The sequence below is a fragment of the Scyliorhinus torazame genome, chromosome 4 (genome assembly GCF_047496885.1).
Source record: "Scyliorhinus torazame isolate Kashiwa2021f chromosome 4, sScyTor2.1, whole genome shotgun sequence".
Lineage (NCBI taxonomy): Eukaryota > Metazoa > Chordata > Chondrichthyes > Carcharhiniformes > Scyliorhinidae > Scyliorhinus > Scyliorhinus torazame.
Window position 1 is genome coordinate 160489945 of NC_092710.1, and position 72089 is coordinate 160562033.

Sequence of the window (72089 nt, forward strand, 5' to 3'; positions counted from 1 at the left end):
CTTCAATTTGACTTTGTCAAAGGCCTTTTCTGCATCCAGGGAGATGATAACCTCTGGTGTTCTCTCCCCGGATGGGGTTAGTATCACATTCAGCAGCCGACTGAAGTTCACAGTTAGCTGTCTACCCTTGCCAAAGCCCGTTTGGTCCTCTGCGATCACATCTGATACACAGCCTTGCAATCTCTTGGCCAGGACTTTCGCGAGTATTTTCGCTAAGCAGCAAAATGAGACGCCGAGGTCCCAGGTTTGACCCCGGCTCTGGGTCACTGTCCGTGTGGAGTTTGCACATTCTCCCCGTGTTTGAGTGGGTTTCACCCCGACAACCCAAAGATGTGCAGGGTAGGTGAAATGGCCACGCTAAATTGCCCCGTAATTGGAAAAAATTAATTGGATACTCTAAATCTTAATTCTAAAAAAGCAGCAAAATGGGTCAATATGCATTCCATCGGGTCTTTGTCTTTCTTTGGTATCAGAGAAATGGTGGCCTGTGTTAGAATAGGAGGCTGGCATCTCCCGTAGGTCCCGTGCCTTCCCCGCCTGCATGGAGCTAATAATCTCCATGACCTCTCCCAGTGACATTGGTGCTTTCAGCTCCCCCCGTCTATCTTCCCCCATGACTGGCATGTCCAGTCCACCCAGGGATCGTTTCATCCCCTCCCCTGCCAGGACTGCTATTGCCCCTTTCCCATGCCAGCTAAATATCCGTTCCCTCTGTCTCTGCCTCACTCTGTCCTGTGATCCGCTGCCCTCGCCCGTCCCTGTGGTCTGATCTTTCTGATCAAAGTGAAGCAGTACAATCCTGCACAGACATAGTGGGTGTCCACCATAGTTCTTTTTTCTCCTCTCTTTCCTCCTCTACTTCGTCCTCACCATTGCCTAACCTGCCCTTTGTCCAGGCCTTTCGTCTGAACAAACTTGTTCACCTCTGCCAGGGTGTTGAAATAATGTTACTTATTTTGGAGCCTGGCTGGGAACAGCATTCCAAACTTCCCGCCACTCCTGTACAGGGACGATTTTGCCTGGTTGAATTTGGCCCCGCGCTTTGCCAAGTCTGCCACAATGTCCTGGTAGACCCGGATTCTGTGTCCTTCCCAGCTGTTCACCTTCGTCTGCCTTACCTATTTCAGGATCCTCTCATGATCCTGATAACGATGCAGTTTTGCGATTATCACCCTTGCTTGTTTCCCCCAATTTGGGCTTTGGTCGGAACGGTAAGTGTGCCCTGCGATCTCCAGCGGATTGGGGAAGCTGTCCCTTTCAACGAGGTTGCCCAGCATTTGGGCCATGTCGAGGCCACATAGCTTGTCGGATCCTTGCCCTCAATCCCCTTTGGCAGGCCCACAATCCGGATGTTCTGGCATCGGGTCCTGTTCTCCTGGTCCTCGACCTTCCCCTTCAAACTCCCCTGGGTCACCACCAACCTTGTGATCTCGGCCACCAGAGCGGTCAGACACTGGTATTATCTCGGTAAAGACAGAGGGTTGAGACTCCACTATTTGGACTATCTCTGTATCTGATGTGTCAGCATCAGTGGTAGCTCTGGATAATGTATCCGCCATGACTAGGTCTTTCCCTGGTGAGTAGACCAAATCATAGCATTTTCGCTTCATCATCATCCGCTGTAAACGCGGAGACATCTCATCAATATCTTTTTTGATGGTATTTACGAATGGTCTGTGATCCGTTTCGACACATAGTTGTGAAATTTTGTGATGCCTATGATGAGGCCAAGGCACTTTTTTTCAATTTGCGCGTATCTTTGCTCCATGGGAGTTATTGATCTGCAATGGATTGCCACATCTCGCGGTCATCCTTCTGTAGGAGGACTGCGTCAATGCCCTGTTTGCTGGAGATCTTCATCTCTCTCATGGAGCAGTGGTCAGGACTGCCTTCATGTCCTGTCACTCTGCAGCATGCTCCGGCGTCCATTGAAAATCAACATTATTTTTTATTAGGTTCCTTAGAGCTGGTGTGCGATTGATAAGTTGCGAATGAACATTCCCATGAAGTTGACCACACTGAGCATTCGCATAATCGCCTTCTTGTCCGTTGGAACTGGCATAACCCCAATAGCCTTGATCTTGTCTGGATCCGGTCGAATTCCTTCTTGCGATATTATGTCGCCTAAGAATTTTAACTTGTGGATTCCAAACTTACACTTGTCACGATTCAATTTGAGACCATAGTTCTGAACTCTGTCAAACACTCTCTTTTCATGTGATGTTCTGGGGTGTTGCACCAGATGATGATGTCATCCACATATACTCGTACCCCTGGAATCCCCTCGATAACATGGCTCTATGAAATATCTCAGATGCCGATATTATACCAAACAGTAGGCGATTAAAGCACTACCTTCCGAAAGGCGTATTAAATGTGCATAGCTTACGGCTTGGAGCATCCAATTTGAGCTGCCAAAAGGCGTCCAACTTGGCGAATCGCTTGGCATGAACCATTTCGGAAATTATTTCTTCCCTCTTGGGTATTTGGTAGTATTTCCTCATAATGTTGGTGTTCAGGGGCGGGATTCTCCCCTCCCCGGCGGGGCGGGGGGTCCCGGCGGGTTGGAGTGGCGGATACCACTCCGGCGTCGGGCCACCCCAAAGGTGTGGATTTCTCCGCACCTTTAGGGTCCTTGAGGGGCTAGGCCTGCGCCAGAGTGGTATCCGCTCCCCCGGCTGGCGTGGAAGGCCTTTGGGGCCACGCCAACCGGGACCGAAAGGACTCTGCCGGCCGGCGCGAGTCCACACATGCGCGGGAGCGTCAGCGGCTGCTGACGTCATCCCCGCGCATGCGCAGGGGGGTTGTCTCGTCCGCGTCGGCCATGGTAAATGCTGTGGCCGAGGCGGAGGGAAAAGAGTGCCCCCACGGCACAGGCCCGCCCGCCGATCGGTGGGCCCCGATCGCGGGCCAGGCCATCGTGGGGGCACCCCCCGGGGCCAGATCGTCCCGCGCCCCTCCCCCCAGGACCCCGGAGCCTGCCCACGCCGCCAGGTCCCGCCAGTAAGAGAAGTGGTTTGATCCTCGTCGGTGGGACAGGCATTCCAGCAGCGGGACTTTGGCCCATCACAGGCCGGGGGGGGGTGGTCGGAGAATCCCGCCCCAGATCTTTTGGATCGATGCAGATCCTTAAGTCTCCGTTCGGCTTCCGGACACAAACAATTGAACTGACCCAGTCCGCCGGTTGCGTAACCTTGGAGATGATATCCTGTTGTTGCATGCGATCAAGCTCGGTCTTGAGCCACGCTCGTCTTGGCGCATGTATCACCAGTTTGGCATCCTTTTTTAACTTAATTGAATAGGTAACGGGTAAGGTGCCTATTCCAGAGAAGACATGAGCATACTTGTCCAAAAGTTGCCCAATTTCAGCCTGTAGCATGTCCTTCACTCTATTGGGTATACACACTTTAAGGTTCAATTTTTCACAAGCATCCACCCCAATTAGCGATGACTTATCACCTTCCACTGTCTCGAAGTCGATGGACATCTCCATGTCCCCATTTTTGACAATGAGATGTCAGGAACCTCTTGTGACTATAGTGTTACCATTGGAATCAGTTAGCCGACAAGTAGATTTCTTTATCAGTGGTGTCCTATAAGCTTGTCTTAAAGTATTTTCTGTGCGCTCCTGTGTCAATTTTGAATGGTTTATCTTTGCCATTAATTTCTAATGACACAGTCCACTCCTTCAGTTTCTCGGAGAGCTCCTGTACTGGTCTGGCCTGGCGATCCAGCACATTAATCCTAGTGACTGCTTCTATCATGAAAATATCCTGGAGCATATACGGTGAGCAGTCGTCTCTATCAGGCAAGATATTGGATTTTTTCTCTTCACTCTTAACACTTTGAATCCTTTTGAAGACATTGTAGGGCTTTTTAAATTTGGTTGCTGGTGAAGCTGCAGAGAAAGGACGTTGTTCTGCAAAGTGGTTCAACTTGCAACAATTGGAATATTGCTTGCCTTTTGCCGGACAGTGTTGTTACGTGGGCGGCATGTGGTGCTGTGGTTAGCACTGGGACTGCGGCGCTGAAGACTTGGGTTCGAATCCCGAATCCTGGGTCACTGTCCGTGTGGAGTTTACACGTTCTCCCCGTGTCTACGTGGGTTTCACCCCCACAACCCAAAGATGTGCTGTTTAGGTGGATTGGCCACGCTAAAATTGCCCCTTAATTGGAAAATAAATAAATAATTGGGTACTCTAAATTTATTTTTAAAAATGTTTTTACTGTGGGCCTGACCATAGCGTGTGCACGTCATCAAGCTTGTGATGTCACTCTCAAAATGGCCACCGGCCGTTGTACGCAGTTTTCTTTGCTGAGACACAGCATTAATGGCGTCAGCCACGTTTCCTGATTTCACGCTCTTTTCTTTTGCCACAAACTCTGCATATTCACTCTATGCCTGTTCACTGGCTTTGCACAAATTAATTATGTCTTTCAGCGGTAGCATCGGTCGTCTTAGCATTTTTTCACGCAAATGTTCGTTATTTATCCCAAAAACAACTTGATCATGCAACATTGAATACAATGCTGAGACAAAGTTACAGGACTGCGCTCTTAGTTTTAAAGCTGTTATGAAAGAATCCACCGACTCCCCTCTTAGCTGCAGTCTTTTTCTGAACATGTAGCGCTCATATGTCTCATTCATCTGCTTCTTACAGTGTGTATCGAACTTCTGTAGCACCATGTTATATATATTTTTTGTCCTCATCAGCAGTAAATTCAAACGAATCATACAGTTCTAATGCTTGCGGTCCAGCCAAATTTAATAGGAGTGCAATCTTTCTTTGATTAGAGGCACTTTCTCACGCGGAGGCAGAAAGGAAAACTTCAAACTGCTGTTTAAAGAATGTCCAGTTTTGGGCAGCGCGGTGGCACAGTGGGTTAGCACTGTAGCCTCACGGCGCCGAGGTCACTGTCCGTGTGGAGTTTGCACATTCTTCCCGTGTTTGCGTTGTTTTCGCCCCCACAACCGAAAGATGTGCAGGGTAGGTGGATTGGCAATGCTAAATTGCCCCTTAATTGGAAAAATGAATTGGGTACTCTAAATTTATTTCAGAAAAGAATGTCCAGTTTTGGCATAGTGTACCGTTTGTCTTTAAGTGGTCAGGCTTTTGAGATCATCCATCTTCCAATTCGCCTTTGATGAAGATTTTCAGAGTTTTGTAGCTTCTTGATTGCTTCTTCAATCTTCTTATGCTGATCTTTACCAATCTACATGTTGCTTACAGACAGAAATAAACTCCTGGTACCATGTGGGAACTTTACTATTTAAAGTTTTCCACTCCTGGCAACTTGTGGTGTTCTTTGTGTTGCTTAATTCAGGGTGGTTGGTATAGTGTTCACAAATATCACAAAATAGCTTGAAATTAAACAAAGCTATAAATGTATGAACACTACTAACTTGAATTCGACACATACTTCTAAATAATACACAGTTGATTGTTAACATATAAACTACACTCATCTACAGCTATACTGACATAAACTATGATCAGCTCTAACTCACACTAATAATACTGTCTTTAGCTAACTCCTGGATTATGCTCCCCCACAATGAAATGAAATGAAAATTGCTTATTGTCACAAGTAGGCTTCAATGAAGTTACTGTGAAAAGTCCCTAGTCACCACATTCCGGCACCTGTTCGGGTAGGCTGGTATGGGAATTGAACCGTGCTGCTGGCCTGCCTTGGCCTGCTTTAAAAGCCAGCGATTTAGCCCAGTGAGCTAAACCAGCCCCACAAGGCTTAGCATCAATGCCTTATATACTTGTATCTGTAGCTCCCTCTGGTAGCTACTCTAGCTATTTCATTAACCCTTGCAGTTCTCACAGTTATGATAATACCATACATCTGTGAATAAAATCCATGAAAATAATAGAACTCAAAAATAAAAATGAAGGCCATTTATCTGAATGTTCAAAGCATTTGCAATAAGAAAATGAACATACATACATACTAATTGGAAGCAGCAGGAGGCCACTTGGCCCCTTAAGCCTGCTCCGCCATTCAGTAAGATAATGGCTGATCTGATTGTAGCATCCACTCCACATTCTCACCAACCCATTATAACCTTGATCCCCTTTGTCAATCAAGTATCTATCTACCTCTGCCTTAAAAATATTCAAAGACCCTTTGAGGAAGAGTGTTCCAATGACTCACAACCTCCTAATCTCTGTCCTAAATTGGTGACCCCTTATTTTTAAAATGTGGCGCCAGTACTAGATTCTTCCACATGAGGAAACATCCTCTCCGCATCCACCCTGTCAAGACTCCTCAGGATCCTATATGTTTCAATCGAGTCATCTCTTACTCTTCTATACTCCAACAGATATTGACCTAGCATGTCCAACCTTTCCTGTTCAGACAACCCTCCCATTCCAGGCATTCTCAGTGAGTGGTAAACCTTCTCTGAACTGCTTCCAGTGCATTTACATCCTTCCTTAAGTAAGGAGACCAATACTGTAACTAGTGGCACAAGTAGATATATATGGGTCAGATCGTCAGAAATGTTGCAGCTGTTGGCTGAACTTTGACCTGTGAATACTTGTCATCATTGCTGATGTCATTACTGGCTAATATATTCTTGCTTCATGAAAGCTGGCCTAGTATGAAGAAACCGTCGATAAACTCCCAGCCCATTGCATGATCGAGTGTGCGAAAACAGTCTTTCCCTCCTCACACTTGTAAACGGCTGCATTCTGCCAAGTGAGCATACAGCAGATCACAGCCCAGGAGCAGCTCCCAAAGCTCTCTCAGACATCACTCTACAGCCCTCAGAACTACCCCCTGCCTGCTACGTCAACAGAGGAGGTCAGACGCTTATCAATCCCCTGGCTACATCCAGCCTTATTGCATGCCTAGGCGTATGTACCCCTCAATGAGCTATGCCCCCTTACGACGTTGTTGCACACTTCCTGGCACTCGCACAGCAACCAAGTGGCTACCAAGCTTCTACATGATGAACCCATCACTGATAGGTTAGATCATAAAACATCATCCTCTGGCTATCATGTGATCCTGCCAAGCTAATGATGCACCACAAACAAAGATAGCACACATACTGGCCCAAGTACTTCATCTCTTGCAATGCCAGGACAGCTGAAATTGGAAGATGCCAGTGTCATAATATCCATGCATGTATATAATGAAGTGCAGACAGGCAGTGATTGACACACAGGATGACCAGTAAGCACACAACACAGTCCAGCCAATCACCAGACAGGACACCACCACTATAAAGCCAGAGGGCACTAGGTTTCCCACGCTCTCTGGACCCAGCCACTGAGACAGTCAGAGTCCACAAGCTAGCACAGTGCAAACACCATGCGGTAGCCAGTAAGTCTGGTCAGGCTAGTACAAGGTCTCCAGTCAGTTCAGTATAGTGTTGACCCACAGTTAAATATATGTGTTAGTTCTATCGTTCAATAAAACCATGTTGGATCTTCTACAGTGTTAGAGGTCTGTGACCCGCATCGCTGCATTAAGTGCAGTCCACACCGAACCGACCTGCCTAACACATCAGCCAGGAGAATAGGAACATGTCAGCTCCACTCTTCATCAGCCTAGATCTTGACATCCCCCCAGACCCCCCACCCCACCACTTCTCCTTTGGATTGCAGCATGCAACATGCAAAGCATCTTTTGGACACAGAGCACATGATGTTCTTCAACCTCAGAGGACCATGCGCCCAGATCAATGATGCAGTGTCTGGGTCGAATGGGTAAGGCTGTTTCATACAAGGTGGAGGAGAATCCTTTTGCCATGCTGCACAGAACAATCTCATCATCCTCTTCCTGTTATTCTTGCAGGCAACATGAGCATGCAACAGCCATAAAGCAAAAAGAATCTGTGGTGAGACCCCATTGCTGAGGGCTATATGTGTTTTGCAGGAGAGGGCCATGGGGATTTCTAGGGCACCGCCCAGAGAATGTGTGGGTGATCGCAAATCCTCCATTGCTGGAGCACAGGGCTGTGGCGGTGATATTCTTGGGAACGGTTAGTGGTGGTGGATCTTGGGGAATGGTCATGTTTGGGGGTGATGTTTGATAGTGGAAGGATGACACCCAATCCACTAAAGGAGCCTAGTCTGACAGCATGCTGAACATTGGATATAATGTTTAGAGAGTCAATGAAGAATGATGCGAGACGTCATACCTTGCTCTCATAAGCTTCTCTTGTTTCCACAGGCCCCAGATCCCAACCTAGGAGCAGAGCAGTACCTTGGGCAGCAGGAAGGGGAAACCTTGGGCTGGATTCTCCGCACCCCGACGGCAAAATCGGGTTTGGCGATGGGGCGGAGAATCTGATTTCCCGCACGAAATCGGGACCGGCGCCGGTTCCACTATTCTCCGGCCCCCCAAAAGCGGCGTAGAACAAAGAACAAAGAACAAAGAAATGTACAGCACAGGAACAGGCCCTTCGGCCCTCCAAGCCCGTGCCGACCATACTGCCCGACTAAACTACAATCTTCTACACTTCCTGGGTCCGTATCCTTCTATTCCCATCCTATTCATATATTTGTCAAGATGCCCCTTAAATGTCCCTATCGTCCCTGCCTCCACTACCTCCTCCGGTAGTGAGTTCCAGGCACCCACTACCCTCTGCGTAAAAAACTTGCCTCGTACATCTACTCTAAACCTTGCCCCTCTCACCTTAAACCTATGCCCCCTAGTAATTGACCCCTCTACCCTGGGGAAAAGCCTCTGACTATCCACTCTGTCTATGCCCCTCATAATTTTGTATACCTCTATCAGGTCGCCCCTCAACCTCCTTCGTTCCAGTGAGAACAAACCGAGTTTATTCAATCGCTCCTCATAGCTTATGCCCTCCATACCAGGCAACATTCTGGTAAATCTCTTCTGCACCCTCTCTAAAGCCTCCACATCCTTCTGGTAGTGTGGCGACCAGAATTGAACACTATACTCCAAGTGTGGCCTAACTAAGGTTCTATACAGCTGCAACATGACTTGCCAATTCTTATACTCAATGCCCCGGCCAATGAAGGCAAGCATGCCGTATGCCTTCTTGACTACCTTCTCCACCTGTGTAGCCCCTTTCAGTGATCTGTGGACCTGTACTCCTAGGGGAGTACACCGCGCCGAGTATCCACTGCCTCAGGCTATTGCCTGAGGCCTGTCCTGCTATTCTCCATCCCAGATGGGCCGAATTCCCGACGGCATGTTTCTAATGTGGTCAGCAAATGGAGGAAAGAAACAGGACAGCATGACCATGTCTCGGGGATTCAAACACATATGCTCCACCCATGTGAGAGTGGTCAAGCTCAATGAAAGACACATATTGAAGCACTGGAGTGCATGGAGGAACAGCATCATATCCTGTGCAGTGTACATGCCTGTCTTTCTCTCTGTAGCCTGGACCAGTAAATTCAGAACCTGAGTGCTAATGCTTGTTGAGTACGTGTGTACCAAGATCAGGATTCTTGCACCGATGACCCAATGAAGATTGATGGGGATGTCTGTGCCCCAGCAGCAGACATGTTCAAGCCAGCAGCAAGCATACCAAGACCTGAGGTGATCTCAGGGAGTATGAGAGTTCCATGCAGATGGAGGGAATCTCACCATCCTCAGCTCTTTTGTCAGGGGGAGCATCTGTGAGTCAGGGCTAATTGTCTCAGATGCAGGCAACCCAGTTGTAGGATGGCTACCAGAGTCCTCACAACGGCATAACCAAATACACGGGCATGCTGCCTCCACCTCCTCAAGGTAACACGGGGGGCACTGTGTAGCGGTGCACATGTTCACAGGACGCTGCATCACCTAGAGCATGTAGTGGGTCACTGTGCTGTGTAATCCATGTGTGTAAATAGGAAAACTGTCTGATACAAAGCTATAGTAGCATAACTGGTTTATGCAATGGTTTGCATTCTAACAATTGCTTACTATCTACATATAAATGATCAAGTTCTCACCGACAGCAGTGGAGAGTGCAGCCAGGAGACCTATATGTGCCAACTGTTTTGGGAAAGATGTTGGCATGGATGCTGGCCATGTGAAGGCTCAGGCATAATCCATTGCCAAGCACGTGTTCCATCATCAGCTACTCAAGGTGCCCTCAGCTGAACTGAAGGTCCCTTGCAACTAGTTCATCCTACATGGATTCCTCACTGTGTTTACAAGCCTGTCCTGTCCCACATTTCCATGCTCCATCCCTGTGGATCAGCCCCCATGACCTCTGAATCTGTGAGCCCTTCTTCTCCAACTTCCTCCTGATCCTCTTTATCCAAGGATATGGGGCCTCCTTCAGCACCAAACTCTTCTGCCGCATCATGTTGCTGCAGCCAGCTGCTCTACCTGAATGGCCCGCAGGTTGGAGGGACCTGCAACCATATCCTGTGAATTATTTTCTTGGAGGATAGATTAGTCAAACCCATCTGAATGGACTGACACCGTATTGGTGGCAGATTTGTCCAAGGCTCTGCATGTTCAGGGTCCACAAACTGCTCCCCCCCCCACCCCACCCCCAACCCCCACCCCACCACCACCACCCCGTCCCTCTTCCCAAATCCAGATTCAGGGCCTGTCGTGTTGGGTGTTCTGGTCTACAAACAGGTCAACAGGGCTGGAGATGGTGTAATGCTATTTTATTAACAACTCAACTGTAATAACATACTGTAAGCTTGGGTACGTGCATTACCAGCTTATCTGTTGACCCTGTCCTATCACTATCTAGGTGAGGCACTCAGCATATGGTAAATGTCTGAGAGGCAGGCTGTGTTTTCTGTGCTCTGAGCTGGCTGCTGCTAGAAAGAGCGGGAACTCTGGTGTCCCCTGTCTTTATAGTGCGTGTGCTCTCACTGGTGATTGACTGCGATGTTGTGTATGCTGGTTGGTCCTACTGTATGTCCATCAGTGTGTCAGTGTGATTGCACCATGATATGAACAAAGAACAAAGAGCAAAGAAATGTACAGCACAGGAACAGGCTCTTCGGCCCTCCAAGCCCGTGCCGACCATGCTGCCCGACTAAACTACAATCTTCTACACTTCCTGGGTCCGTATCCCTCTATTCCCATCCGATTCATGTATTTGTCAAGATGCCCCTTAAATGTCACTATCGTCCCTGCTTCCACCACCTCCTCCGGTAGCGAGTTCCAGGCACCCACTACCCTCTGCGTAAAAAACTTGCCTCGTACATCTACTCTAAACCTTGCCCCTCTCACCTTAAACCTATGCCCACTAGTAATTGACCCCTCTACCCTGGGCTGGGGAAAAGCCTCTGACTATCCACCCTGTCTATGCCCCTCATAATTTTGTAGACCTCTATCAGGTCACCCCTCAACCTCCTTCGTTCCAGTGAGAACAAACCGAGTTTATTCAACCGCTCCTCATAGCTAATGCCCTCCATACCAGGCAACATTCTGGTAAATCTCTTCTGCACCCTCTCTAAAGCCTCCAAATCCTTCTGGTAGTGTGGCGACCAGAATTGAACACTATACTCCAAGTGTGGGTATATCATGACAGGGCCTTCTCTAAGGCTTCTCAGAAATGAAAAAGTATTATTGTTTGCAAAGTTTTCAAAGCTGCCACACAATTCTGAGGAGCCTGCCACTATGCTCCTGACTGCTCTGCGATGACATAGTGTACACAAGCTCACACTCCGTCAAAGTTTCAAAATGGCTGCTTCAGCAGTCTTTAATATGACGCACCTGACATCCATCTCCATGTGTATTAAGACGTGGACTGGGAGGGCAGCACGTGTGTTAGCCCTGTTGCCTCACGGCGCTGAGGTCCCAGGTTCGATCCGGAGTTTGCACATTCTCCCCGTGTCTGTGTGGGTTTCGCCCCCGGCTAGGTGGATTGGCCACACTAAATTGGAAAAAGTGAATTGGGTTATCTAAATTTCTAAACAAAAAAAAAGATGTGGTCCGCATAATCTTCGACACTGGTAAAAATGGCCAACGTCGGAAATGGGAGTGAGATTTCACTCTGCCTCCTTTTTGTCTGCCTGACATGTTTTGACCCCACTTGGGGACTGGAAAAATCAGGCCCATGGTTACAAGGAGGACAAGGTTGGGAAATAAAGACACTTTCATTGAACTAGTTCATGAGGGCCTTAAACCTATGAAGCAGATCCCATCGCCTTATTTCTCCATTCAGCTTGGCCATTACTACAGCCTCTTGGGACAAGGGATAATATAGCACAAGGTTCGCTCTGGACCTTGAGATGCCCTTGGGGTCTGCTAGAAAATGACAGATTTGATTGTCATTGGCATTCGTCTATGTCCTTTTTGGCTGTGATCAACAACAAACCTCAATAGTTGAAAAAAGCACATTGGATCATTTTTGTGTAATTGCACACAATTATGGATAAATACAACTCACTGATCCTTTTCCATCTCTAATAATCCTTATTACCTCACAACATGCTAGATCATTATGCACATTTGCAGCAGCTCTTGGTTTCTATGAAGAGGCTTCAAATACCATTTCAAAAGCCTCTGATTTTGCCTCACAGCACTTATTCTTTTTTGTAGTTACCTCTAAAGGTTGTTTCTTTGTGGATGAAAGGCCAGCACACCCTAGCTTCAGTATGTTTATTACTGCTGTTACTGAGGCAAGGAAATCATTGGTTCTATTATCTGCTGTGGAGAGCGCACTATTGGCAGACGTTACAGGCTATCCCAGGCTTTATGGTCAGAGTGTCTTGGTTAACATCACAAATCCTGTCAGCATCACGACTTGGCAATCATCCTCTGTTTTGGGGCCAGTATCCTACTCAAGGCAGAGAAGAGGCATATTCTTAATGAAGACAAGGAGGTGGTGGGAAATTATAGGGTGTCTGTTGGAAATGTCGATTGCCTTGAGCATTCAAAGTTTCATCAAGCTTTGGAATTCACCTGCGGGTAAGGATCTATAAATCAAGCGGGTATAGACAGCGTTTGCTAGATACCTATTTAATCAACTGATGTGTTTGCAATTTTATCAAATTATTAACACAACTTCAAATTATAAATGATAATGTGTATACTTATTACCATTGTATTTATACTTAGAAAGCTACAATTAAACATTAAAACATTTTTGGACAGATCTGGGCTTTGATTTGTGGGATTTCTGCATTCCTCCAAAGCTGCATATCGTTGACTCCAAAAGGAGCTTCAAGCTTGCAAGTGCATCTTTAGATAGGCTTGCTCATTACTTCTCATCATTGACTGGAATTTGCCTGATAGCAACTAGATTGGTGAAGATCTTGAAGCAGCAGTGTTCTTTACTGCTTTTCTACAATTCACCAGTCACGTAGAATCAGCTTAGCATCTAGAGAGCCACATAACTTGAGTATGTGGTTGTTAATCGGGTAGCTCACCTTTAGCTGCTTTTGCAAATTCTTTCCGAAAACCCCCAATAACTTGCTGCTCTTCCTTGGCCTTGACAATTTGCAAAACTTGAACTTAAGGACAAGCCACATAAAAATTCACAAGAAACACAAATTTCAGAGGCATATCATAATAGTCAAACACCTCATAATTTAGTTAGTGATGCGCATGACTGGATGAACAGGATTCTTACTGAGTACTGTCTAGCGAAACCACAGCCAAGGAAATGACTTGGCAGAGTCAGCAGGGAAGGAAGACTGTGTTGAGCTGTGAAGAGACATGAGAAGTGTAGAATAAGTGACAGGAACTTACCTTTGAACCAGTATCACTAAAACAAATTAGTTAGTCATTCATCTCATTGTTGTTTGTGGGACCTTGAATGTATTCAAATTGACTGCAATGTTTCACTACATTTCCGCAGTGACTGCCCTTCAACAGGACCTCAAGTACTTTGGTATATACTGAGATCTGAAAAGGTTCACACTTTCATGTCTTTTGCAAGGTACTGGGTCAAAGATCAGAACCATAACCTGGGCTCATTTACATCTCAATCCAAAGGCCCAGGTTTTGGAATTCTGTCTACTATTGCCTTCCCATATTACTTTTTGCTTTTTTTTATCTTAACTATTTTATCTCATGATGTCTGAGGGTAATTGCTGCCTTTTTAATGGTTAAAAACATATCTTTAAACCAGGTTTTATTCCCTCCTATGGGTCATATTTTTTACTTAAACATTATTTTCAGGATCATGAATTCATATCCATCTTAGAGATTCTATATCCAGCAACATTTGCATTTGACGCAAAGTAACTTATCGGCATTACAAATTATAGAATCCTCAAAGCGTAGCCTTGTCCAAAACTGAATGACTGAATGTTGTCTTCATTTTCCCCGAGAGCAACACCATTCCTAATCTCATTATCACTTACATGGATGCACCTATATGTCAGTAAACATTTAACTGCAATTAATCCTGTATGGTCCGTGCTTTCGTGGCTGTAGTATATCCATAGACATGGGACGGTCAAGGTGGCATGTTTATAAATGTTATTGTTTTTCTTCTTTTTTTTAATATAAATTTAGAGTACCCAATTATTTTTTTTCCAATTAAGGGGCAATTTAGCGTGGCCAACCACCTAACCTGCACATCTTTTGGTTGTGGGGGTGAAACGCACACAGACACGAGGAGAATGTGCAAACTCCACACGGACAGTGACCCAGAGCCGGGATTCAAACCCAAGTCCTCAGCGCAATGTTATTGTTATTGTTTGGTTTTTTGATTGATATTCATGGTCTGCTACAAAGCAGTCCTGTCCAAGCATTCATACAATGGAAATAGGTAATTAATAATCAAAAATAGAAGGATCATTCTGATGTAAACAAAATCTTTGACAAATGACTTACAGTTGCTATTTCACGTCAGTTCTTAAGAGTTACATGGCTCAGAATGTACAACAGACCAATGGCTGATTCGAGCATTCAGTAGAATGATATCAAGAATTAGAGCAAATGTTATAAATGAAAGTTGGGAGACTCAGGTTAAAGGGGTATCAAATACAGGTTCTGAAAATAATGTACGATTTTGAGACGTTAAATAGCGAAGACGTATTTCTTTTATTTAATTATAAATTTAGAGTATCCAATTATTTTGTTTTTCCAATTAAGGGGCAATTTAGCGTGGCCAATCCACCTAATCTGCACATCTTTGGTTTGCGGGGGTGAAACCCACACAGACATAGGGAGAATGTGCAAACTCCACACGGACAGTGACCCAGGGCCAGGATTCGAACCCGGGTCCTCAGCGCCGCAGTCCCACTAATCACTGCGCCACATGCCGCCCTTACGAAGACGTATTTCTACTGTTTGGAAAATTGGTAACAAGGGGACATAAATTCAGAGTTATCACTAAAAGAATGTTAAATGAAAAATATTCACAAAGGTAGCTGGAATATGAAATGCATTGCAATAGGCTACTATTGATTCAAACATAATAAAATTGAAAAGGAAGAACATAAAACAATATAGGAAAGGTCAGGGGATGAGGAATAGAATAGATAGGTCTAGTTGATGGAGTGGAACCTGCACAAGCCTCGTGGGCTGAATGTATCCTTTCTCTGCTGTATTTCCAGTAGAGCTGTAATTCTGACAACAATAATAATAGTTTGTCTCTCTGCAATCATCCAATTGTTAAAGACATCTTCTGGTGTAATACCAATCAAAACATATGAGAAAGTCTCACATTTTACAGCTGGGAGTTAATATTAACTCTCCTCCCCCACTGATACCACCCCAACACACACACACACACACCAGAATTACCGGCTCAAAGTTGCTCTGTTCCTGCCCAGTATCATAGATGCATAGAAGATAGGAGCAGGAAGAGGCCTTTTGGCCCTTCGAGCCTGCTCTGCCATTCATCACGATCATGGCTAATCATCCAATTCAATAGCCTAATCCTGATTTCTCTCCATAGCCTTCGAAGGGCCTCCTCCTGCTCCTATCTTCTATGTATCCCATTTGCCCCAAGTGATGTATCTAGCCGCCTCTTGAATATATTCAAAGTTTTAGCATCAACTACTTCCTGTGATAATGAATTCCACAGGCTCACCACTCTTTGTGTGAAGAAATGTCTCCTCATCTCTGTCCGAAATGGTTTCCCCTGAATCCTCAGACTGTGACCCCTGGTTCAGGACACACCCATCATTGGTAACATCTTCCTTGTATCTGCCCTGTCTAGTCCCGTTAAATTTTATAAGTCTCTATGAGTTCCCCCCCTCATGCTTCTGAACTCCAGCGAGAACAATCCCAACCTAGTCAATCTCTCCTCATATGACAGTCCCGCCATCCTTGGAATTAGTCTGGTAAACCTTCACTGCACTCCCTCGAGACCAAGAACATCCTTCCTCAGAGACAGAGACCAAAACTGCACACAATACACCAGGTGTGGCCTCACCAAGGCCCTGTATAATTGCAGCAACATCCCTGCTTCTATACTCAAAACCTCTCGCAATGCAGGCCAACATACAATTAGCCTTCTTTACCGTCTGCTGCACCTGCAAGCTTACCTGGTGCACTGGTGCACAAGGACACCCAGGTCCCGCTGCACACTCCCCTCTCCCAATTTAAAACCATTCAGGTAGTAATTTGCCTTCCTGTTTTTGCTTCCAAAGTGAATAACTTCACACTTATCCAAATTATACTGCATCTGCCATTGATTTGCCCACTTGCCCAACCTAACCAGATCATGCTGTAGGATTCTTGCATGTTCATCACAATTCACCCTCCCACCTAACTTGGTATTCTATTCATATTCCCTTCATTGAATTTCAGGTCAACCAATGCTTCTGTTACAGGCAGGCATGGACCTGATGGAAAGGTGAAAGTCACAGCCCAATAACGTGAATACCTCCACATCTATTTTTACTGCAACCTGTGGGGATGCCTACACAGGAGAATGGTCAGAAGAGATCACAGTAAGTTTTATGTTTCGTCTTGGGGTGGATTCTGTTGGGGCTATGAGAAGCAGGAGTGTTACTCCAAGGAATTCTCTCCAAGGAGCAGACTGCGATGCTCTCCATGATTATTGTCAAAAACAACAAGAACAACACTTCTATATTGCGTTTATACAATCCGTTTAATGCAGCAAAACATTCCATTGGAAGCTTGTTGATTGTCTAGCTACACAAAAGAGAAATGGTTCCTTGGGTGTATTATCAGGTGACTTCTGGTGCCTGAAGAACTATACCCCAGCAACCGCTAATGTCTTCAACAACAACTTGAATTTTATAAAGTGAGTTTAACATTGTAAAATGTTCCCGAAAGGCACATCATAAAAACATTATATTACTGACTCAGATGAAGAGACCAAGAGTAAATTATCTAAATTTGCTGATGATCCAAAGCTAATGAGAATGTAAATTGTGAGGAGGATACAAAGAGGCTGCAATGAGATGCAGAGAGGTTATTGAGTGGGTTGCAGGCGGAATATAATGTAGGATAATGTGAAGTTACTCACTTTGATTGTAAGAATAGGAAAGCTGAATATTTGTTTAAAAGCTGTGAAACATTTGCACGTTGATGTTCAAAGAGATTTAAATGTACTAGTACAAGGTACACAGAAAATTAGCATGTAGAGATCAGGATGCAATTAGGAAGGTAAACAACATGTTTATTGCAAGGGACTTTGAATACAAGAATACGGAAGTCTTTCTACAATTGTATTGGACTTTGGTGAAACCTCAGTTAGAGTACTGTGTGCAGTTATGGTCTCCATATCTAAGCAAGGATAAACTTACCTCGGAGATATTTCAGCAAAGGTTCGCAAGATTGGATCTGAGTATCAGAGGGTTGTTATACAATGATAGGCTGAGTAAATCGGGTCTGAACTCCCTGGGGTTTAGAAGAGTAAATGCTGATCTTATTAAAACACACAAGATTCTGCAGGGGCTTGACAGGGTAAAGAGTGAGTGGTTGTTTTCCCTGGCTGGGATATGGGAGCACTGTCTCAGGATGAGAGGGTTCAATAATTTAGGTCCAAGATGAGAAGAAATTTCTTGACCTAAAGGGTTGTCAGTCTATGGGATTGTCTATCCCAGAGGGGTTTTAAAATTTGCATTGTTGCTTATATTTAAGACTGAAATCGATAGATCTTTGATCCCTGATGGAACTAAAGAATATAGGGAGCGGGCAGGAAGTGGCATTGTGGTAGAAAATCAGTCATGATTTTCACAGTGCCAGGGACCTTGGACCCAGCCTTGGATCTCTGTCTGTGTGGAGGTTACACTTTCTTCCCATGTCTGCGTGGGTTTCCTCTGGGTGCTCCGGTTTCCTCCCACAGTCGAAAGATGTGCAGGTTAGGTGGATTGGCCATGCTAAATTGCCCCTTTGTGTCCAGGGATGTGTAGGTTGGGTGGGGTTACAGGGATGGGGGGGGAATGGGCCTAGGTAGGGTGATCTTTCAGGGGGTCGGTGCAGACTCGATGGGCCAAATGGTTTCCTTCTGTACTGTAGGAATTCTACAATTTTATGGTTCTATGATTGTATTGAATGCCGGAGCAGGTCTCAAGGGGCCGAATGATCGACTCCTGCTCCTATTTCCGAAGTTCTTTTTCTCATGGAATTAAGGGATACGGGAAATGGGTGGCAAAGTGGAGTTGAAGCCCAAGGTCAGCCAAGATTGTACTAAAACTAGATTGTTGACCAGATGTATGGTGAGGATCCATCTAAATACTGGTTTTGTCAGCTCTCTGAGAATAGTGGTAAGACTAAGGTGGAGGGTACTATTCTGTTCCTCAAACCCTTCTCTGCCAAGAGATGTTGTTTATAAAGTCAGAGACTCACAGCTGGTTAGCAGAACAGAAATGTAGGAATATTAATTAAGTTGTAGTGTTCTCTCCAGCAAGTTTTCTGCTCGGGAAACAGGGCACAAAGCTGATCAAAGCACAAGCCGAAAGCCAAGTACTTTAATTGGCTCTTTCCCCATTGTAGATAGAACCTGCTGGAGACTGAACTGCAGCTATTCGTAGATGGCGAAGTAAGCATTTCAAATTGAAGCTGCATCTTAGAACATGAAACCACACCAAGTCTGGCACCTGCTGCCTGTTAGCCAACCAATCAGAAAACACAAAACATACTAAACATACTATCTATTAATCCAAGTAAACAATAAGTACACATTTCCACAATCTAATGGTAATCATTAACTCAAAGGTAAGTATTCAACTGGATTTTGGCTCTCTGGCCTCTATGTTAGCAGTTGGTTTTACCTTGTGCCAAAATGGTCCCCAGTGTGCTTAAACCTATGATAAATGTGCACCTGTTCATTCATTGTCTGGTCTGAATGCCGCATTGTTTGATTTAATTGTGGTACTTACACCAACAAAGTTCTACATTCCTTGGACAGGTATAAAGGTACAATGACATCCACAAACACTTGAAACCGCAAAATAGATGTTCAATCTAAAGGGAAATTCCAGCTGTTTGATCAAAATATCTTATATTGCTGACATGCAAAGTACTTTGGTGGGATAAAGGAGTTAGAATGAAAACTGTCTGGCAGATCCTTTTCTTTAAATCCATGTGTGGGAAGATCTCCTTTGTTCATTCGATGTGGTCAAATTATGACGGTGCTTACCCAAGCATGGATGAGGATTTTAGCAGCAGATGGGCTGAGGCAGGAAATGATATGGGGATGAAAGTTATAGAAAATGTAAAGAGAATATGTAGGGTCAGAATCTCAGAACAGGACCAAATAAAACACTGAAGTTGTGAACCTTTGGTTCAGGCTGAACCTGTATCATCCAGTGGTTTTTATTAAATTTGGAGGATCCAATTCATTTTTTCCAATTAAGGGGCAATTTAGCGTGGCCAATCCACCTAGTTTGCACATTTTTGGGTTGTGGGGGAGAAACCCACGCAAACACGGGGAGAATGTGCAAACTCCACACGGACAGTGACCCAGAGCCAGGATTGAACCTGGGACCTCAGGGGTGAGGCCGCAGTGCTAACCCACTGCGCCACCATGCTGCCCAAGTGTATCCTCCATTGTTGAAAGAACAGAATTAGTGATGGTGGGAGAAGCAAAGCCTGATTCTAACTGGGCAAGTAAATGAGTCTGAACTAGTTCAAACGCAGATCTATGGCTTTTCAATAATCAGCTGAAGGAAATGGAAGCTCATTCAGGATGGAAAGTTATCTAAACAGACTGACAATGCAGAAGCAGTGGAGGGAGCAGGTGAGGTGGTGGAGTAGCAGAGCTGGGCGTCATTGGTGTTGTAACTTCCGTGGAGAGGCAGCTGAGTCAGATTGCCACTCTGCTCATTCTTAGTCCCCCTGAAATGCAGCCACACCTTTCTCACTCAACCTTCTAACTCAGGCTGGGTGAGAAAGTTGCAATGCAGAGGGATCCTGAGGCCTTGAGTCGAGGACAACTAAGTTGGGGGTAAGAAAGCCAAGTCCCCTTTTTTACAGCACTAACTGTCATAAAGCATATAGGTTCAATGGTCCAGCCACTTTGAGAAGCCAGGTAGGTGTGTAGAAATTTTATTTATTCGTTCATGGGATGTGGGGGTCTCTGGCTGGGTCAGCCTGTATTGCCCATCAGTGAGGGCATTGAAGAGTTAACCACATTGCTTTGGGTCTGGAGTCACATAAAGACTAGACCGGGTAAGGACAACGGATTTCCTTCCTTAAAAGACATTAGTTTACCAGATGATTTTTTTTTTATACTACAATCGTTTCATGGTCAGCTTCAGACTTTTAATTCCAGACTCAAAAAAAAATTTAATTCAAATTTCACCATCTGCCATGGCGGGATTCGAACCCAGGTCTCCAGAGTATGACTCTGGGTCTCTGGATTACTAGTCCATCAACAATACCACTACACCATTGCCTACGTAGGGGTTAGAATGAGGGAAAGAGGGTGGGTCATGGGGGTTGGATGGTCAGTGGTGGGAGGGTTAAGCGGAAGGGCTCTATGGTCAGTGGGAGGGGTGTTCAGTGGGAGGTGTTGGGTAGTCAGTGGGGTGGTGGTCAATGGAGGGGGATTAGTTTGTGGCGGTTAGCTGGCCAGTAGATGGGCAGTCGGGATGGGGGGGGGGGGGCGCTATGGTGGGGTGGGTAGTTAGGGTTTTGGGATGCAGTCGGGGTGGGAAGGGTAGTCAGGAGGTAGGGAGGTTCTTGAGGGGGTGGATGAGTCCCATGGGTGGTCCGGATAGCTGGGGGTGGGGAGTATTTGGGGGGGGGGGGGAAGTTGGGGGGGAGGAGGGGTGTAGTCAGGTATTTTGATGGGATGTTGGGTGGGAAGTCAGTAGGCACTACGGGATAGTTTAGAAGTCCTGTGAGGGACAGGGGTGGGCCAGTACTATAGTTTCCCAAAGTACGAAGTAGTTTTGATTTTTCTAACTTTTTCTGGGTCACTATTGTGGCAAGACAATTGGAACCAAAGTTTGCAGTTTAAAATCAGTAATTCAGATGGGTGCAGGACAATTGTTCAATGGATGTTTGAGCAATTGCCGTGCAATGCTTCAGTGCGAACCTCCGGGCGAGAATCCCCCAACACATCTTTGGGGTCCCCCCTGGGTATGATGCCCTGGAAGTCAGAGATTATGGGCTTATGTGTCAAACCTGACTTCATATCTATGGATGTTGTTGTTGAAATACCAAGTAAAAGACCTTAGGAGACTCCAGAATTAAAGACATAGTGGTGGTAAAAGTAATTCATTGCTGGAGACTCTTAAGCTATGATTGGATAGGTAAGAATGAAATCAGACATGGGCTGTCCCACTTGGCTGAACAATGGAGGAAAGACATTCGAGGGCAGCACGGTAGCACAGTGGGTAGCACAGTTGCTTCATAGCTCCAGGGTCCCAGGTTCGATTCCTGGCTTGGGTTACTGTCTGTGCGGAGTCAGCATGCTCTCCTCGTGTCTGCATGGGTTTGCTCCGGGTGCTCCGATTTCCTCCCACAGTCCAAAGATGTGCACATTAGGTGGATTGGCCATGCTAAATTGCCCTTCGTGTCCAAAACGGTTAGGTGGGGTTACTGGGTTCTCTTTCCAAGGGCTGGTGCAGACTAGCTGGGCCGAATGGCCTCCTTCTGCACTGTAAACTCTATGGGGAGGATGTTGCCATTGACCATGTTAAAGGCTGCAGAGAGGTTTAAAGGAAAGGATACATCAGTGACAGATAACATGAAAATTTGATTGTGCAGAGGTAAATGTGTGATTGGAGAGATTTAAATAAGGAGTGGTGCAAAAGATGGGTAGGCAACAACATGTTCACAGACTTTTGAAAGCAAAGGAAAGTTGAAGGTGCTGGCAAGAACAGAGGAGGTTTTGAGGAGTGGAGTGATGAGAAAGAGGAAAGTGACAGGACCTAAAGAGAGGGAATTGACTATGACGTCAGTTCACTTAGGAGCCAGGAGCCACGGCAGCAGTTTTGTGGAAGTGTAGGAGATGGGTCTCATGGATAAGAAAAGCTCAGAGGGGGCTTAAGGCAGTGCTTCCCAATTTTTTCCTGATGTGGTCACACTTTGTGTGATCCCAGAGTGAAAATTCCCAGGTATGATTATTGGTGATTATTTATGCAGTAAGATCCAGATTGTTGATGTTATAGGCAACAAAACATAAATATAATTACTAATATTCTGAATCTTAAAGTAAGAGAATTCTGAATATAAGGTAACAGGACTTGCTATTAATGTAATAGAGCTCTGAGCATTGATGTAATAGGAACCTGGGGCGGGATTCTCCGCGCCGAAATTGCGATCAGAGTGGGGGTGGAGAATGGGCGAATTGACAGAGGTGCCCCCGCCCCCCTTGGGCGAATTGACAGAGCCCCCCCACCACCACCACCCCCACCGAGTGCAGCTGGCCGAGTTCCCGATGGCGTGGTTCCTTCATGGTCCCACCTGTCGGGAACTTCGCCCGGACGGAGGCTGCGTACTCAGTCCGCGGCCGCCCTGGTGGGGTGCAGGGGATCCTTCACCGGGGGGGGACCTCACAGATGGCCAGGCTATCGATCGATGGCCACCGATCCACGGTCGGGCGCGATCGAGGGGGGGGCGGCTATCATTTTGGTGCCAGTCCACGGTGTGGGTCGACGCAGGCCAGAGTGTCCAGAGTGACTCGCCCGCATTTTCACGCTGGAGTGGGGACATAGCCCCATTATTAGAGAATCCCGCCCCTTATTATTGATGCAATAGGATTCTGATGGCTAATGTAATAGAATAATGGTTATTAATGCGTTTTGATCCTGATTATTGACGCATGATGATTTTGATCATTGAAGAAATAGGCTTTCTACAGAAAAAATAAGAACACATACCTTTTGACAGGTTTTCTTTGCAGCAGCAATGGGGTCTCCGAGAGCAGTCCATTAGACCATGCCCACCAACAACAACAAAAAGGTAGGATTGGAAGGGGCTTTGCTGTGATCAGAAATCAATCTGAACTCCCTGGCAGCTATTACTGGGAGCCCGGGACACTGACATCACGTCTTACAACCCACAACTTGTGAAGTTCTGGCTGAAGAGGAGCTAGAAAGAGATGTGTGTTCAAAAATATTTCAAAACAATAATGTTTAGAACAAAAGTCTTCTTTTAAGCATCATGTTATTCAAATCTGCTACCTATTACCCTAAAGCTATGAATCTGCATAAATTACCTACTGACAACAGAGATCAGGGGCTGGATTCTCCAAAAAATGGGGCTATGTCCACCTGCCAGCATAAAAACGCTGGAGTTTTACTCTGGAGATTCTTTAAAAATATTAGCAGCTATTCTCCTACCTGTTAGGGGCTGGCAGGGACCCGGAGTGCTACTCGCAGCTTCAGCTGCGGATACGGGCCCCCGCACTTCCGGTTCCGAGTCTGTGCATGCGCACGGTGGCGGCCTCAAGCGGCCGGGCCGAACGCGATGGCGGGCTCAGCCAGCAGATCTGAACGAGGAAAGAAGGTCCCAACAATCGGCCCAGTACTTGATCCCGCCGCCCCCCACCAGCGTGGCCGCGGACTGAGTCCGCAGCTGCCACCCGAGGTTCCCGACCGGTCATAGAATCATAGAATCATAGAAGTTTACAGCATGGAAACAGGCCCTTCGGCCCAACCAGTCCATGCCGCCCAGTTTTTACCATTAAGCTAGTCCCAGTTGCCCGCACTTGGCCCATAACCCTCTATACCCATCTTACCCATGTAACTATCTAAATGCTTTTTAAAAGACACAATTGTACCCGCCTCTACTACTACCTCTGGCAGCACATTCCAGACACTCACTACCCTCTGAGTGAAGAAATTGCCCCTCTGGGCCCTTCTGAATCTCTCCCCTCTCACCTTAAACCTATGCCCTCTAGTTTTAGACTCCCCTACCTTTGGGAAAAGATGTTGACTATCTACCTTATCTATGCCCCTCATTATTTTATAGACCTCTATAAGTCACCCCTAAGTCTCCTACGCTCCAGGGAAAAAAGTCCCAGTTTATCCAGCCTCTCCTTATAACTCAAACCATCAAGTCCCGGTAACATCCTAGTAAATCTTTTCTGCACTCTTTCTAGTTTAATAATATCCTTTCTATAATAGGGTGACCAGAACTGCACACAGTATTCCAAGTGTGGCCGTACCAATGTCTTGTACAACTTCAACAAGACGTCCCAACTCCTGTATTCAATGTTCTGACCAATGAAACCAAGCATGCCGAATGCCTTCTTCACCACCCTGTCCACCTGCGACTCCACCTTCAAGGAGCTATGAACCTGTACTCCTAGATCTCTTTGTTCTATAACTCTCCCCAACGCCATACCATTAACTGAGTAGGTCCTGGCCTGATTCGATCTGCCAAAATGCATCACCTCACATTTATCTAAATTAAACCCCATCTGCCATTCGTCGGCCCACTGGCCTAATTGATCAAGATCCCGTTGCAATCCTAGATAACCTTCTTCACTATCCACTGTGCCACCAATCTTGGTGTCATCTGCAAACTTACTGACCATGCCTCCTAAATTCTCATCCAAATCATTAATATAAATCACAAATAACAGTGGACCCAGCACCGATCCCTGAGGCACACCACTGGTCACAGGCCTCCAGTTTGAAAAACAACCCTCTACAACCACTCTCAGTCTTCTGTCGTCCAGCCAATTTTGAATCCAATTGGCAACCTCACCCTGGATCCCGTGAGCTTTAACCTTCTGCAACAACCTACCATGCGGTACCCTGTCAAAGGCTTTGCTAAAGTCCATGTAGACAACGTCTACTGCACTGCCCTCTTCTACCTTCTTGGTCACCCCCTCAAAAAACTCAATCAAATTTGTGAGACATGATTTTCCACGCACAAAGCCATGCTGACTGCCCCGAATCAGTCCTTGCCTCTCTAAATGCTTGTAGATCCTGTCTCTCAGAATACCTTCTAGCAACTTACCTACTACAGACGTTAGGCTCACCGGTCTATCGTTCCCAGGCTTTTCCCTGCTGCCCTTCTTAATCAAGGGCACAACATTCGCTACTCTCCAATCTTCAGGCACCTCACCTGTGGCTGCCGATGATTCAAATATCTCTGTTAGGGGACCCGCAATTTCCTCCCTAGCCTCCCACAACATCCTGGGATACATTTCATCAGGTCCCGGGGATTTATCTACCTTGATGCGCTTTAAGATTTCCAGCACCTCCTCCTCTGTAATATGCACACTTCTCAAGACATCACTATTTATTTCCCTTAGTTTCCTAACATCCATGCCTTTCTCCACCGTGAATACCGATGAGAAATATTCATTCAGGATCTCACCCAACTCTTGTGGCTCTGCACATAGATGTCCTTGTTGATCCTTAATAGGCCCTACTCTGTCCCTAGTTACTCTTTTTCCCTTTATGTATCTGTAGAAGCTCTTTGGATTCTCCTTTGCATTATTTGCCAAAGCAATTTCATGTCCCCTTTTTGCCCTCCTGATTTCCCTCTTAACTCTATTTCGACAATCTCTATACTCTTTAAGGGATCCACTTGATCCCAGTTGTTTATGTACGTCATATGCCTCCTTCTTTTTGACCAGAGTCTCAATATCTCGAGTCATCCAGGGTTCCCTACTTCTACCTGCCCTTCACTCTAAAGGGAATGTGCTTACCCTGAACCCTGGTTAACACATTTTTAAAAGCCTCCCATTTACCAGCCGTCCCTTTGCCTGCCAACAGTCTCCCCCAATCTACCTCTGAAAGTTCCTGTCTGATAGCATCAAAATTGGCCTTGCCCCAATTAAGAATTTTAACTCTTGGGCCAGACCTATCATTCTCCATAGCTATCTTAAAACTAATGGAGTTATGGTCACTTGTCCCAAAGTGATCCCTCACTAACACTTCTGTCACTTGCCCTTCCTTATTTCCCAAGACGAGGTCAAGTTTTGCCCCCTCTCTAGTCGGTCCATCCACATACTGAATGAGAAATTCCTCCTGAATACACTCAACAAATTTCCCTCCATCCAAGCCCCTAATGCTATGGCTGTCCCAGTCAATGTTGGGAAAGTTAAAGTCCCCTACTATTACCACCCTATTTTTCTTGCAGCTATCTGTAATCTCCTGACATATTTGCTCCTCAATTTCCCGCTGACTATTTGGGGGCCTGTAGTACAGTCCTATCAAGGTGATCTCTCCCTTCTTATTTTTCAGTTCCACCCATATAGACTCAGTGGGCGAACCCTCGGATATATCCCCTCTAAGTACTGCCGTGATGTTCTCCCTAATCAAAAACGCCACTCCCCCTCCTCTCTTACCTCCTGTTCTATCCTTTCTATAGCATCTGTACCCCGGAAAATTGAGCTGCCAGTCCTGCCCCTCCCTTAGCCATGTTTCAGTCATAGCTATAATATCCCAGTCCCATGTGCCCATCCATGCCCTGAGTTCATCCGCTTTGCCCATCAGGCGCCTTGCATTGAAATAAATGCAGTTTAATGTAGACCTTCCTTGCTCTCTGCCCTGCTTTCTCTGGTCATGCTTTACACACTCTCCCTTCCTGCCTTTTGTTTCCGTCCCCACTGACTTCCTACATCGGTTCCCATCCCCCTGCCACATTAGTTTAAACCCTCCCCAACTGCATTAGCAAACACACCCCCGAGAACATTGGTTCCGGTCCCACTCAGATGCAGACCGTCCGATTTGTACAGGTCCCACCTCCCCCAGAACCGGTCCCAATGTCCCAGGAATTTGAAACCCTCCCTCTTGCACCATCTCTCAAGCCACGTATTCATCCTAGCTATCCTGTCATTCCTACTCTGATTATCACGTGGCACTGGTAGCAATCCTGAGATTACTACCTTTGAGGTCCTACTTTTTTGTTTAACTCCTAACTCCCTAAATTCAGCTTGTAGGACCTCATCCCGTTTTTTACATATATCGTTGGTGCCTATATGCACCACGACAGCTGGCTGTTCACCCTCTCCCTCCAGAATGCCCTGCAGCCGCGCCGAGACATCCTTGACCCTTGCACCAGGGAGGCAACATACCAACCTGGATTCTTGTTTGCGTCCACAGAAACGCCTGTCTATTCCCCTTACAATTGAATCCCCTATCACTATAGCTCTGCCACTCTTTTTCCCGCCCTTCTGTGCAGCAGAGCCAGCCACGGTGCCATGAACCTGGCTGCTGCCACCTTCTCCTGGTGAGCCATCTCCCCCAACAGTTTCCAAAACGGTAAATCTGTTTTGGAGGGAGATGACCGCAGGGGATCCCTGCACTGCCTTCCTACTCTTCCTCTGTCTGTTGGTCACCCATTCCCTATCTGCCTCAGTAATTTTAATCTGCGGTGTGACCAACTCACTGAATGTGCTATCCACAACTTCCTCAGCATCGCGGATGCTCCAAAGGGAGTCCATCCGCAGCTCCAGAGCCGTGAAGCGGTCTAACAGGAGTTGCAGTTGGACACACTTCTTGCAGATGAAGGAGTCAGGGACACCAGAAGGGTCCCTGAATTGCCACATCTCACAAGAGGAGCATGACACGGGTCTGAGCTCTCCTGCCATGACTTAAACCTGAAGTTAAATTTGAACTACACTACACAGCTCAGAGAAAGTCAAAGAGAGAAAAGATTAAAAAATCACTTACCAGTCACAAGCCAATCACTTACCTGCTGGCTGTGATGTAATTGCTCCCGAGACTCCCACACAGGTCTGCTTCTCTGCACCTCCTTGAGATGAGCACCAAATTCCTCTTTGCTGTGTCTCACTCCTGGCTCTGTCTTCTCTCTGGCTCACTGGGAGAACCCAGACGTAGTTAGAGCCACGCCATCGGTAACTTGGCTAGTTTTGCCCGGAGAATCGTTGGGGGGGCCTCTGTCAATGGTCCCCCAGGGGCGCCGGGTAATCCGCACGCGAGCGGGGAGCGGTGCCGGCTCTGATTCCCACGTGAACATCGATTCTCCGTCCCCGGGCCAAACGCGATTTTGGCACGGGGCTGCGGAGAATCCTGCCCCTGGTAGATTTCCATTCATTTAAATACATACATTTAAATTTCCTTTATTGGAACAATTAAAAAAAGGAAACTAATTGCTTCCTCAAGAAAACGTTTGGGTGTGCAAAGAAAGTCACTTGACTGAACATAACACACTCATGATTGTGTCACAAAGGCATCCTATGGATAAGGAACACACCTCATTTATAAGTGGCATCATTCTGTGATATGTTCTGTCCAGAAAACAATAGGCGCTTATGTAAATATTTATATTTAATTACTTAAAGTTCAAGAGGACCTTGTTTGACTAAATCGGTGTGTATTTTGTCACTGTGGTGAATGTATAATTACTGATAATTCCGTAATGTGCACTGTGTTATGTTATTAATGATGTGGAGATGCCGGCGTTGGACTGGGGTGAGCACAGTAAGAAGTTTTGCAACACCAGGTTAAAGTCCAACAGGTTTGTTTCGATGTCACTAGCTTTCGGAGCGCAGCTCCTTCCTCAGATGAATGAAGAGGTATGTTCCAGAAACATATGTATAGACAGATTCAAAGATGCCAGACAATGCTTGGAATGCGAGCATTAGCAGGTGATTAAATCTTTACAGATCCAGAGATGGGGTAGCCCCAGGTTAAAGAGGTGTGAATTGTGTCAAGCCAGGACAGTTGGTAGGATTTTGCAGGCCAGATGGTGGGGGATGAATGTAATGCGACATGAATCCCAGGTCCCAGTTGAGGCCGCACTTATGTGTGCGGAACTTGGCTATAAGCTTCTGCTCGGCGATTCTGCGTTGTCGCGCGTCCTGAAGGCCGCCTTGGAGAACGCTTACCCGGAGATCAGAGGCTGAATGCACAATTCACATCTCTTTAACCTGGGGTTACCCCATCTCTTGATCTGTAAAGGTTTAATCACCTGCTAATGCTCGCATTCCAAGCATTGTCTGGCATCTTTGAATCTGTCTATATATCTGTCTATATATATGTTTCTGGAACATATCTCTTCATTCACCTGAGGAAGGAGCAGCACTCCGAAAGCTAGTGACATCGAAACAAACCTGTTGGACTTTAACCTGGTGTTGTAAAACTTCTTATTATGTTATTAACCCTGTGGGCTCTACCTATGGGCCATTGTGTGGCTTCACCCATAGGAGACATGTTGGGGCATGTACGGGCTCCGCCCCTTTACAGGAAGTAGAAGAGCTGCCGACCTGCGGGGCTGCCTTCAGTGTTGTACCGGTCACAGGCAGGCTCAGTTCTAAGCTGATTAAAACCACGGTTTACTTCTCCGCGTGTCTTCGAGTGAATTGATGGTCGCATCAGTCACTAATTTACTGAAATGTAAATTTGCTCTCAGTTTACAGTTGGAGGAATTCAGTGTCAAATTATTGCCATGATGCAATATGTAATCTATTTTTGATTCCCTGTTTTGATTGTACCCTGCACTTTATTTTCCAACCGTTCAGCAGGCCCCTGTGGTTCTGAGGTGAATAGATGACCTGCTATGTATTACAAAATTGTTATCAATTCCACTCTTGCACTGACTACTGAGAAACATACTGAAGTACCCGTTACACCTCAAATCTGTCCTTGCTTTCAGTGTGTCTGGGCATTGCTTCATATCTGGGTCAACAGTGGCTGAGTTGGCAGCAGCCTTGTCTTTTTGTCAGAAGGTTCTGTGTTCATGTCCTACTCCAGGATTTGAGCAAAATGATCAAAGCTGACACACCCTAGTACGGTACTGAAGGAGCACTGCACTGTTGGAGATGCCATCTTTTTAATTAAGTATTTATTAAACTAAGGCTTTGCTTCTGCCCCCTCGGATGGATGTGCAAGATCCCATGGCACTATTTTGAAAAAATAAATGAGGGGGCTTACATCTAGTGGCATATCCAATATCCATCCCCAAAAATCAACATCACAAAAATAAATGATCACAATGTTGGTTGTGGGATCTACCTGTGCACAGCTTGGCTGCTGTGTATCCCACCTCACAACAGTGACTGAACTTCGAAAGTACTTAATTGATTCGGCAATATTTTAGGATGTCCTACGGTCGTGAAGGAAGCTAAACAAATGCATGTCTTTCATTTTTTTTACTGGGACTTGGAAGTGGGATACGATTAGCACAAAGCCCCTGACATTCTGCGGCACTATTTGTGCAGTGCCATCCATGGCCAAAGGTTTCAGAGAATTTTTCATCGAAATTATAGTGCAGAAGGAGGCCATTCGGCCCATCGAGTCTGCACCGGTTCTTGGAAAGAGCACCCTACCCAAGGTCAACACCTCCACCTTATCCCCACAACCCAGCAACCCCACCCAACACTAAGAGCAATTTTGGACACTAAGGGCAATTTATCATGGCCAATCCACCTAACCTGCACATCTTTGGACTGTGGGAGGAAACCGGAGCACCCGGAAGAAACCCACGCACACACGGGGAGGACGTGCAGACACCGTGACCCAAGCCGGAATCGAACCTGGGACCCTGGAGCTGTGAAGCAATTGTGCTATCCACAACTTTACCATGCTGCCCTAAAACCTGTTTATGACAGGTTTTTTGAAAAACGCACAGGCTTTTGAAGTAAAAGCAAGCCAGCCGAACCCAAACTTAATCTGTCAATTTCAAAGTTCACTTCAATAATAGAAAACAGCAAGTAATATTTTTTTTTAAATCGGTGTTAGTAAGAGTTCACTTCCTGCTCATAAATAGGGTGAACTGTCTAAGGCAGTCACCAAACACTGCTCTTGTAAACAAGCAGCAGATTGCTTTTGTCTCTCTTGGCTGGCCACTGATAATCTAGTGATAATCTCTTCTGTGCTGTATACATATTAAGAAATAAAAGAAAGCAGATCCGAGTTTGCTGTATTGCAGCAGCAATTTGGAAAAGGAAAGTGTTGGGTGCCGCAGCCAAATTTTGCCATCTGCTTCAAACTATTGCAGGTGTCAGAGGATCTAAACTTTGCACAAAGTGTAATAAAATAGCACAAAGAGCCAATGTGCTCTAATGATTGCTAAACAGAGAGAGAGGAGGTCGGCACATTTTATCAAAGTTTACTTAGTCTGCGGAGATTTGCATACAGATGGCAGGGTCATGCGATGTGTGTGCCGCTCCAGAAGCTGCGGATAGGCTTTCCCTTAAACAGCCTTTATACACACACAGCTTTCACCGAGGCAGCGTGGAGAGGTCTAAATCTAGAGGCGCTGAATAGTCATTGAAGTAGCTCGCTTTGTTTAAGGGGGAGAAAAACCCTCAGAGAAAGTCTTTGTGAGAGTGACAGGGAGTGTTTTGGGTAAATGGTCGGTAGAGCGAAAGAATGTGGGCTAGCAACTGAGAATGAGAATGAAGGGTCCGTGGGGACACTTATTGATTACTGCGGTATGCATCCTCATTCCTGAATTGGGAGGACAAATGGTTTAACGGCATCAGCTGTATTGTGCAAATAATGTTCTTTCTCAGTAATGTTGCTTGTGAAAACTGGGGGGAAAAAGACCTGTGAGTATTTTCACAAATTCGATTAATTATTTGATAAAACTCAACTGCTACATACTTTGCATGTCTGGCTATCCAGTAAATTTTAAAAAATGTGGTTGGTGGTTCAAGTTAGAAATAAAATTCAGAATCTTCCTGTGCATTTTTCAGCGCAGATAGGCTAGGATTTTCTAGCTGAAGGCGGGAATCCTTACCCATTTGGGATTACCAAAGCTGTGCAACATCTAATTAACCAAATTAGCACGGAGATTAAATCCATACTAATTCAGCTCTCGGTGCTGCTTGTAATAACCTTATACTATGACCACAGACAGTAAACAAGATCATTCCAGCAAAACTCTACCAATAAACACATTTCAAATAATTCAATGTCCAAACTTGGTGGCGTAACAGCATCACCGCCAAGTCTGACAGCACCCTGCCTTGTGCATATGTCAATAAGCCAAGCATCAAAGGAAGATGATTGCTCTGGGTGATGGTAAAAGAACGCCGTTGCCACTGGCAACAGCTTGGACTGTTCAAGGCTGTGCTCGATTAGCAGATGAGTGCTCCATTTTGCAGCTGCGATGAAACTGGGGCTTTAATGTGGTGGTTCTGGTGGTTTAGAGAATGGCAGCAAACAAAAGTTTTGCCAATTTTGAGTATAGTATTTGAAAAAAAATGTTGCTTTTGTCAAAACTGGACATTAATCTTCAGAACTTGATTCTCTTCAAGATGAAATATATCTCAATTGTTGGATCAATTGACCAGGAAATTCCTGGATCTTAGATAGAAGTTGCTCCGAAATTTACACCGGTGTCTATGGCGATCTGGCCGACGGGAACTTAGATCCAAATTTCCTGAGATACCAGAAAGTTGAAAAACAAAAGAAAATTAGGATAAACAAGTGGGACCCGCGAAAGACCTTCAATCTTTAAGTTCCTCTTGACTTTGTTGATGATATGAAAATTAAATTAATTGCTTTAAAACTGTCTTTTATACCCAATAACCAAAGTCGGCACAAATGACAATTCCAATGAAAGGTGTGTCCAAAATTGTTTTGAAAAGTGTTTCTCTTCTCCAAGTTTCTGCTCAACTACATTTTCATCCTTGAATGCAAAACCTGTTATCAATCAATTCAACTGCCTTTTAAAATGTAATTTCTAAAATAATTTTTCTTTAAAACAATTCCATGATACGCCTGGTGGCGGCCATAGTGTGAATGGTCGCACAGGCTGGTTTAGCACAGTGGACTAAACAGCTGGCTTGTAATGCAGAAAAAACCCAGCATCACGGGTTCAATTCCGTACCGGCCTCCCCGAACAGGTGCCGGAATGTGGCGACTAGGGCTTTTCACAGTAACTTCATTGAAGCCTACTTGTGATAATAAGCGATTATTATTATTATTTGGCAGATCCCCCTCGAGGCTGTTTTTTTGGACCTTTTTCCTGTTTGTAGGGTGGATGTTTTACTGATAAAAGGTGCAGGGGTGACTGGAGAAAAGTTTAAATCCACTGATGTGGTTGGTAGATGAATCCACGGACCAGAAGTGGGTAAAGGAAAAGGGAGCAGTTGGAGCAAGAGAATCTTCATGCACCACAGGTCAAGATGGCGGACGGTAAAGGGTCAGCTCTGCCTGCCCAGTGGTCGATGGAGGAACTGGTAGACTTTTAAAATGAAAACCGCTCCCAGAGGCAGAACCTAAGAATCGTGGGGAGACCTGAAGGCATCGAAGAAGCAGACGCTGGCATTATGTGGCCAAGATGCTGGAGATGTTGATGGGGGAGGGGGCCTTTGACTGGCCCCAAGAGGTCGACTGAGTGCATAGGGCACTGATGAAGCCGCAGGCAAATGAGCCACTGACGACGATGGTGGTGCATCTTCACTGGTTCCTGGACAAGGAGAAGATACTGAGATGGGCGAGCAGACGAGGAGATGCACCTGGGAGGGGAGCAAGCTTCGGGTGTACCAGGACCTGGGTGTGGACCTGGCGAAGCGGAGAGCTGGGTTTAATCGGGTGAAGGCTGCCCTCTTTAAAAAGGGGTTGAAGTTTGGGATGTTGTACCCGGCCCGCCTCTGGGTGACTTTTAATGGCCGAGAACATTATTTTGGAGCACCAGAGGAGGCAACAGAGTTTTTAAGAGACAATGGGCTGGCAGGAGAAGGAGGACATTGAACTGTGGATGAGATGGGTGGTTTTTCGGTTTACTTTTTCTTGTATCTTTGTTTTCGTTTTTGTTGGTGGTTGGAGAACTTTTCTCCTTTGAGATGTTTTGTTGTGATTGAGGGTGAGTGCACTTTTTTTCCTTGTTTCCTTGTTGCTTCTGAGGTGTGCGAGCGTGGGGGGGGGAGGTTTAGGCGCCTTGGGTGGGGGCTGCTAGGCTAGCTGAGCCAGCTAGTTAACTGGATTGCAGTGGTGGGTGATCGGTGATCAGGTAGTTAGTGAAGCAGAGGTGGATGGGGTAGTTGTTTTGTTTAAGGGGGGGAATTCCCTGGACAGGTTGGAGTTACCCAAGGTGGAGGAGGACCTGGTAGAGGGGTTGGGAGCACTCATTGGACTGGTGATCTCGGGGTTTGTGTGGACAGGAAAGCTCCCCGGGGTGAAGAAAGCGCTGCTGAAACGGGTACGTGGGGAGCGGGGGGGTGGGGGGGGAACGGGGGGGGCCTTGCCAAACTTAATGAACTATTACTGGGCAGCAAATATAGCCATGGTTAGGAAGTGGGTAGTGAGGGAGGAGTCTGTATGGGAGCAGGTGGAAGCAGCCTCGTGTAAGGGAACTAGTTTTGGGGAATTATTGATGGCGCCTCTGCCGCTCGCCGGTCAGGTACTCCACAAGTCCGGTGGTGGTGACGGCCCTGAGGGTGTTGGGATAGCGGTGGCAGCACCTGAGGCGGGAGAGGGCCTCGGTTTGAGATCCGATTAGTGGGAATCACAGGTTTGTTCCGCTGGGGCTGGAGGTGGGGTTCCAGGGGTGCTGGCGGGTGGGGATTGAGCGGTTTTGAGACCTGTTTGTGGAAGGCAGCTTTTCAAGCTTCGAGGGGTTGGCAGAGGAATATATGAATTACCCAGTGGGAATGGGTTCCGGTACTTACAGGTTTGGGATGATGTGAGGAAACAGATGCCTTTCCCAACCTGCCGCCCCCGGGGTTGCAGGACAAGGTGGTGTCGAAAACAGGGGTTGGTGAGGGCAGGGTGTCAGAGACTTACATAGAATTAATGGACTGTGAGGGTGCCCCGATAGGAGATGTTAAGCGGAAATGCGAGGAAGAGTTGAGGAGGGTGTTGGAGACTGGGTTATGGGAGGAGACTCTGAGGAGGGTGAATGCATCCTCTTCGTGCACGAGGCTTAGCCTCATTCAATTTAAAGTAGTCCACAGGGTGCATATGAAGGTGGTCTGAATGAGCAGGGTTTTTGTTTGAGGATGGGTGTGGGCGGTGTGCGGGGGGCCTGCGAACCATGTCCACATGTTTTTGGCCTGTCCAAAGCTGGAGGGATTTTGGCAAGGTTCTCTGACATGATATCTGAGGTGCTGAGGGTGAAGATGGTCCCGAGTACAGAAGTGGCGATTTTTGGAGTGTCGGAAGACTCTGGAGTCCAGGGGATGAGAGAGGCCGACGTTTTGGCCTTTGCCTCTTTGGTAGCCCGGAGACGGATCCAGTTGGAATGGATAGAAAGCTGGTTAGCAGACAGGAAGCAAAAAGTTGGAATATATGGGTCTTTTTCCGATTGACAGGCAGTGACTAGTGGGGTACTGCAGGGATCTGTGCTAGGACCCCAACTGTTCACATTATATATTAATGATTTACTCAAGAGAACTAAATGTATTATCTCCAAATCTGCAGACAATTCAAAGTTTTCAAAAATAAATTTAGAGTACGCAATTTTTTTTTCCAATTAAGGGGTACTTTTAGCGTGGCCAATCCACCTACCCTGCACATCTTTGGGCTGGGGGGGGGGGGGGTTATACCCACGCAAACACATGGACAATGACCCGGGGCCAGGACCGAACCTGGGTCCTTGGCGCCGTGAGACAGCAGTGCTAATCACTGCACCACCATGCTGCCCCAGACTATACAAAGTTGAGTGGGAGGGTGAACTGTGAAGAGGATGCAGAGATGCTTCAGCGGGATTTGGACAGGTTGAGTGAGTGGGCGTATGCATGGCAGATGCAGTATAACCTGGATAAATGTGAGATTATCCACTTTGGTCGCAAAAATAGGAAGGCAGATTATTATTTGAATGGGTGTTAATTGAGAGAGGTGGATACTCAGCGCGACTTTTAGTTTTCACAGCAAGAGGATTTGAGTATTGGAATAGGGCTACTTTACTACAATTGTATAGGGTGTTGGTGAAGCCACATCTGGAGTATTTTGTGCAGTTTCGGTGTCCTTATCTTGCGATGGAGGGAGTGCAGCAACAGTTTCCCGATGGTGGGGGAGTCCAGAACTAGGGGGTCATAGTTTGAGGATAAGGGGTAAATCTTTTAGAACTGAGGTGAGGAGAAATTTCTTCATCCAGAGAGTGGTAAATCTGTGGAATTCACTACCACAAAAAGTAGTTGAGGCCAAAACATTGTGCAATTTCAAGGAGGAATTACATATAGCTCTTGCGCTAAAGGGATCAAGGGATATGGGGGGGAAGGCGGTATCAGGGTATTGCACTCGATGATCAGAATGAAGGTGGAGCAGGATCGAAGGGCCGAATGGCCTCCTCCTGCTTCTATTTTCTAAGTATGTTTCTATGTATCTCACTGCAATCAGGTTCACAGGAGGAGAGGGCAATGCACAAATCAGGTTCCTTTGTGCCTTCTTCATCTTCATGAGAACAGAAAATCCAACCTCGCATATGTAGGTGGTTGCGAAGGATAATCACAACAAAATGCGTGTTTTCTCAGCATTAGATTCTCCTTGGAGATGCTAATCCAGAATGCTACAGCCTCATGGTTTTTGGCCATGTTTCTAATGTGGTATCACAGGTCAGGTACAGTAGCATCGTGTTTAAATTTGGAGTCATCTGTAAATTAATATCTGACTCAGGGGTCTCAACCTCAAAAAGGAATTTTTCATCCACGACTTCACTTTCAAAATCTTGAAATTTCACCTCTCATTTGCCAGTACTTCCCTGCATATAACACACATTGGGCTTTGCGTCCTTATTTGTATTGGCGGAATTGACAAAACCATACCTCAAGAAATCATCTTTATAGTGCTTTGTTCCAGAGTTAAGTTTCTTCTTTGCAGGCTGTTAACCAGAGGCCCTGCAGCTCTGTACAGAGCTAACACTAACACTGCTCTGGCCTACCCTGGACTCTCCTGTGCAGCTTACTCCAGCAGATTCTGTTTTGAGATCCTGTCCAGTAGATACGCTGTTGATTTGTGTCTCTGACTGTCTCTTACTTGTAAGAAAATGATCCACCTTCACAGTCCTCTTGCCGTGCTTGCTAGAAACTAGATAATGGAAACAGCTCTCCTCGTGATTTGGTGCCAAAATCACTTATAATGCACTTGATGTCAAGTGTACGTGCAGGGCATGTGACCTTTTCACTGCTGCCGCTTATGGCCGGAAGGCTGCACACTGCATCATGTCTTTTCATTTAAAAGGTGGCAGCAGCTGCCATTCTCAACTTAAAAGCCGGTAGCAGCAGTTGGGCGCTTCTCCCGCATCATGGACCACTGCGAGAACGGCGCGACTGATCGCTCCACGGCCCTCCCGACACCCTTCGTGACCTGCACTTTGAAACACCCTTTGGTTGTGCAGTCCACATCCGAACCACTTACCGCATCAAATTTATTTTCCTCTAGTTGCTTCTTTTGCCAATCTGTGCCCTCTTATTCTTGATCCTTCCACAAACGGGAACAGTTTTTTCGCAACCACCCTGTCCAGAACCCTCACGGTTTTGAATATGTCTACCAAATCTCTTTCCAATCATCTCCAAAGAAAACCATCCAAGCTTCTCCGGTCTATTGGTGTGACTGCAGTTCCTCTTCCCTGGAACCATTCTTATGTATCTTTACTGCACTCTCTCTAATGCTTTCACATCCTTCCTAAAGTGTGATGAACAGAACTGGACACAAGACACCAGCTGAGGCCAAACACGGTTTTCGATTCAAATTTAACATAACGTCCTTGCTTTTTCACTCTATACCCCGGTGAATAAGGCTGAGGATACTGTTTGCTTTATTAACTGCTCTCTCAAACTGTCCTGCTACCTTCAATAATTTATGCACATGAACACTCACAACTCTCTGCTCCTACTCCCCCTTTAGAAATGTACCTTTTCATTTCATGGGCGAAATTCTCCGGAAACGGCGCGATGTCCACCGACTGGCGCCCAAAACGGCGCAAATCAGACGGGCATCGCGCCGCCCCAAAGGTGCGGAATGCTCCGCATCTTTGGGGGCCGAGCCCCAACCTTAAGGGGCTAGGTCTTCGCCGGACGAATTTCCGCCCCGCCAGCTGGCGGAAAAGGCCTTTGGTGCTGGCGGAAAAGGCCTTTGGTGCCCCGCCAGCTGGCGTGGAAATGACATCTCCGGGCGGCGCATGCGCAGGAGCGCGTGTGGCCGCTGACAGCTTCCCACACATGCGCAGTGGTGGGAGTCTCTTCCGCCTCCGCCATGGTGGAGACCGTGGCGAAGGCGGAAGGGAAAGAGTGCCCCCACGGCACAGGCCCGCCCGCTGATCGGTGGGCCCCGATCGCGGGCCAGGCCACCGTGGGGGCATCCCCCGGGGCCAGATCGCCCCGCGCCCCCCCCAGGACCCCGCAGCCCGCCCGTGCCGCCTTGTCCCGCCGGTAAGGTAAGTGGTTTAATTTACGCCGGCGGGACAGGCATTTTAGCGGCGGGACTTCGGCCCATCCAGGCCGGAGAATCGAGCGGGGGGGGCCGCCAACTGGCGCGGCGCGATTCCCGCCCCCGCCGAATATCCGGTGCCGGAGACTTCACGCCAGCCCCCGGCGATTCTCCGACCCGGCGGGGGGTCGGAGAATCTCGCCCATTATCTCTCTGTGTTTATCTGACCAAAGTGAATTACTTCACATTTCTCTCTGTTAAATTTCACTTGCCACTTGTCTGCCAATTCCACCAACCTGTCTATGTCCTTTTGAAGTTCTACACTGTTCTCCTCGGTTTGCAATACTTTCAAATTTAGCATTATCTGCAAATTTTGAAATTGTGCCCCCCTACACCGAGGTCCCAGGTCATTAAATGTATAGCAGGAGAGCAGGGGTCCTCACGCCCTTAGGGAACTTTACTATAAACCTTCCTCCAGTCCAAATGTTCCAGCCTGTGAACTGATGTAATTTGTGGAAACTACCAGTTAGTTATGTGGACAGAGCCTGCTTCCAATGTGATGGCTCTAAAACAAGTTCAAACGGTCGCACAATCTTTAGTTAGCCTGAAGGCAATGTCATGTTGGGTGTTCAGATACACAAACGAACCAACACGGTTGTAGATGGTGCAACTCTGTTTTATTATTCTGTACAATAATAACTATTAACTTCTGGCTATGGTTCGTACTTCACCAGCTAACCTGTGGACCCAGCCCTAGCACTATCTTAGTGAGGCACTCGGCACATGGTGTATGTCTGAGTGGCACGCTGTGAGCTCTGTGCTCTGAGCTATCTCCTGTTAGAATGAGCGGGAACTGTGGTGTTCCCTGTTTTATAGTGCGTGTGCTCTCAATGGTGATTGGCTGTGATGTTGTGTGTGTGTGTGTTTGTTGGTCCATCTACCTGTCCACCAGTGTGTGTGTGTGATTGCACCATGATATGTTAATATGAATAGCATGACAGGCAACATTCACATAAGTTTCCACAATCTTTTTCAGTCATTACGCTGATTTTTAAAATTCTTTCATGGGACTTGGAGCTTGGTTGGCAAGGGCAGCATTTGTTGCCCTTCCCTCATTGCAGAAATGGACGGATCATGCAGAGACCTTCTTGTTCAAAGAGACTGTCAATTGAGAAGGATTTCAGTTGGAGGAAAATGGACTATATTATTATACTTGTTTGCGTGTATTGTTTTTTTTAAACGATAAAGTATATTTACTGTGTGCATTTCTTAAAGGATGGTGAAAAGGTGAAAAATGAAACCATCTTGAAGTTGATGGTTTATTTTTTTTTCTTGGGGGGAGGTGTCATGTGAGAGTACCTTTAAGAAATGGGTGTTTATAAATGGGTATGTATATAAGTATCTGTAGTGAGAGTATCTTTAAGAAATGGGTGTTTATTACTGCAGTGATGTCAGAGAGTGGGTGGAGCTGGGCTGTCTGTCAGCTTTTTACTTTTGTTTTAGGCTGTTTTGCTGCAGGTGGTGTTTTAGTTTCGTTTTTAGAGCTGGATAGCTGCAGTCACAGCCAGAAGGAATATTAGAGTCTCCCTCTGTAATCTAAAGACTGTAAATCGATCTTTTGGTGATTTAAAACTAATAACTGCTCGCAGTAGTGACTTTAACCTGATGTGCTTCTGTTTAAAGTTGTTTTCAAAAAGTCTTCTGGATGTTAAAAGGACAGCTTACGGATTACTTAGTGTTGTATTCTTTGGGAGTTGTATTTAAATTAATGGTTGCTAAGATGTTCACTGTTTGTTTTAAAAAGGTTAACTTGAGTTAATAGGGCAGCATGGTAGCATTGTGGATAGCAAAATTGCTTCACAGCTCCAGGGTCCCAGGTTCGATTCACGGCTTGGGTCACTATCTGTGCGGAGTCTGCACATTCTCCCAGTGTGTGCTTGGGTTTTCTCTGGGTGCTCCGGTTTCCTCCCACAGTCCAAAGATGTGCAGGCTAGGTGGATTGGCCATGCTAAATTGCCCATAGTGTCCAAAATTGCCCTTAGTGTTGGGTCGGGTTACTGGGTTATGGGGATAGGGTGGAGGGGTGGACCTTGGGTAGGTTGCTCTTTCCAAGAGCCGGTGCAGACCTGATGGGCCGAATGGCCTCCTTCTGCACTGTAGATTCTATGAATAGAATAAACATTGTTTTTCTTTAAAAAATACTTTTTCCATTTCTGCTGTACCACACCTGTAGAGTGGGCCATGTGCTCCCCATACCTCAATCTATTAAAAGTTGTGGGTCAGGTGAACTCCATGATACACTTTGGGATTCTCTAAACCCTGGCCCATAACATATCGGATAAGCAATCTGACAATTTAAAGAGGGTGTGCAGAGAATCATAGAATTTACAGTGCAGCAGGAGGCCAAGATGGTGGAGAGACACTGGATGAGGATGGTGTGATCAACTGTATCAGAGGCTGTAGGCAGGTTACGCAGGAGGAGGAAGGATAATTTCCGTTTGTCACAGTCTCATAGAATGCAATTTGTATCTTGTTTTTTTCAGCATCATGCGCAGCTAAGGAATGTCATATTCAAAATTTAACATGGACTGTTCTCATATGGAAACTTCTGGAACTGCCATTATTTATTTTAAAATGGACATGGTGAACTGTTAAGATGGCTGCAAAGGTGACTTTTGTAATTCTAACCCAGGCTATCAAACTTCCGGAAAGTTCCAAATTGAATCCTAGTAAGTGAGAGTCTCTCCCTTGAATGGAGATGGCTGGACATCACCATTGTTCAAAGTTTATTCTAAAACACAGAGTCAATCGATTCCTAGACTCCACCTCTCCAGGTTTGTAATGTAACGAAGGAAAGCTGATGTGATCAGTTATCCACAAATTAAGTGTGCAAGACCATGGGCTGAATTCTCCCAAAATGGGACCATGTCAATGGGCTCCCAGCCCCGTGGTGTACTCCGCAGACACGGCGATTTTCACGGCCCGGAGAATTGCTGGACCGGCATCGGGCCCGATTCCGTCATGAAAGTGGATTCTCCGTATCCGAGCCGGCCGCGGTTTCGGCGTACGGCTGCAGAGAATCCAGCCCCATGACTTTCCTTACATTGTATATGAATGGTAATTGGTCATGTGACTGAAACTGTTTATCTGACACTAAAATCCTTTTACCTTAAAACACAGGAGAGACCTGGTGACAGTTTACAGAATAACAGCAATAGATCAACAGCTTCAGCAAAGGTCTGTGCCACGTTTGCATTTTACTAGCCAAGAGGCTTAAAAGTTTTTTAAAAACGTTCCCAGCTTGATTCCAAAGCTCCAAGTTCCTTTGAATATATTTAACCTTTTGACACGACAGCCACGAGTACCTGACCTCATGACCTACCGATCGCTCTTCTCTTCAAAGTAATCCTGATTTCCGACACCCAGCCATGTGATCTTACCTAAATTAGCATTCAATATTAGGAAAGGCTTCCTTCATCACTGGACTCTCAAAGACATGTAAACTGTCAACAATTATTTTGATCTAATACTTGGGGAAGTGCACTATCTTCTTTAATTGTATCTTTCTGGAGTGTGTGCTATGTAATTTCTGTAGCGTTTAGATCTTTTGGAGTGAGTGTGCGAATAAATAATCCTCTTTGTTTAAACCCATGTAGTCTGCTGCTGGTACTGTAAATTGACCACACACTAATGGGGTTCAGAAACACACACATCTATTTTTTCAAAAATAAACCATGTTGGTTAGGGACAGAAAGGAAGGAGGGAAGGAAACTAGGGTTCAGTTTGTCTCTCCTTCCCTGTCCGTAACACAGCCCACAGCATGACTCCACAGCATGACTCCAGAATTCTCTGTTGGAACTGAGGCCGCCATCGAATATATCTGCCCAATATGGTGTGTGCCCCCCCCCCCCCCCCCCGCGCTACATACAACATCAACATGGTAGTAAGTTCAAATTCACCATTGCTAATTTTAAAATTTAATTCAATTAAACCTATAATTTGTGTGCTGGCACCAGATTGTTTTATAAGATCAATGATTCAATTATGTCCTTCAGGGAATTAAGCCAATAACCCCTATCCTATCTTGCCTACATGTGATCTACCTTTTAAAGCTGAGTCTTCATGTCCTTTGACGTGGCACTGAGTTAGAATCCTGGAATGCTAACCTACCACTATTGCAAGAGTGAAACAAGACCTCCCTTTTGAGAAGTTGACCAAGCAGCTCAAGGTATGCCAAAGCTAATCAGGTTAGTCAAATTCGAGACAAAAGAATGGGATTAATAGCAACTGGCTGGACAACAGGAGACAGAGAATAGTAGTGGAAGGGAGTTTCTCAAAATGGAGAACTGTGACCAGTGGTGTTCCACAGGCATCCGTGCTGGGACCACTGTTGTTTGCGATATACATAAATGATTTGGAGGAAGGTATAGGTGGTCTGATTAGCAAGTTTGCAGATGACACTAAGATTGGTGGAGCAGCAGATAGTGAAGGGGACTGTCAGAGAATACAGCGGAATATAGGTAGATTGGAGAGTTGAGCAGAGAAATGGCAGATGGAGGTCAATCCGGGCAATGCGAGGTGATGCATTTTGGAAGATCCAATTCAACTATACGGTAAATGAAAAAGCCCTGGGGAAAATTGATGTATAGAGAGACCTGGGTGTTCAGATCCATTGTACCCTGAAGGTGGCTGCGCAAGTCGATAGAGTGGTCAAGAAGGCATACGGCATGCTTTCCTTCATCGGAAGGGGTATTGAGTACAAGAGTTGGCAGGTCATGTTACAGTTGTATAGTTCGGCCACATTTGGAATACTGCGTACAATTCTGGTCGCCACATTACCAGAAGGATGTGGATGCTTTGGAGAAGGTGCAGAGGAGGTTCACCAGGATGTTGCCTGGTATGGAGAGTGCTAGCTATGAAGAGAGGTTGAGTAGATTGGGATTATTTTCATTAGAAAGACGGAGGTTGAGGGGGGACCTCATTGAGGTCTACAAAATCATGAGAGGTATAGACAGGGTGGATAGCAACAAGCTTTTTCCAAGAGTCGAGGACTCAATTACTAGGGGTCACGAGTTCAAGGTGAGAGGGGAAAAGTTTAAAGGAGATATGCGTGGAAAGTTCTTTACGCAGAAGGTGGTTGGTGCCTGGAATGCATTGCCAGCGGAGGTGGTAGAGGCGGGTACGATAGCGTCATTTAAGATGTATCTAGACAGATACATGAATGGGCAGAGAGCAGAGGGATACAGATCCTTAGAAAATAGGTGACAGTTTTAGAGAGAGGATCTGGATTGGCGCAGGCTTGGAGGGCTGAAGGGCCTGTTGCCGTGCTGTAATTTTTCTTTGTTCTTTTTCATCAGTGGGCGAAAATTCTCTACAATTGAGCTGCAATAATTTAAGGTGGAAAATTGCTCAAAATCAAACCATGCCCACAATGCTGACGTGACACAACATCAGGTGTCAAATCCTACACAGGCTGTATGTTGCAGCATACATGAAGGTAAGGCATCTTGTGTATAACTGTGCAACATTGGCTCTTTGAAAGTACTTGCACACCATCCATTCCTGCCAATGGTCCAGTTTCTGACGTGGGTATCACATGCAACATTTTTGACCTCCATAAACCTCTGCTTACTGCAAGAGGGCAAGTGTATGGGAATTTGAGCATGGCACTATTCATAATTCATCCAGCCACCGAGTCTTGGCAGCTAACTACATAATTGCATAATATCTGTACCAGGTGGCAAGACAATGCCATCTCCATGGCTGTGTCTTGAGAATCTATTCGTGGTTCAATAATGTACACTTTGATCAACAATGACAATTGTCCTACAGGGAATGCCCATGATGGGTCATCCGTTCCAAGATTAGCTAATAGTTGGACAACATTTAGAGCTTTGACACTCAGCTGACAAGTAAATGACGTCTCCTCCGAGGCATAAAAATTTCACCATTGGTGGCCTACCTCTCAAATGGGCCTTTCTGAAGGCTCACTTGTTATGTGTGCTCAAGTAGCCCAACCATATTAAACCCTTACTACTTCTAAAGTTGTTCGCCTGAACTCCTATTCTAGCCTGTGCTTCCACCCTGGACTGAAAATCGGTACTTCTGATAGGCAGTTTTAAAGGTCAGGTTCATGGAGCTGGGATTTCCGTCTCTGCATACCTGGCCTGGGAGCAAAAATCTGGGCCATATTATGGGCACGATCTAACTAAACAAAAATAGAGTCGGTTTTGAGCGGGATTAGCAGGGTTGTTCCTGGTTTATAGCGCCGGGAACGACCCTGCTATCGGACGGCACTCTTTTTATTAATAGTGTCATGGCGGGGAACGCTCCGCCCAAGGCCGCACTCAGCGTAATTTCCTGCACTGAAGAGCTCTGACAAGCGGAGCTCCTCCGTGGAGGAAGCGATCAGAATGCCACTTTTAAATGGCGTTCCAGTCTCTCGACCGCCCCCTGCTTAACGCCCGGGTCCCCCCAATGCCCCAACTCACCTTTAAGGGGGTCATTCGGCCCCCCCACCGCCCCCACACAGACCACACTCAGTAAGAATAAACAACAACACCTCCTCCACAATAGTCCTCAATACCGGGGCCCTTGTGTACTTAGTCCCCTACTATACTCCCTGTACACACACGACAGCACGGCAAAATTTGGTTCCCACTCCATCTACAAGTTTGCCGACGATACATCCATAGTGGGCCGGATCTCGAATAACGACGAGTCAAAATACAGGAGGGAGATAGAGAACCTAGTGGAGAGGTGCAGCAACAACAATCTATCCCTCAGTGCCAGCAAAACTAAAGAGCTGGTCATTGATTTCAGGAAGCAAAGTACTGTACACACCCCTGTCAGCATCAACTGGACTGAGGTGGAGATGGTTAGCAGCTTCAAATTCCTAGCGGTACACATCTCCAAAGATCTGTCCTGGTCCACCCATGTTGACGCTACCACCAAGAAAGCACAGCAGCGCTTATACTTCCTCAGGAAACTAGGGAAATTCGGCATGTCCACATTAACTCTTACCAACTTTTACAGATTTACCATAGAAAGCATCCTATCGGGCTGCATCACAGCCTGGTATGGCAACTGCTCGGCCCAGCACCGCAAGAAACTTCAGAGAGTCGTGAACACAGCCCAGTCCATCACACAAACCTCCTCCCATTCATTGACTCTCTCTACATCTCCGGCTGCCTTGGGAAAGTGGGCAGCATAATCAAAGATCCCTCCCACCCGCGTTATTCACTCTTCCAACTTCTTCCGTCAGACAGGAGATACAAAAGTCTGAGAACACGCACGAACAGACTCAAAAACAGCTTCTTCCCCGCTGTTACCAGACTCCTAAACGACCCTCTTATGGATTAACCTCATTAGCACTACATCCCTGTATGCTTCACCCGATGCCGGTGTTATGTAGTTACATTGTGTACCTTGTGTTGCCCTATTATGTATTTTCTTTTCTTTCCTTTTCTTTTCATGCATTTAATGATCTGTTGAGCTGCTCGCAGAAAAATACTTTTCACTGTACCTTGGTACACGTGACAATAAACAAAATCCAAAACAAAAATCCAACACTCCCGGGCCCGATCCCGGCACAGGTAAAATGCCAGCCTGGCACCTTGGCACTGCCAGCCTGGCACCCTGGAAGTGATCTCGCGATGAGTAGCGCCCATATGGAACCCGGAGGAGGCCTCTCCCGGCATCTACCGGCCGCATCGTGCCTCGGTTCCGGTCGGTCGCGGCGAGTAGATCGCACCCTTTATCTTTTTCGAACCTAGAAGTCCATTCGAGTTGAATTCCTAATAGGTCTATACACTGCAGGGTTATGTGTTTAACCCTGGTATTCCAGTGGTGTTACACATATTTAGCTTGTAGGTAATTTAGAGCACTTGTCGGTTTCATTATTTGGATCTCAAATCAAGAATTGGAATGTAAAGTCCAGATTTACAAAAACCTGCAGTGCGCATCTCGCAGTTGGAAACAGTAACCAAAAATAATTAAGCCTGTTGTCATGGAGATAGAAATTGAATGGCAACACATGCATCACCTGGCTCTGGTTCTTATGGTTTTACCGTTTAATGCAGAGATAGTAATTTTCTGAAGGAGCTGGAGCTGGAAAAATTCACCTTGAAGGTTATCGGCTGTTTTTCACAATGATAGAAAGAAAAAAAAGAAAAAAGTTATTTCCAAAAGCGTCAATATAATGTTGTTAAAGTTGTGACTGGTTACTTGAATATATCTACTTGCTCAAAAGTAATTTACTAACTTGGATTTTCAGAAGACATTTGATTAAGTAGTGCGAGCCATTTAAAGAAGATTAAGGCTTAAGGAATTAGTGGTAAATTAACTAGCTGGATAGCAAATTGGCTTACTGATAAAATGACAAAGGTAATGATAAATGGAAAATACTCAATCTGGGTCAGTGACTCCAGCAGTTCTCAGAGGTCTCTTCTGGGTGCTTTATTTGTACTGTTCAAAAATGATATCAAGTACAGTATATTATCAGCAGATTTGTTAATAACAGTAACCTACTTGGCCAAGTGATTAGTCTAAGGGATACAAATAGGTTCCATAAGGGATTTGGATAAATGAATGGCAGCTGGATATTAATAAAGATGAACGTAAAATAATACGCATTAGAACAGGAAACACATGTACAGGTTGAAAGATATCTGTTGGCAAAAGTGGAAAAGGAAGACGATGTCCCCGAAATTACTGAACGACCACTGGAGGTAACTGGCTGACGTGAACCTGTTATAAACAATGCTATTCAAATGTTCTCAAATACCTTGAGAGCATTCAGTTACTAATTGAAACATATTTTTCTGGTCTTGGAATCGAAGCTGACTGGAGCTTATTGAGGTTTGTGCACACCAAAATGTTGTAGGCCGATTCTCGGAGATGTTCTGAAGTGGGGCTCCCATTGCTGGAAACGTCAGGTGCATTATTATCAACCCTTAAAAAATTTCAGACTAAAGGGAAGTGACCACTTAAAGGTAAGTTGAAACAGGGCCTCAAAGCACCAATACCAGCAATCCCAGCAGTATCCCTTGATGCCTTGGCAGTTCCAAAGATTCCTGGTGTCAAAGTCAATGTAACATGGCCTAGATGTATAATACGTACTGACACAAGGAATGAGCCAAATGTGAGATGGAAAATCCAATGGACTCCATTATGTGTGTACGATTCCCTTGTCTATTTTTCCTTCATTCACTTTGTTCAGCCAATCGCAAACAAGTAAAATATGCATGAAAATATCACACAGCAATTCTTTCCCTCACAAAACGTTTCTTTAGTATGGAACTGAAGATTTGTGGAATAAACTGCCAACACAAGCATTTTCCTTAAAGAACTGGACATATTTCAGGTTAAAATAGGGTTCAATATTAAAATAATAAATTTAGATTATTAAACATACTATAGAACTCAATTGTTTATTGTTGCTGGAAGGAAGGGTCAGATGTTTGAGAAGAATCCACCTCTGCAGCATTGCCAGCATCTACTGCTCCCTCAAACCCTCTGCTAGCGAAACCCTAGAGAGACGGAGGCTGAGGGGCGACCTGATAGAAGTTTATAACATTATTAGGGTATAGATTGGGTGAACAGTTGGAGGATTTTTCCCAGGGTGGAAATGACAATTACAAGGGGGCACAAGTTCAAGGTGAGGGGAGAAAGGTTCAGTGGAGTTGTGCGGGGGAAACCTTTTACGCAGAAGGTGGTGGTGGCCTGGAATGTGCTGCCAAGTGAGGTGGTTGAGGCAGACCTACGTTAGCGGCCTTTAAGACTTATCTGGATAGGCACATGAACAGACGGGGTATAGAAGGATACAGGCGGTTGGTCTAGATAGGACACGTGATCGGTGCAGCTTGGAGGGCCTGTTCCTGTGCTGTATTGTTCTTTGTTCTTTGTTCTTGATATCTGGTATGAAGAACAGTGTGGATTGTAAAATTAGAATTACATTTGGGGGGGGGAAGGATTTTCTGGCCATTCTCGCCAGCGGGATCTTCCTGTCCCGCCAACGGCGAACCGTTCCTGCGGGTTTCCTGGCGTTGGGGGAGTAGATTCAATGGGACCAGAAGATCCTGCTGTCGACCACTGGTAAGCCCCCTCCCGCAGTCGGGAAACCCGCCACGGGGGGAGTGGAAAAGTTACCCCATTTTTTATATTTGATTATCTCCTACAGTAGATTAGGTTGGACTGGGTTAGTGCCTATAATATAGAGAGTGGTGCATGGTATGCAGACAATGGGAAGCTTAGTTTTGAGCGTGGTATTCAGAATTCAAGAATTCTGTGTAGCAGTAGCAGCTCTTAAAAGTTTCAGCCGCTAATGTTTTAAAATAAAGTAGCTTGTGGTTTGGCAAGGCCAAATTTTATTGCTGGACCTCTTCCAATGTCATTAAACTGAATGTAGAAGAAGCAAGGAGTAATCAAACTTGAGGAGCCACTCAGACATGTCCTAGTCGGGGGTGGGGGGGGGGGGGGGAGGTGGCTCTCTCTCTTCAGGGAAGAAGGGTGCAATTAATTCAAAGAACAGCCCACATGGCATTGGAAGACACAGAAGAAAAAGTCAGCGCGACTTCCTTTGTCTCCAGAGGGAGCATTGGGGCGATTAGAATTCCTGGGAAGGGAGGAGGTAATTCAGAGTTTCCATCCCAAATTATTGTTCGATAACTGGAAAGTGTGCTTGTATTAGCCGAGGGTAGAATGAGTGGGCTTCAGTTCTCCCCATGGTTGAATATCTGGCAGATGCTCATTATCGAGGTTTGCACTTGAGGTGCAGTCACTTCAGTGAGGTAGCAAAGAGCTACTTGCATCAAATGTGATTCAAAGATTTCAGGAGGTCAGTTATTTGATATGATAAATACCTCCACCCTTCAGACTATTCAAACCATTCCCGGTCAGTTTTAGCTGCTGATGTAAATGCTGTGCTACTCTATCAAAATGGATACTTTTTCATAGTCACCAAGAGAAGGGCAATGTTTGGTCATGAGCAGCTTGTTGGAGTTCAGCTTGGTCTAGACAAGGATTTGCAAGAGGACATGAGGTGAGGGGGAGCAGCACCGGCTGTTCCATGGGTGAAAATATATCATTTCTCTGGTCCGGGTACTGGACTTACCTCCTCCTCTGGATCTCCTTCACCTGGACCTCCAGTGATGCATCCAAGAAACTGTGTACCCTTTACCTTGATCCCGGAGTCATACTGTAGCCTGACACTGTCTATCAGCCAGAACATGCCGCACCTTCAGCGGAATTGGTGTAAGAACACTACATATACTGCCACAGAAAAATTGTGTCAAATCAGCACTTGAGTACTCAAGTTGTGAGGGATGGGGTGAAATTCATCTCTAGCAGCAATATGAAATAGGAGCAGAGTGAATCAGCAGCCTGTTTTTCATAATACCCACATTTCATTCTACTGCTAGTGAGGTTAGAAATAGGAAGATAGAGCAGCTAAACACGTGGCTAAACAGCTGGTGTAGGAGGGAGGGTTTCAGTGATCTGGACCACTGCTCTTCCGGGGCAGGTGTGACCTGTATAAGAAGGACGGGTTGCATCTAAACTGGAGAGGCATAAATATCCAGGCTGCGAGGTTTGCTAGTGTCACACGGGTGGGTCTAGACTAGTATGGCGGGGGGTGGGTACTGGAGCAATAGGTCAGAAGGTGAAAAAATTGAGGGAGAGCTAGGGAATAGGGTCAGTATGGCTCTGAGGAAGAGCAGACAGGGAGACTTTGCTGAAAACAGTGGGACTGGTGGCCTGAAGTGCATATGTTTTAATGCAAGAAATATAACAGGTAAGGCAGATGAACTTAGAGCTTGGATTAGTACTTGGAACTATGATGTTGTTGCCATTACAGAGACCTGGTTGAGGGAAGAACAGGATTGGCAGCTAAACGTTCCAGGATTTAGATGTTTCAGGCGGGATAGAGGGGGATGTAAAGGGAGTGGAGGAGTTGCGCTACTGGTTAGGGAGAATATCACAGCTGTACTGAGGGAGGACACCTCCAAGGGCAGCAAGGCTATATGGGTAGAGATCAGGAACAAGAAGGGTGCAGTCACAATGTTGGGGGTTTAGTATAGACACCCAACAGCCACGGGAGATAGAGGAGCAGATAGGTAGACAGATTTTGGAAAGGAGTAAAAGCAACAGGGTTGTTGTGTTGGGAGACTTTAACTTCCCCAATATTGACTGGGACTCACTTAGTGCTAGGGCTTGGATGGGGCAGAGTTTAGAAGGAGCATCCAGGAGGGCTTCTTGAAACAATATGTAGATAGTCCAACAAGGGAAGGGGATGTATTGGACCTGGTATTGGGGAATGAGCCTGGCCAGGTGGGAGAAGTTTCAGTCGGGGAGCATTTCGGGAACAGTGACCACAATTCAGTAAGTTTTAAAGTGCTGGTGGACAAGGTGTAGCCACCTGGGTTGGCCACTTACCGACTTAAAATGGAGATCCGCAAAGAATACAGGGAAATTCAGTCAAGCCAGGAAAAACAAGCAGGTGCAAAGTTTCCTGTGTATTAGAACTTGCAGAAACCCAGACAGCACTGGCAAGATGGAAACAGAACTGGCTTGGTCATAGAAGGCAGAGAGTAACAATGGAAGGATGCTTTTCTGATTGGAGGGCTATGACTAGTGGTGGTCGACAGGGATAAGTGCTGGGACCTTTGCTGTTCGTAGTATATATAAATGATTTGGAGGAAAATGTAACTGGTCTGATTGGTAAGTTTGCGGACGACACAAAGGTTGGTGGAATTGTGGATAGCGATGAGGACTGTCAGAGGATACAGCAGGATTTTGATCACCTGGGGACTTGGGCAAAGAGATGGCAGATGGAGTTTAATCCGGACAAATGTGAGGTAATGCATATTGGAAGGTCTGATACAAGTAGGGAATATACAGTGAATGGTTGAACCCTCATGAGTGTTGACAGTCAGAGAGATCTAGGTGTACTGGTCCACAGGTCACTGAAAGGGGCAACACAGGTGGAGAAGGTAGTCAGGAAGGCATAGGGCATGCTTGCCTTCAATGGCCGGAGCATTGAGTATAAAAATTGGCAAGTCATGTAGCAGCTGTATAGAACCTTAGTTAGGCTACACTTGGAGTATAGTGTTCAATTCTGGTCGCCACACTACCAGAAGGATGTGGAGGCTTTAGAGAGGGTGCAGAAGAGATTTACCAGAATGTTGCCTGGTATGGAGGGCATTAGCTATGAGGGGAGGTTGAATAAACTCGGTTTGTTCTCACTGGAACAACGGAGGTTGAGGGGCGACCTGATAGAGATCTACAAAATTATGAGGGGCATAGACAGGGTGGATAGGCAGAGACTTTTTCCCAGGGTAGAGGGGTTAATTACTAGGGGGCATAGGTTTAAAGTGCGAGGGGCAAGGTCTGGAGGAGATGTACGAGGCAAGTTTTTTACGTAGAGGGTAGTGGGTGTCTGGAACCCGCTGCCGGAGGAGGTGGTGAAAGGAGGGACGATAGTGACGTCTTGACAAATACATGAATAGGATGGGAATAGAGGGATACGGACCCCGGAAGTGTCGAAAATTTTAGTTTAGATGGGGTGCATGGTCGGCGCAGGCTTGGAGGGCCAAAGGGCCTGTTCTTCTGTACTTCTCTTTGTTCTTTGAAGTTCACGGATTGATGACTCAAACTCTTTCTGGAGCCTCATTTCCTAGTTTCACTGTCATTTTTATTTTACTTAGCAATATTTTCCAAGTCAATAGAAAATAAAAGTAGGCATGAGGAAGAATTGGCTGCTGATTCTCTATCAGCCTGTTTTGCATCATTGATCAATTTTATGCCTCCTCAATGTCCCTCCAGTTACGTTCTCCTGATGATGTCCAGCAATTAGCATCAAAAATGTGTGCTTCAACCCAGAGTCTCAAACAGGCTAGTCATTTTAACAGTGCACCCATTTAGTTCCAGTTTACACCATTTGGCCAAAATAACCCCTTATTCTTTTTCATAGAATCATCAAATTTACAGTGTAGAAGGAGGCCACTTGGCCCATCGAGTCTGCACTGGACCTTGGAAAGAGCACTCTACTTAAGCAAAGCCCTCAGAGACCTCCCAAATAAATTGTTGCTCAAGTATTATCTTAGTTTTGTTAAAGTGTCCCAGAAACACTGATGACGGCCTCGTGCAGTTTCCGCCAGTGAGGTACTCTTCGAGCCAGTGGTGGTGTCCACTCTAAGGATATGGAAGCAATTTGACAGCATTTTAAGCTTGGATCCATGTCGATGTTGGCCCTTATTTGTGATAATCACTTATTTGAGCCATTGAGATTAGACGCCACGATTGGGGTGTGAGGAGGGGAGTGGCTTAAGAGATTTGGAGGGACGGTTTGCCAGCCTGCAGGAACTGTTGGTGAAGTTCAGACTTTCTGGGACAAATTTCTTCAGGTACGTCCAGAATTTTGTTCGAAGGGCCTTTCCATCATTTCCCATGGCTACGCTGTTATCTCTGATGGGGAGGATCCTTTCTCTAGCAGGGTCCGAAGGGGGGGTAGTATTTCTGGTATCTACGGGCAGATCCTGTTGGAGGTGTCGGTCCCGGAGGATGAGGTGAAAGTGAAGTCGGAGAGGGAGTTGGGACCTATTTTGGATGAGGAGGTGTAGAGTGAGGCCCTTCACAATGTGAACTCCATGTCTTCCTGGAAGTGGCTTGGCCTGATCCAGCTTAAGGTGGTACATAGGGCTTACCTGACCAAGGATAAGATGAGTGGTTTCTTTCGAGGGGTAGAAGACAAGTGCGAGCGGTGTTCTCGTGGGTCGGCCAACCACACACCCATATTCTGGTCGTGGCCCAAACTGGTAAGCTTTTGGTTCTCCTCTTTTAGCACCATGTCAGCGATTCTTAATATTGATCTGGAGTCTTGTCCCTTGATGGCCATTTTCAGGGTGTTGGACTTGCCGGGACTGCAAACGGGGATAAAGTCAGATGCCTCGCCGTCATCTCGTCGATAGTCCAGGGGCGAGTTCTGTTGGGGTGGAGGTCTCCTACTCTGCTCAGCGCCTCAGTTTGGTTGGGTGACATAATGGAATTTTCTGCATCTGGTGAAGGTCAAGAACGCCGTCAGGGGATCGGTTGAGGGGTTCTACCTGAGATGGCAGCCATTCATTGCCTTCTTTCAGTAATTAGTCACCGTCAGTTAGGGGGGAGGGGGTTTAGGTTACGTGTGGGATGAGGGTTTTTTTTGTTGTTCTTTTCTTTTTGGATGAGGTATGGACAGTTGGTTGTGCTATATTGTTATGTGTTACATCCATTGTTTGTGATGTTAGTTTTGTTATAAATTTATTGGAAATGGAAAACCTTTAATAAAAATATATTTTTTTAAAGTGTCCCAGAAAGTCACCCGATGTGTCTTAGAAATCTTTTTCACAATCCAGCAGCAATGAACATGGGATGGTGAGTATTCCATAAGTAGTACATTAAATAGTAAGCAAAACCCTGTTTACATCTATACAGCTCGTTGCTGTAGGGTTAGGGTGTTAGCTGAGGCATTGGCCACTAATTACAGTGTAGCCTCTTTAAGGAGTGTTAACAATTTTAAGTGGCTATCAGCTGATTAACAAACTTCCGGGTGACCGTTCCTACTGCTGACTTCAACTCCTTTGGCAAAGTGAGGTCTTGTAGTAAATAGGGGCTAAACTGGTGTTTCAGCTTAAGATTCCACCTTGGCCACCTGAGAGGCAATTAAACACCTTCAGTATCTGGTGAAAATCAGCCTTCTCCTCCCGCCATCTGGTCATCATCTCATTGCTGTTTCTGAAACATATGTGTTTCCTACATTGCAACAGTGATTACACTTCAAAAGTACTGAATTGCTGTAATGCACTTTGGGTCATCCTGAGGTTGGGGAAGTTGCTATATAAACACAAGTCTTTCTTTATAGGAAACACTAATGTTTTGTATTAGCCAGTGACTTTGCATGGTGGAACTGAGCACATGCGGTAACATTGAAAACATATATATATATATATACATTTTAAATGTGTTTATGTAAGATGTTCAATGGCTGTGTGAAGGTGTTCCAATAATTGTAGTAGCTTCATATAGGGCTGGATTTTTCCACCCTGCCTGCCGCAAGATTGCCATGGGCGGGACATGGACCATGTAAAAGTCCATTGATCTCGGGCAGGAATTTACGGCCGATGGGCGGGTGAGGCCGGAGAATCCCGCCCATGATCTTTTACATATGCACATGTTCCAGGTTCCTTAAGAGATGAAGAAGTGAATCTTTCCAGGGAATCTCCCGATTATTTGCAGTACATTTGTTAGAAGAGCCATAGAAGCCTGGAAAAAATTCTATTCATGCCATTTTCCCAGGGTTTCCATAAGCCTCTCCGTCAAAGTTAGGGCGATGGACCGGCAGGGTAATCTCCCACTCCTGGTAACCTTGTGGGAAGTACATTCCGATATGGTTGACTTGTATGGTCAGTCTGAAGGAAATAAAAATAGCCAAAATCACCTAATTCAGTTTGCCAGTGTTGGTCACTACCTCCAGCGCAGAAAGGATAAATCACCTCAGGAGGGAGTGGTGACAATCGTAAACATAAACAGAAACACCTCTGTTATTGAAATGTAGCATATATTAACTGATGAAAGGTCATTGACCTGAAATGTTTCTCTATCCACAGATGCTGTCTAACCTGCTGAATATTTCCAGTTTTTATTAACTGAATATGCCCAATAGACAGGTACAGAATGTGGTAAAATAGTTAAAAGGAATTGATGGTAATGCTGATCCTGCGGCCACTAAATAATCAACAGCAGTAAGCATGAAATCTCTTTGATCTCGGTGAGCCCCAGAGGTCAGAGCACCCTGACCCACTCAGTATGTTAGTTTTCTGCTATTCTTTCAATGCACTCCCACATTAACTTCAAAACTAGGCACCAGTACCTCTGTCTACCTCACAAATCCAACTAATCTGCACAAAGGTGAAGGTCTATTGTTTCAGTAAAAAAAGCAGGTCAAATACCAACAGTTCAGTAAACAGCCTATTTCCTCACAGTTTAAGAGCTAAGGTTTCAAGAATTTTAAGGATTCCACAATCACCTTCGTTTTGCTGTCGGATTGCAAGAAAACCTGCTGCTGTCCTGTTCATGTCTCCCGTTTGCTGGCACAGTCCCATTCAACACATTTTCCATCGCATGATAAACTTCTTGATTATCTCTATTTGTTTCCTTATACGGTAAAGAGCTGAAAGTGCTGGTCAGTGATAATAGAAGTGCAAAACCCCAAGCATAATGCAATCTTAGGAAAACAGCAGATGCTCAATGTATTAGTGACACTTCCCATTGTCTTTGTTTGTTCCTATCAACCATTTCTTCCGATGCAATTTCTGCCATAAATCAGCCAATATCATTTTAAAGACAATGTGATTGTGAGCTTCTCCCTTCTGTTCTTCCAACCGTGGGTTTCAGGACAGTGGGCTCAGGTAATCAAGAGAAAACTGAGAAATTATAATACAAAAAGAGTCTAAGGTTTCTGGCAAGGCAGCCCCGCACATTGTGCTTCCATTTTATTCTGCAACTCTAAAGGGTGTGTAGGAGCAAAGGGACTGTGCACATAAGTGCATAAGTCATTAAAGGTGGCAGGACAGTTGGAGAGAACAGTTAATAAAGCATACAGTATCTAAGGCTTTATTGATAGAGGCATAGAGTACAAGAGCAAGGAAGTTATTCTGAATGCATAGGACACTAGGTAGATCTCAGCTGAAATATTGTGTACAGTTCGTGGTGCCACATTATAGGAAGGATGTGAACGCATTGGAGCCACATTATAGGAAGGATGGGAATGCATTGGAGAGAGTGCAGAAGAGGTTTATAAGGATGATTCCAGGAATGAGAAATTTCAGTTATGAAGACAGATTGGAGAGGTTGGGACTGTCTTGGCTAGGAAAAGGCTGAGGGGAGATTTGATAGAGAAGTTCAAAATCATGAGGGGGCTGGACAGAGGAGTTAGGGAGAAACTGTTTCTGCTTGCAAAAGGATCGAGAACGAGAGGGCACAGACTTAAAGTGGGGGAAGGGATGGGAGAAGGGGTGGGGAAGAGGGTGAAGGGATGGTAGGAAGGGGGAAAGGGGTGGGTGAAGGGATTGGGTGGAAGGGAGGAAGGGATGTGGTAAGCGTGGGGGAAAGAGGGAAGGGGTGGGGGAAGGGGGAAGGAGTGGGGGGGGAAAGGGGTGGGGGGGAAAGGGGTGCAGATCCTGTTGTGGATCCTGCTATTCTTAACCCACCAACAGACTAAAAAAATGTTTATTTGAACTTCCGATCGTATTCGCTGTTCTGGGTAGGATTAGCTGGAAAGCCACCATTGCTCACACCCAGGTTTTAGGCAACAAATGAGAGATCTTGGCCGGAATTCTCCGAGCCCGCGATGGGTCAGAGAATCGCGGGGCGGAGGGGGGGGCATGCGAATCCCACCACGCCACTCCGACGCCGGGTCACCGATTCTCCACCGACTGGAGAATCGGTGCCAATTGCGCCAGCGCGATCGCCGCGGCACCAGTCGTTGAAAGCGGCCCCCGTGGCGATTCTGCGCCCTCGACGGGCCAAGTGCCCGCCGAGTTCCGGCGAATCCTGCCGATGTCATTTGCGTATGGTTCTACCCGATGGGACCTCGGCGTACTGGCTGCGGGAACCGTCCTGGTGGGAGGGGGCTGGGGGAGCCGGCTCCGGGGGGGCCTCCACGGTGGCCAGGCCCGTGATTGGGGGCAACTGATCGCTGGGCACGCTAATTCTGGGGGGGGGGGAGCTATGTTCCTCCGCGCTGGGCCCCTGTAGGGCTCTGCCATATTGCCCGGGGGCCGGCACAGAGACGGCCATGGCGCGCATGCGCGGACCTGCGCCGGCCGTGTAGGCCGGCTTTGGGCGCCGGAGCAGCGCACAGCACTCCGGCGCAGTTCTAGCCCCCGAGGAAGGGTGAATGACTGGGCCTGGAGGCCCGTTGACTCCGGCGTCGCTTGTGTCGGTTTTGACGCCGGTGCCAACACTTGGCTGGGATTTCCGAGAATCCCGGCTCATGTCTTTATAATAATCTTTATTGTCACAAGTAGGCTTACATTAACACTGTAATGAAGTTACTTTGAAAGCCCCTAGTCTCCACATTCCCGCACCTGTTCGGGTCACAGAGGGAGAATTCAGAATGTCCAATTCACCTAACAGCACATCTTTCGGGACTTGAGGGAGGAAACCGGAGCACCCGGAGGAAACACACGCTGCCACAGGGAAAATGTGCAGACTCCGCGCAGACCGTGACACAAGCCGAGAATCGAACCTGGGACCCTGGCGCTGTGATTGATGATCTAATCAAAGCTGTACGTTCATAGTACCCTACCTGCATAGGGTGATTGTTACCTTATAATTTACAATTATGGTCAGTCAGACTGAAGCTGGAATGAAGAGAGTATGTCCCGCACTTCATTTTAACTGCCCTCCCACCCCAGCCTGGTTTCCAGGGAAAGCTAAAATCCAGCCCAAATTGTTTTTATCTCAAATTCCCAGCGCTCTGTAATTTCCTTTTGCCTATAGTGCTATTTAATGTTTTACTTCATGATGCTTAAAATATGCTTTTTTAAAAATACTCTATATTCTGTGAACACAGTTAAATTATTCAATGCAGACAGACAGAGAATACATACATACATAGAATTTAGAGTGCAGAAGGAGACCATTCGGCCCATCGAGTCTGCACCGGCTCTTGGAAAGAGCACCTGACCCAAGGTCCACACCACCACCCTATCCCCATAACCCAGCAACCCCACCCAACACTAAGGGCAATTTTGGACACTAAGGGCAATTTATCATGGCCAATCCACCTAACCTGCACATCTTTGGACTGTGGGAGGAAACCGGAGCACCCGGAGGAAACCCACGCACACACGGGGAGAATGTGCAGACTCCGCACAGACAGTGACCCAAGCCTGGAATCGAACCTGGGACCCTGGAGCTGTGAAGCAATTGTACTATCCACAATGCTACCGTGCTGCCCACAAATAACATCTGCAAACAACTAACAGCTGGAATGAGTTCTGATTATGTGTAACTACAAGTCTGAACGTGTTCCTGAGTACCAGGTGACTGTGGTAAGCTGAAATACAGGTAGATTTGCAATAACTTTCAATTACATTATCAGGCTTCTTAAGCATAATTAGCCTTTACATAGAGGTAATTTTAAACTAATTTTGGTGCAGACTAGTATGCTAATGAGAACTCTTGCTGATAGGTGTTATATTCACAGGAGAAGGTTTCCACCGTTTAAAGCAAATTCATAACCTTCATAAAAATAGTATATTTCCAAGTTACTTTCACATATCACCCTAGCCCCCAACCCTCTCATGGCGAAAACAAATCTGTTGATTCATACATTAAGATGAAGGATAATAAGGTTACATGGCTTCAGGAAGGGGATTAGATTGTGCTGGGCAGTATTACCTTGAAATGTATCAATTGGGCTGGATAGTGCTCATTGCTGGGAGCTCTGAGTCCTGATTGGGGAATAAAATACACAGATTTTTCCAGTTAATAAAGTTCTACTAGTGTTGTACTTTACATAGTTGTTTCAAAATGCAAATGTCTACAGGGAACAGTGTGACAGGTGCTGAAGGACTTTTTCGCCCAGACTCTGAGGCTTCTACCCAAACCAGTTGCTTGTCTGAGATGATCAAGGCATTATGGCCTGCCTTTGGAATAGAACAAGACTGAGAGATGACCAGAGGCAACACAGAAGAGTACAGATTGCTGGAAGAAGGAGGGGAGGGGAGGAGGAAGAAGAAGGGAGGTGGGAAGAAAATTACTTCTTTCTGCCCAGGCTGAAGGTGAAGAAGGACTTAGAGTGAGATACCAGTAAACACAAGTCCGATCCCCCATGCACAAACAGTTCCACAATCGATGGCCCATCACTTCCTGGTTCCCCAATATCGCATTTAAGGGGTACCCCAGTGAAGCGGTGGGGGATCCCTCTAGGAAGATCCCACGCAAGGGTTTACCCGGCAATTGCGCTGGGCTGGGAACCATCCTACAGAAGTGACTTAAATTGCTGACTTCGGATGGTTCTGCCAGTTTTACCTTGAGAGTAACTGTGAAAGAGTTAGAAGAAATAAAAACACTTCTATCTTCAGCATAACAATTTTAAACAACCACACTAAGCTCCACACGGGACGCCTCCACATACTCGATTCCTCAGGGGACATCCCCACACCACCCGCACCCCCCCCCCTCCAACTAAACAGCCCACCCCCGACCCGACCTTCCCTGACCCCCATCCCTAATCAATCTGACCCTGACCTGACCCCCACCCAACCCAATCCCCAATCTTGACCCAATCTGACCACCACCAACCCATACCCCCCAGACACGACCGGCACCCCTCCGACGCGACCTGACTCCATCTTCCCAATGTGACCCACCTCCATCTCCCCATCTGATCCCAACCACATCCCCCCAACCTGACTTGACTTCCCACCACTTGATGTCCACCCTTTGAATGTCCAACCCCTGCTGAATGTCTAACACCGCCAAATGTCTGATCCTCATCCCCGATGTTCAACCAATCCCCTGATGTCCAACTCTCACCTACAATGTCCAAACCCCAGTCCATCCCACATTCGATCCACTTAGCTTAGGCACTTAACCTTTCCCAGGCCTGTTATTTTCAATGGGATATTTACACTTACCTGCTTTATGGCAGCTAATGCCAAATAAAGGAGGTATGTCCTCCTTCGCTCGATTTCTTTTGGAATTAGATACAGGAGTTGGGAATGCTCTGCGCTGTCGGAATCTCATCCTGCCTGAATCAGGGAGGTCAAGCGAGACAGGCACATAAACATTTTCACGCAGGTACGTCGCTATGGAATGGCAATCGACCCTGGTGGCCACTCCAAGGAAGTTACAGCCTCTTATCTTTCCTCTGTTACTCCATAGAACCAGAGAAGAGGACAGCACAGAAGGAGGCCATTTGGCCCATCTTGTCCATGCCAGAGAGGATACCCAGGTGCGCTTTTTAATCCCAGCTCCCTGTACCCAGCCCATAGCCCTGCAGCATACAGCACTTAAGGTGCAGGTGCAGGTAGTTTTTAAAAGAGTTTAGCGTCTCTGCCTCCACCACCAACTTGGGGAGCAAATTAGAGACACCAACTACCCTCTGCGCAAAACCTCATGTCCTCTTGGCTCTTTCTGCCACTTTTCTTTTAAGGGGCAATTTAGCATGGCCAATCCTCCTACCCTGCACATCATTGGGTTGTGGGGGTGAGACCCATGCAGATAGGAGGAGAAAATACAAACTCCACAAAGACAGTGAACTGGGGCTGGAATCGAACCCGGATTCTTGGTGTACTGAGGCAGCAGTGCTAACCACTGTCCCACCGTGCCGTCCCATTTTCTGCCACTTACCTTGAATCTGTATCCCCTGGTTCTAGAATTCTCTGCCAATTTTATCCTGTCCACTCTAACTCTTCCCCTCATAATTTTGTACACCTCAATCAAGTCACCCCTCAGAAAAATAACCCCAACCTTTCCAAGCTCTCCTCGTAGCTACACTTTTCTAGCCCTGGCAACATTCTTGTAAACCTCCTCTGCACTCTCTCCAAAGCAATTATGTCCTTCCTGTAATGTGGTGACCAGAACTGCACACAGTACCCCAGTTGTGGCCTCACCAGTGTTCTATACAATTCCAACATTACATCTGTACATTTATATTCTATGAATGGGATTCTCCGGCCGCGTTCGCCTGGTAACTGGAGAATCCCACCCAAGGTCAATGGAATTCTCCATTGTATGGGGCTCACCCGTGGCATCTTTGTGGTGGGAGGGGCGGGAGAATCCTGCCTTATATCTCTGTCAATGGAGAGCATTCCATATGCCTTCTTTACAACATTATCCACTTGAACTGCTGACTTTAGGGACCTGTATACCTGTACGCCAAGATCTTTCACTTCATCTACCCCGTTAGTGTATTTCCATTTATTGTGACATTTTCAGTTTAACTCCAATGCAAAATGAAAAGTCACTACATGTGTTAGCATGGCCCTTTAAGAGGGCAGGCTCCAAGGACTATGCAAATGGCACAGGGCCAATTGCATGGAGCACATGAACACTGGCCATTGGTAAGTTCGTACCGACCCCGGCCAGTGTGGACCAGGGAGCTGAATCGTAAAAATCCTTTGTATAATATTCTGTGGCAGTTACTTCACTGACTTTGCCTTTCATTAATAAACCCCTTGTGTTTACGTCCAGAAGCCTCCAGTGTATGTCTCAAGCCACCACATTGGCAACAAGGTAAAGATTTTCGATCGCAGTCGTCGTGAATCAAGGGGGAAGGCAAGGAACCGTTGAGAAAGTAGAGAAGTTCCAGCAAGAGTCAGAATTATTTAAACTGTGCGTGGGAATGCCTATTAATGGAGAACTAGACCCATTTGACCAAGGGGTTGAGTCAGGAAGTCAGTACATTGAGTGGCACCGGCTCTTCTTTACCGCAAACAAGATCACAGGTGAGGACAAGCAGGAGGTGATGCTTCTGATAGTTTGCCGGCCCCATACGAAAAATTTGATTCGGAACCTCGGGCATCATTCTCCGCCGGCGGGAGTCTCCGTTTTGCCGGCGCCCGGGGGTTTCCCGACGGCGTGGGGCTGCCCCATAATGGGAAACCCCATTGACCGGCCGGTGTTACGGAGACTCCCGCCGGCCGGTCGGGGCAGAAATGTGGCGCGGCGGGTAGGAGAATTTCGCCCCTTAAGTCCCTGGAGGCACCCGACTTGAAGACCTTTGACCAGATAGTGAAATTGGTTAAACAACATTGCAACCCAATACTCTCAATTATCATCTGTTATCAGTTTAACTTTGCAGTGAGGGACTATGAAGAGTCCGTCTCTGCTTTCATAGCCAAGATGCGCCAGCTCGCTAAGCACTTGGTCACTGAGCAAGTTTGGGACCACGCTCAGCAATATGCTATGTGACTGGCTGGTTTGTGGGATCCATAACATTAGTATCCAGAAGAGGTTTCTGGCAGAGACCACAATTACATTGGAAAACACGCTCAAGATAGTTCAGGTGCTTAAAAACGGCGCCACTGAACTTCAAAGCGTGGCTGAAGGGGAGGTTAACCAGGTATGGGCAGCACGGTCAAGATGTCTGTGGTGGAAACAACAGACAGCGCTCAGAGCCAGCCCACGGGACAGAACTGTAATCTATGGAGTGGGAAGGAGCCAGGGCATAAAACCGAATGTAAAGTTGACTGCTGTCATTGCGAGTCTACGGGTTGGAGGGTTTGGTGGGTGCGGGGAAACCACCCCAGGAGACCTGCCAAGTTCGGACGTTCATGTGCTTCCATTGCAATTGAATGGAACACATTCAAGCATGTTGCCACATGAGGCAAAGCATACCAATGCAAAAAAACCCAGCAGCAACAGCACCACTGAATATAGTGGAGAAGAGGTCTGAAGAAAAGCATGCAGTGCATCAGTTAAATGCAGTCCAATGAAATAAGATGGCTCCAATTGAAATTGTCTTCAGGGTAAGTGGTAGACCCCTTAAAATGAAAGTCGACACCAGGGCTTCAGTAACTGTAGTGGGTGGGCAGACATTCCAATATCTGCGTGCAGGAATGCAGTCCTTAAGCTTGAAAAGTACTACACACCCATACCCACTATTACAGCCTCAGAGGTAAGAGCTGCCTTCTTGAAAGTGAATCCGCGGAAAGCGACGGGCCCCGACGGAGTCCCGGGGCGAGACTCAGAGCTTGCGCAGACCAGCTGGCGAGTGTATTCGCAGATATCTTCACCACCTCACTCCTCCGTTCTGAGATCCTACCTGCTTCAAGAAGACCACCATAATACTAGTACCAAAGAAGAACAAGCTAGCCTGCCTCAACGACTACCGACCGGTGGCCCTGACGTCTGTTATCATGAAATGCTTCGAGCGGCTAGTCATGAGACAGATCACTGCCAGCCTCCCAGACGGTCTCAATCCACTGCAGTTTGCCTATCACTGCAACCGGTCCACAGCAGATGCCATCTCCCTGGCTCGACAATCAACACTCGTACACCTCCACAACAAGGATACTTATGCAAGACTGCTGTTCATCGACTATAGCTCCGCCTTCAACACCATTATCCCAACACGACTAATAACCAAACTCCGCAATCTTGGACTTGACCCCTCCTTGTGCAGCTAGATCCTTGACTTCCTCACCAACAAACCGCAATCTGTCAGGATAGACTACAGCATCTCCTCCACAATAGTCCTCAACACCACAGCCCCGCAAGGATGTGTACTCAGTCCTCTACTGTACTCCCTATACACACATGACTGTGTGGAAAGATTTAACTCCAAATCAATCTATAAGTTTGCGGATGATATGACTGCGGTGGGCTGTATCTGAAACAAGGACGAATCAAACTACAGGAGGGAGATAAATCTTTTGGGTGCATGGTGTACCGAAGGCAACCTCTCTCTAAATGTTGGAAAGACCAAGGAACTGATCATTGACTTCAGGAAACGTAACACGACACATCCCGTCCGCACCAATGGCTCCGAAGTGGAGATGGTCCTGGGGGTCACCATCACCAACAGTCTGTCCTGGTCCACTCACATTGATGCAACAGTCAAGAAAGCCCAACAACGTATCTACTTCCTACAGAAGCTAAATTTGGCATGTCTGCATCGACTCTCACAAGCGTCTACAGATGTGCCATAGAAAGCATCCCATCCGGCTGCATCACAGCTTGGTATGGCAAGTGCTCGGTCCAAGATCGCAAGAAACTCAGAGTGTGGTGAACTCAGCCCAGCGCATCACACAAGCTTGCCACCCGCACATTGATTCTGTATACACCTCCCACTGCCTCAGGGAGGAAGACAGCATTATCAGAGACCCCTCCCACCCAGGCATTGCCTTCTTCCAGACCCTTCCATCGAGCAGAAGATACAGAAGTCTGAAGACCCTCACGTCCAGGCATAAGAACAGCTTCTTCCTCACAGCTACTAGACTGCTCAATGACTCCCCCTCGGACTGATCTGTTCCCTGTAAGAACACTATTCACGATGCCCTATGCTGCTCTTGCTCATGCATTTGCTTTGTTTGGCCCCTAGTTCCGCACTGCAACCAATCACTGTTTGTCAATGTACCATTTGTCAATCATAGAATCATAGAATTTACAATACAGAAAGAGGCCATTCGGCCCATCCAGTCTGCACCAGCTCTCGGAAAGAGCACCCTACCTAAGCCCACACCTCCACCCTATCCCCATAATCCAGTAACCCCACCCAACACTAAGGGCAATTTTGGACATTATGGGCAATTTTGGACACTGAAGGCAATTTAGCATGGCCAATCCACCTAACTTGCACATCTTTGGACTGTGAGAAGAAACCGGAGCACCCGGATGAAACCCACTGATGCACGATCAATTGTACAAAGACTCAGATTGGGTACAACTGTGGCTTTATTGCAGTAAGATGTGTGGCCTCCTACAGCAGCTGGCGAAATGGCAGCTGAATGGAGGACACGCATATTTATACTCCTTCTCCTGGGCGGAGCCAGCAGGCAGGGGCTACTGGTGAACCTGTAGTACAGGTCCTACCTTACATCCCCTAATACAGGTGTACAGTGGTTCACCACGCCCACGCAGACACGGAGAACATGCAGCCTCCGCACAGACAGTGACCCAAGCCGGGAATCGAACCTGGGATCCTGGAGCCGTGAAGCAGTTGTGCTAACCACTATGCTACCGTGCTGCCCAATGTCCACTGTTGATTATTCTTTTGTCTAGTATGTACGTTCCCTCGGCCGTAGAAAAATACTTTTCACTGTACTTCGATACATGTGACAATAAATCAAATCAAATCAAATCAGCCAACCTTTCGACATACACCGGGGAGATTTTGAAGTTCTTCAGAACAGCCAGGACCGGAGTGGCCTACAGAGGGCAGGAGGCCAATCTGCCTCTCGTTGTCATGGAAAGACAAGGTCCCAGTCTGTTGGGAAGAGACTGGTTACAGAAGATTAGGCTCAACTGGCTGGAATCTTCAAAATATCTGATGGCATCCTCAAAGATGTCTTAAGGTGATATGAAAATGTCTTCCATAAAGAATTGGGGCGGATTAGGGGTGTAAAAGCCAAGTTATCTGTCAATCTGGATTCTTCATCCAGGTCCTTCAGAGACAGACCAGTGCCAAACCATTGCATCCGAAGGTTGAAGCAGAGCTAAAGAGATTAGAAGAGCTGGGTGTAATCAAGTGGTTCAGGTTTCAGAGTGGGCAGTGTCGGTAGTCGCTGTCCTTAAACCTGATCAGTTGAAAAAGGATTTGTGGGGACTATAAGCTGGCAATGAATCGAGCTGCCCAGATTGATTTATATCCGATTCCTCGAATTGAAGACCTTGTCTATTCAAAATTGGACCTTAGTCACGCCTACCTGCAAATAAAGGTTGGATGAGGATTCTCAAAGGTTTGTTACAATCAATATCCATAAAGGCCTCTTCCAGTATACCAGATACCATTCTGAATTTTTTCAGCCTGCACTACCTTACAATGGAAAATCTCCTTCAGGGAATTCCCTGGGTAATGGGGATGGTGCTAATCACCAGTGGTACACCAGAAGAACACATGGCCAGACTAGAGGAAGTATTAGAGGGGCACAATGGTTAGCACTGCTGCCTCACAGCACCAGCTGCTCGGGTTCAATTCTAGTCTTGGGTAACATCAGTATGGAGTTTGCACGTTCTCCCCATGCCTGCATAGGTTTCCTCCGGATGCTCCGGTTTCCTTTGACAGTCCAAGGATGTGCAGGTTATGCGGATTGGCCATGCTAAATTGTCCCTGAGTGCCCAAAAAGTTAGGATGGGTTATCGGGTTACAGGGATAGGGTTGGGGCATGGGCCTAGGTAGAATGCTCTTTCAGAGGAAGGGCTTAAGCTTGCTCACATTTTTGAGTACGGAGACGTCTCGTATGGCCTGACCTTTTCTTCCAATGGGTGCAAACCTGTCGCATCACTGCAAAATCCTAGGTACGTCACTTCTCAGGCCTGGAAAGTACATTATTTACATTTTAGGTGAACCCCTTCATCTCAGCGGCTCTTTAGAATCATAGAATCACACAATCACTACAGTGTAGAAGGAGGCCATTCAGCCCATCGATTCTGCACCGACCCTCTTTCAGAGTGATTGTGTGATTCTATGATTCTAAAGAGCTGTTGTGATGAAGGGGTTCGCCTAAAATGTAAATAATGTACTTTCCAGGCCTGAGAAGTGACGTACCTAGGATTTTGCAGTGATGCGACAGGGTTGCACCCATTGGAAGAAAAGGTCAGGCCATATGAGACGTCTCTGTACTCAAAAATGTGAGCAAGCTTAAGCCCTTCCTCGGTATGATCAATTACGATGAAAAGTGTATATTGAATTTTACCAAAATATTAGCACCATTCCACCAGCCATTAAGGAAGAATCAGTTGTGACAATGGAGAGAGCCTCAAGAGGAAGTCTTCTGAGTTGTGAGGCAAGCATTAGAGTCTTCAAACCTCTTGATGCATTTTGATCAGGGGAAGCCAATCGTGCTGATTTGTTGACACCTTTTGGTTTAGGGAACTTTTTATCCCACAAAATGGTAGATGGCTTGGAACGCCCTATCGCCTTTGCCTCAAGGAACCTTCCTGAAGCAGAACAAAACTACACCTAGATTGAGGAGGAGGGCTTAGTGGTTATAAATGGTGTGAAGGAATTCCACCAGTATGTGTACGGTCAAGGGTTTGACATAGTGACTAACCACAAGCCATTAATGGGCCTGTTAAGGAAAGATAAGCCCACACCGCCCATTATCTCGGCAGAGGTGCAGCGTTGGGCCCTGCTGTCGACAGCTTATGACTATGCTTTACAGCACCTGCCTAGGATGCAAATTGCTCATGCGGATGCACTACGTCACCTGCCCCTACCCAAGCGCATTCCACCACCGCCAGTACCCTAGGAGACTATTCTAATCTTGAACTTCTTAGACATTCTGCAGTGTCCGCAGCTGGACACAAAGTGACCCTCTTCTTTCAAGGTCAAATGAATCATGCATTCTAGCTACCGTTAGGCGAAGTCAGAACAGCTGAGGTCCTACTTCATTATCAAGACGTGATTCTATGGGGAGCACGGGTGGTCATCCCAATTTAGGCCAGAGGGTCTTTCCTTCAAGAATTACACAATGGCCACCCAGGGCAGCCAAAATTAAAGACGTTGGCGCGCTGTTACATCTGGTGGCCAGCATAGACAAAGCCGTTGAAAAACTAGTACGACAATGCCACCTTTGCCAAATGCAGCAATCTTGTCGGCTTCCGCCACCTTTCACCCTTGAGCATTGGCCAGGTCACTCATGGACCAGGGTTCACATTGATTCTGTGGGCTCATTCTGGGCAAGATACCTTTGGTGCTGCTTGATACCCACTCGACGTGGCTATCAGTTAATGCCAGTAGATACCTTGCGCTGAGTATTTACCATTCATGAACTTCCCTAGTCAATTGTTTCGGACAATGGCACTCCCTTTACCGGCAATGATTTCCAAAATTTTGTGAGAGAAATGTCATACGACACATGAGGATAGCCCCCTACCATCCAACGGGAGACAGTCTGGCTGAGAAGGCCATTCAAACTTTCAAGAATAGCATGAAAAAGCAATCCGATAAACCACTTTGTCAAAGGTTGGCTAATATATTGTTGTTGTACAACTCAACTTATTGAACTTATGCAGCCCCACATCTATTTCTGGCTTGGCTATCTGCTCCCAATGCCTTCTGAGTATTTGTCTGAAGCGTCTATTGGCTCCTGTAGCTGTTGGATATCTCTTGTTTAAACCACCTCCACCAAGACCTCCAGTGCACCACCTGAAAAGTTTGGAGACTACCCTCGAAGTTGTGCTGTTCTTCACTCTTTCCAAAGTCAGATTCACTTCCTGTATGACTGCCAGCACCTGCTCCAACCAAAATGCACCACTCCTCAATGAGGTTAGACTTAAGCATTGGATGCTTGCTCTAAATAGCAAGTGCCTGATTTTGGGCTGGTGCTGATGCATGCAGTGAATGAAAAGTGTAATTCTAATTAGCGGGCATCATGAGGCATGTTGACTGACTTCTGCAGCCATTTTCAGGGCTTTCCAAATTAGCCCCCAGTATTTTCAAATTAAACGCCTTTGTCATTCCAAATAAGGAGTTAATCTATTAACAAGTTCTTACATTAAAATTAAAGATTCTGGAAACACCAACACCAAACCCATTCGAGCATTGCCCACTGTAATTGTTTCTCTGGCACCCAAATGTATATTTACCTCCCCAGTCTCCATCCCCCCCCCCCCCCCCTCCCCACAAACAGTTGCCTACATATGTGTATATGTAAATAATTACGTAAATAATTTTGCCAGTTGTACAGAGTTGTTGCTGTTGAGCTGGTGCACAATACCCGACCAGTTATTCTATTTTATTTTATTTTTTAATTATTACTTTTTGTTTTGGTATGTTTGGGTGTGCCCTTCTCTTCTATATATGTATATATATATATATTTCTTATTCTGTGTACAGAACATTAAATATTCTTTGTTCAAAACCCCAATTTTTAAAAAAATTATAAAAATATTAAAGATTATGAGCGTAATTTTCCATATCTTTTTCTAAATGCTGGACCAGGTGAGAAAAGCGGTGTACAGCACGCTGGCTGCACAGTCAGCTTTTCTCGCCATGTTGTCCACTGCTTAGAAGAAAATAATCCTGGAGGCCGTCAGCACGTCCTATGTTGGCGGATCAGGTTTTGAAAGGGCTGGAAACATTGGCTTTCTGGAAATTGGGCTTCCCTTTCTCTGGTTAAGAACAAAATAAAGACGTTCCCACGGACATGAGGAAACATCTGACATACATGGGGACCCCTCATATCACACAGGGATCTCCTCCACGCACATAGGGAACTCTTCCCTCCTCCCCCACGCACACAGGGAACCCCCTGTCCATGGACACGGGGCACCCTCCCATGGAGCTCCATCGGGGAACCCCACCAGCACTGACCCCTGGCACTGCCCCAAGGGCTTCCCCCTGGCACTGCTAGGAGGCACTGCCCGACAATGTCACGTCAGCAAGGGGTGAAGTATCAATGTGGGGGGACGATACGGGGGGAAGCCCACTAATTAAATGAAAATGTATTTAAATAAGTGTTATAACCTGCTTACTTACAATTGGCTGGCGACTAATGACTATCCCACAATCCTATGGGAGTATGAACTTCCCCAATGAGGGGGGCGGAGAAACTCCTAGTATAAATAAGCTGGCCAGTTCAGGAACCAGCAGGAAGGAGAAGGTAGCAAGGGAAGTTACTGCTACTGTTATGTATATATTGTTATATTAAATAAATGTTATTATTTTGTATCCTTAAAACTCGTGCTGGATTCTTCGTGGCCCTTACAAAACTGGCGATGAAGGTAAAAGTGAATAGCTGTCTACACTGCTGAAGCCACCTCCCAAGATTTTTGTTGGATACAGGTTGGAAGTTGTTTTCTATTATACCATGCCTCTGTACGGACGTTTGGATGTTTTTGATGCTGCGCTGGATAGCTGGAACCAGTACACACAACGGATGCGTTACTATTTCCGGGCAAACAATATCACTGAAAACGAGTGCCAGGTGGTCATATTGCTCACCGCCTGCGGGCCGCATACGTTTGGGGTGATTAGGAGCCTTACGTACCCAGCTGCGCCAGACACCAAAACGTTTGACGAACTTGTGAATATAGTGGGGCAACACTTTAACCCAACCCCGTCCACGATAGTCCAGCGTTACCGGTTTAATACCGCTGAGAGGACCCCTGGAGAATCCCTTGCCGATTTTTTATCCAGGCTACGCGGGATTGCGGAATACTGTGACTATGGTGAGACCTTGTCAGAAATGTTACGCGACCGTTTGGTTTGCGGTATTAACAATGCGGCCACCCATAGAAAGTTGTTAGCGGAGCCAACATTGACTTTTCAACAGGCAATACAAATAGTCTTGTCCCGAGAGAGCGCAGAACGAGGAGTACAGGAGCTACAGGGAATGGAAGTGCATGCCTTGGGGCGCAACCCTTTCCACCCAAAAACGTCCCCCCGCACTCCTGCGGTACCTTGGGCGAGGCAACGACCGGACCGACGGCAGTGGCCATCGGACATTCCTCCCCGAAGGGAGCCTTCTCCAGAGCCAATGGATGAGGAGCTATGTCCGTGTCAGACTTGTAGGCGCCGACCCCGTCGCGGACGGCGGTCCTGGGGACGCCAGAGGCGCCATCGTTCCGACCGAAACTGGGACCAGCCCAGGGGCCGTAACTGGGACCAGCCCAGAGGCCGTACCTTCCATGTGGATGAACCTGCGGCGACCACTCCTGAGGACGTGGAGACGGAGGACGACTGCCTGCAGCTGCATTGTGTGGCAGCTCCCCGTGTGGCCCCCATTAAGGTGACAGTACGGGTCAATGGCCACCCGCTGGAGATGGAGTTGGATACTGGCGCAGCGGTCTCCGTGATTGCCCAGAGGACATTCGACCGCATCAAGCAGGGTATACAGACCCTTACATTAACTGACTCACAGGCCAAGTTGGCCACCTACACGGGGGAACCACTGGACATTGCAGGAACTACAATGACCCCTGTTGTCTATGGACGCCAGGAGGGGCGTTTCCCACTTATCGTAGTGCGTGGCCATGGGCCCAGCCTGTTGGGTCGGGACTGGTTGCGCCATTTGCGGTTGCAATGGCAGCACATCCTCCAAACAGTTTCTGGAGGGTTGACTGAGGTGCTAGGACGATACCCAGAGGTATTCCAGCCTGGTTTGGGGAAAATAAAAGGGGCCATAGCCCGTATCCAAGTTGAACCAGGAGCCACGCCGCGCTATTTCCAGGAGCGCCCAGTGCCTTACGCTTTGCTCGAGAAGGTAGAAGGGGAGCTCACTCGTTTGGAGAGTTTAGGTATTATCAGGCCCGTCCATTTTGCTGACTGGGCAGCACCAATTGTACCAGTAATGAAGCCAGATGCCACAGTTCGCTTGTGTGGTGACTATAAACTTACAGTGAATCCAGTTTCCCGACTCGACCGATACCCAATGCCTCGCATAGAGGATCTCTACGCGAAACTTGCAGGTGGACTCTCATTCACAAAATTAGATATGAGTCATGCCTACCTGCAGTTGGAGCTGGACCCTGCCTCCTGACCATATGTAACAATTAACACACACCGGGGCCTGTATGAATATACACGGTTGCCCTTTGGAGTATCCACTGCCTGCGCAATTTTTCAACGTGTTATGGAGGGCATTTTGAGAGGTTTACCACGTGTGGCTGTCTACCTAGATGACGTGTTGATTACAGGGACGTCAGAGCAAGAGCATTTGGAAAATCTGGAGGCTGTCCTTAGACGCCTTTCGGAGGCTGGAGTCCGTTTACATCACACAGTGCGAATTTCAGGCAAAAGAAGTAGTCTACCTAGGTTATCGGGTGGACCGCGAGGGTCTGCACCCCGTCGCAGAGAAGATGCGTGCAATTCAACATGCCCCCACCCCGACTGACACTTCGCATCTTCGTTCTTTT

The 72089-nt window shown here is 46.5% G+C and overlaps 1 long non-coding RNA gene across 1 annotated transcript; it reads left to right on the forward strand.

Moving 5' to 3' along the window:
* Positions 1–31472: 31472 nt before the first annotated feature.
* On the forward strand, positions 31473–55809 carry LOC140411664 (uncharacterized). Its single transcript, XR_011940940.1, has 6 exons — positions 31473–31639; positions 41703–41759; positions 42635–42750; positions 43880–44019; positions 53862–53930; positions 55163–55809. It is a non-coding gene; the product is annotated as an uncharacterized lncRNA (long non-coding RNA).
* Positions 55810–72089: the final 16280 nt, after the last annotated feature.